Source organism: Seriola aureovittata, chromosome 1 (genome assembly GCF_021018895.1).
Source record: "Seriola aureovittata isolate HTS-2021-v1 ecotype China chromosome 1, ASM2101889v1, whole genome shotgun sequence".
In the NCBI taxonomy this organism is placed as follows: domain Eukaryota; kingdom Metazoa; phylum Chordata; class Actinopteri; order Carangiformes; family Carangidae; genus Seriola; species Seriola aureovittata.
The window spans coordinates 9,687,368-9,748,858 of NC_079364.1; the positions used below are offsets into that span (position 1 = coordinate 9,687,368).

Genomic DNA, 61,491 nt, shown 5'->3' on the forward strand with positions numbered 1-61,491 from the left:
AGGTGATAAAGCAGTTGCATAAATAAAATACACCAAACACATGCAACAAAAAAAAGTGTTGCTAAGACAAATGAACACGAGGTGAGGAGACATTAGTGAAATGCATTTGAGAATAAATAGGATTTGAGAGGAGATTTCAGGAGACCTTATTCCCATCACCTGAGAGGCCTGATGAGCCAAACTGTGTTGTACCCTTTAAGTAATTTGAAGGATTTTAAAATCAATCCTAAATTTCACAGGAGGTCAGTGTTTCAAAGTCAGCATGGGATGATATGAGAGTGATGTGGAGTCTTTGCAGCAGAATTATGGACTAATTGCTTTGGCATCCTTGAATTGTATTACTATACTCCTAGATTATTAGAACAGGAGTATAGTGCATTAGAATATTAGGATGCCAAGAGAAAAAGCAGTGGATGATTTGTTTAAGCTTTTGGAAGGATAAGAAAAGATACTGTTTGGAGCTGTTTCTTAAATGAAAATAACAGGACTAAGTAACTTGTTTCGGAAGTTTATATGTGATTAAAAAATGTTTCTGGAAGCAAGACCAAAGATTTTAGAGACACAATGCAAAATATGTGATAATATGTCCTTGTGAATTGCAGCTGGTGAACTTCTGTCATACAGTTAAGCCCAGAAGCAGAAAATCCACTCTTTTATTAGAGTCAAGTAGCTCCAGTTATTTCCAATGGTGTGACAGAATGTCTGCATGTACCAAAGGGCAGACCAAGTTGATCTTGTTTTTCATCACATAATGTATATGTAGCCTATCACGCCACAATCATTACTGAATAGCATGCTTGTTTCTCTTCCTTTTCGTTTACTTGTACATTATCACACCACTGTGTGTGTGTACACAGGCCAACAACACCCACTAAGCACTGTGTATCCACATCATATTTGTGTGCACCAGAAAAAAAATTAACCTGAAATTAAAAGCCTCAAACATCAAATACAGTGTTTTGTAATCTCTCGCTTTCACACTCGGCAGTACACAAAAAGGTGACCGTTCTAATACAATGAACCAAAGCAAACACAAAGTCCACAATGGGTAAGAGGAGCTGTGTTTAAGCAGCCATTAGCGAGTGTTTGAGTTAAAGAAGCCATTTAGTAAAGCAGTGCTGTCATGTGGTATTTGCTCCAACACTGCTTAAAGGCTGGCGAGTTAAACAAGCAGGGAAGGGTCAATATTTTCACAGGCAAGTTGCAGACACACGGGTTGAGATTGGCTGATAGCCGTTTGCCACATTCTTACCACTTCCAACCAATTAGTTGGGCCTTAGGACAGGATGGACATCCTGTGGAAATGACCAACTAATATTTGGCAATTTTTGGTGTGAAGTAATGAAGTAAATTAGCCTTAAATTGGAGTTAATAGGTATGTTCATTAAACAGCTGTCCATAGGTTTATTAGTCTAAATGCACAGTAGCCTGTCAGCTGGGGATTGGAGATATTAATTGGTTTTATTTGGTATGTTTGTGATATTGGGCCAACATTATACATCATATTATTCCTTTTGAATATTATTTTTTAACATAAATACTATATTATTGTTCAGTATTTATTGCAGCACTCCTTGCACTAGTACCCACCCTTGCTGTTGGTTTACTGGTTTAAATTTGAAGCGGATCTGATTTCTCAGTGATTCACATTTAAAAAATATGTGCTCTCCCGGTTCCACCTGCTGTTCACATTGTAAACTACAAGTTTTCTGTCCCCCCTGGTAAATGTGCGTGAAAATCACTTACGCCTGATCAGGTAATAAATTCACTGCATAAATACTGTGTCCTTTGACCACAATATTAATAAAGCCTAACAAATTAACTGTGGAATGTGAAGTTTCTACATAGAGATCCATTGGGTACAAGGTATGTATAATTAATATACCTGATATTTCAAAGAGAAAGGTCACCAGACCATGTTTTTTTTTTAAAACACGTTCTTGCTCCCTTGAGTATTCAGAGTTCAACACAGTACACTGGTGTAAATGAGCCTTTGTGACACACACACACACACAGCAACAAAGAAATACTATCACCAGAAGATAAGGATGGAAGAACTTTATCATTCAGAATTATCACTTTGTATTAGGACAGCACAAATTCAAAGACAGATGGTTGTTCTCGACACCATTATCCTCAAAGCATCTGAAACGCATTGGTGAAATTTTACACATCCAGAATACAAGCACAGACCCAGTCCACAGGATTTTAGCAGTGATGAGAAAAAACATAGACTTGCTAGTGTACACATCTGCATGGTTAGTAGTGTGGTTTGACATTTCTCACCTGTTGACAGACTAAATATGTGGTAGAAACAGGCAGAAAGTGTCTACTTTTCAGCAGGGCAACTGTGTGCTTAGCCTCAAAGTGAGCCTTTGACTTAGAGCTGAGTGGGCCACTGTGACAAAAAAGGAGGAGGAAATGTGTGTTTGACCTCTAGCTTTGACCTCTTTATACAATTTATTGACAGGAAATCCCACAATAACACATGCAATTCATGCTAATCTCCTCAGAGTTGGGATTTTATTCAAAAAATACATTTTGCTTTCATTTAGTCAAAATAAAAAAAAATTCAACAAGCTAAATAAATAGCATTTATTTTGTTTGCCTTGTTTCCTTCTACTCTGATCAAATATGTAAAGACACTTCCAATACCACTACTTAATTTAAAACTGCTTAAAAATTAAGATTAACTGAAATAAACCCTCAGATTAGTAAAAAAAAAATAATAATAATAATGTCCCAGACTTTAAAATGGAGACTTTAAATTCTGTCATGGATTAAGAAATCATTATGACAAGATTTGGTGTTAGAATAAATTTAATGCCACCAATAAGAGCAGTGTGCTACACATCTCAGGAGTTGTTTCAACAAATTGAAGTAAAAAGCTTCATAATACTTATTTACAGGTGGTCAGAGATTGTTTCAGCAAAATCTACTTAACAGCTCTATATTTACAGCTGAAGCTCTACACATAGGAATTCTAAAACAATTTTGTTCTGTACTCTGTTTTATGTATTCAGTCATAATATTAATGTAAATTAATAATCCTTTCAAAAAAAATTAAAATAAAAAAAAGGCAGGGACACTATAAAAAACGAACATTTTCTAAAGCTCATATATTCTAATCTTTGGGAAGCAGTAAAAAGCTGTGAAAAAGATTAAATAATAAAACTTTACATTTATCACAAAATATTCATATTGGGCTTTTTAATATGTCCATGTCTTTAAGAAGTAATAATTGTAGTATTCCAAAACGAAAACGCATAGAAAGTTTCAACTGAAATATTCTTCATTAATCAATATCTTGTTGGCTATGATTCAATTATAATTGCACCATAATAATTTGTAATAACATCAGATACAAGAGAAAAATGCTCTGGTTCTCAAAAAGGATGCATAGTTCCACATGGTGGTCCCTTCACCGCTCCAATTGTAATGACACATCTTGCATGTTTCCAAGACGAAAAAAAAAAGTCCCTTCATATGTTCAGCAACTTAAGGCTTCCTGCGTCTGGAAGAAAGAAAACAAAACCAAGTCCAAAACATTAATACCACTCATTTTAAATCCAAGACAACAGCTGGAATGTTGTCATCTATATAACTTGGTAAACAGTGTTTGTAACACACGCTTTTATCTGCTTACTTTTGATAGCCATGGCTTGAACTTGTGTTTGCCACTGGAGCCTAATGGGAGGAAATGGTTGAAAAGGGTTGACATATAAATTATGGTGACATCACAAACAACCATCAAATTATCCAGTTCATAGTCAATTAAAAATTGGTTGAAGGCCTTAATTATTGATACCTAAAAACATGTAGAAGGTGATAAATGTATTAATTGCACACTAACATGACTAAAGAAAATAGGCATATAGTTTAATAGCAATTTTATATATCTTGTGGTACATTTGAGATCTTACTCTGTTTTCGATGTCCTCTACTTGAAGCGGTCCTTCTCCAGACCCGGATCGCCTCTTACGACTGAAACAAAAAGGATCTTTTGTCAGTTCTCTGGACAAAACAAATACCACTTTATTTGTATAGTCTACCTACAGAGAGTTTACGGAGTATTTGTCACATTTTATTAATCTTTCTTTAACATTATAATGTTAATTACCAATTAGAAAATCTCTGTGGGTGAACGTAATGGCTTTTTAGCTGTTCAGTATAACAAGGTTGGTTTGATCAATGAAATACCTAAAAAACTATTATTGTTACAGGTTTTTAGTGTCAGTGTTTTTGAGCAGGAACCAGCCAAACAATCCTTCTTCCAGTTCCTTCCAGTCAGTGTTTTTTTTTATTTTTAGGTGTAAAGATGGTTTGGGTACTATGCAAAAGTTGCGTTTACAAACAACAAACAGGATGTTTGCCTTTCTAACTGTGCTACCATCCACTTGTTTTTATGCACATTAAAAAAAGCTCTTTTCACTCTGCTAAAAGCCACTCCATTGACTGCAGCAGTGTTGTCACAGTTTCCTTCGAACAGTTTTGCTACTTGTCTTAATTTTGATCCTTACAACTTCCTGAAAACATCCCTCTCTGTATTTATGTGTAAATTGTGAAAGTTCTTGCTGCATGGGTTGAATGTATGTGGCACCTAAATACATTTCACAGATAAAGTATTTATTACTTTTAACTTAACGTCATAAGATATGGTTGGACCTGAAATGACATGATGCTGTCAAATACACATTACTAATACTAGTATTAAATGCTCACCACTGATTTAAACAACTATTTGATGTTACTGTATGACAGATAATGTTATATTGCTCTCTCTACACACACACACACACAGACGTACCACAACTTGTAGTACTTTGGAAAATACTGTACCTTGGTGCTATTGGGCACTCTTGTTTTAGTGTCTCAATGTCAGTAAACTGCACAGCTTGTCCTCCACCTCTGGTCTTAAAAACATTACCCTGGGGAAGTTTAAAAAAAGAACTCACAGAATGTTGAAGGAAGAATACAGGAAGAAGCGTATATAAAATCAACAGTGAAGAAGGGGAGCAGTGTCCAATTATTATCTAAAACGGGACCTAAGTGTGAAATCAAACTGAATGTGATTAAAGTCAAATTCATGCAAGATATAAAACAATCAGGAGTCTCAAATTAAGTAATTATGTAATTTTACCTTGATCAGTTTGGTCTCGATCTCCCCGTCAGAGGCAAGCTCTTGATGTCTAAGTACATACTTGTGGCATTTAGACAGAGCTTTCTCGTTAGGGGTTGACACTTTGATTGCATTGGGTATGATTGGCTGCATGACAGTGTCTAGGTCCAAATTAGAAGGTGGTTTGTGGTCTACCCATTTCTCCCCACCCGCAGAGTGTGAGCGCCTGTGCATTGGACGAACTGGAGGGGCCGTCTGGTGATCCCAGTGTGAGAAAGACAAACCAGAAAGTTATTCACATGTGACACCAGCAGTGACCATTTTAAGTTTGTCAGGGCTAGCAGTGAAGGTTGATCATTAGAGATTGTTAGTTTGTATTGAAAATAAATGTACTACTGGAAGTCATAGAGGGACAAGACAAGTCCCACCGGATATAATTTGTTTAAAAATACAGTTCACATTTCTTAGGGTCCAAAGGTACCGTAACCCTCCTACATGGAAACTCGAATAACAATCCAAAGGAACATTATTATAGTCTTCCAGTACTATATTTTTTTTTCCAACTCACAAAACTCCCATTGCATTGAAAATAGCCCAGTAAAGTCAGAAAGAATTAGCATGCAAAGCAGCACAAAAGTAGAGTGGAAATGGTTGGAGGAATACAAAACTACATGCAAAAACTAACACAGAAATGTTTTTTAGATTAGGGGCAAGATGTATGCTAAAGTACAGATGACTGATACAGTCTTTAACTATGGCACAGTCTTAAGGAATTGCAAACAACGCATACCAATAACGAAAGGGAAAGTCTAAAAGATAATTCAATTTTGTGCCAAAATAATTGTGTGAATGTGAAGTGATTTATGGTGAGACAGAATCATAGACTGTAAATAAAGATGGACGTAGCCTCCGTGACGTCACCCATAGGTTTCCAAAGAGCGCCTCTGCCACACTCCCAGCTAATCTAAAAATGGGCAAAGAGGAGGAACGCGCAGCGAGCCGAGACTTTAGTGCACGTCGGCTTATGCACTCATCTGTCTGTCACTCAAAGCGGCACGCTCTCAATTAAGCAGATCTTTAAGCCTTAATAAAATGTAAATGAGTTTGTTGTATAAAAATTCACCCCCCATAGTTGTCATGAAGGAGAAAATTAGCTAAAATGTTTTTGTACCAGGCTGTAAACGTGTTTATTTCTGCTTTTAACATGGGAGTCTATGGGGATTGACTCGCTTTTGGAGCCAGGCTCAAGCAGCAATTCGAAGAACTGCAGTTTTTGGTACTTATGCGTGGGCTTCATTTTTCAGCCTTGGAGGTTGCCACTTGGAAAGAACACTATAAACCCTAAGAACTCACCTTTAAATCATTATGTTGGTTCTTTTTGGTTTCAACATAATGACCACATTAATAAAGGGATCAGTTACAATTACTTACTCTGCGTAATGGTAGCAGCGGTATTAGATGTTTAGTGTACAGTTATGCAAACTCCAGCTCCATAAAAGCCAGAAATATGCATGGCAATGCCTCAGTGAAAAGACATGAAAATTAAAACATAATGGCCAGATTCTTGATTGTTGCAGTTGTTAAAAGTGGACCCTAAAGATATTATGCAAGCGGAGTACGTTTTTTGGCCTACTTCTGCAAGTGTGCAATACTGCACTGCTGCTATGTGGTACAGGTGTGTGTGTTTGTTTTAATGGCCAGTTTGTCATTTTAAGTGGTGCCACTGAAATGTGTGACGATACGGTACAAGGAAAAAGTAATTCTACAGAGCAGTTGGAAACAGGGAACAGAAAGAACTACAAACATGATCTAACTACTCACAGGGCTTAAGATGCAAGTCAGGATGCAGGATCTTTACGAGTACACTGGACAACACGTATGGAGCACTTCTACTCGTGCATTTGGAAACAAACAGGCGAAGCTCTATACTAAGGCAAGGCTTAGACTACAGGCTCAGACAGAAAGACAACATATTCTTAACAACATCTAGGTTCTAACACACACTAACCCTTGTGCCTGCCTCTAGGTCTAGCCCATAGACAAGAGTCGTAGCAGAGGCCTCAGTGTCTTTGGCCCAGTGTTGGCCTCTCCTGCGACCCACACTGCTGGTGCCGTGGCATTGGGCGGGAGTCCGGCTCCTGTACTGGGGAGTCCCAGGGTACCTAGTCTGGCTGCTTGAGTCTATAGGGAACCTCTGCTCCCACTCGGAGACGCAGGAGGCCACTGAACGTAGAGATGAAGAGGAGGTAGAGGAGGTAGTGGAAGAGGAGGTGGGGTAAGCTTCTTGAACTGCCCTAACATTGCCTCGTTTTTGGTGAGAAGGGGTTTGGCTCAAGTCCTGAAAGTGATGAGGAAATGGGGCCAAGCATTGTGGATGTTAGCGATGCGTCCAGACTGACACAAATACACAACAGGGTAACGTGTAGTATACAAGCTGCTGTGCACAGTGAGCACAGAAATCTGAGAATTCAGACTGAAGAGTATCACAATAATAATTAGTACCATGCAAAATTTCCACGTGAAAAAAGTTTCATAAGAGAGTGATCAAGTGCACACTGATGGAACAGGCAGTATTACCGAGTACATAACTCACAGGAAGTGGTGATGGTGAGGCAGATCTCTTCTGGGCGTTGTTACGGTCTCTCTCCCTTGAGGGCCTCTCAGGCTTCTCTGGGCGCCCAGTGAGACAGCCGCCACTGCTGCTGCTCTCTGTCACTATGGCCTTGAGCTGCTTCAATTTTTCATCTTTCACCCACAACTTGTTCTGCATCTCCAGCTGCTTTGCGTTCACTCGTCTTTCCTAATGGGAAAAACACCAGAAGCAACTGAAGGAACAGGCTCATTAATTAATTCTATATGACAAAATTCTCTGAGATATTGCGGCTCACATGTCTCATTTCTAAATGAATGATAAGTTGAATTTTACCAACTACAAAGTTCTTGCGCTACAAATTTTACCTGATGAAGGGTTGAGGAGCCAAACATAGTAAAGTGAGTACAAGTGATCGACAAAATGTTGGATTTTTTTGTTCTTTCAAAGCTGAATCTCAAGTCTGTCACAGCCTTTTTGTTTTATGCTTTGTTATATTATAAAAAGGGAAAATAATAATAATTTCTTATTTTGGCTCTATCCTCTTAAATTAACCTTTCAGTAGTAGTCAAGAAGATAAATTAATATTTATGTTGATGGAGTTTGTTATTTTTTGGCAAAAGACATCATTCTTACTAATTGTTTTGTGTACTACCCGACACTGCACAAAACCACCTTTGGTGAGTAATGAGATTGAAGTAGTCATGTCTTTCTCTTTAAGAACAGGTCATAAATGACTTTTTACAAAGTCACTCACAGTAGTCAGCATCTTCTGTGGTTTTGCTCCATGTGAATTCTGCATTCTTCTAACTTCTGTTTTTCCATGTGTAAGAGTAAGGAAAGTAAATAATCTATCTCACAATGTTTTGCTCCTACTTTTTTTGATATGCTTGACCAGTGACCACCACAACTAAAAAAAGGAAGTGAACAGCACAAACAAACATTTAGCTCCCTTGATGTAAATTATTGACAAGTATGTGCAAGCCTTCAATATACAAACCAAATGTTACCAAATAGTAGGGCTACTGTCAATAATGCCACTTACACACTCTTTCTCCCACTTGAGTTTGGTGTCTGTCACCATGCCCTGCATGCGATGCTCCATGCGCCTCCTCTCTGACAGCTCTCTCTGTAGCCTCTGCTCACGCGTCTCCAGCTCCTGCTTAAGTGAGCGTTTATCATGCTCATACATGTCTGTTGTCTTTTGCAGGATATCGATCTGAAGAGGAATGCCAGTAATGTGAGGAGAAACAAAAACAGTAATAGTAAGTAGAAGCTTCACTTAAGACAGATCAAAAAATTCCAATTTACATATTCTTACTTTTATAAACATGGTTAAAATGTTGCAAACCAACTATAGAAGAAAGAATAAAAGAGAGAGTGAAGGAGAAAACACCTTGTATTCCAAGGTTTTAGATTTTTTCTCTAATCGTTCCATCTCCGTCCTCTGGTTGATGATGACTTTGTCTTTCTGGCTCAGTTTGCTTTGTTGATCATGCAGGTAGGTCTCCTTTGCGTTGATCTGACTGTCAAACTGCTCAAGCATACACTTCAGTGTACTGGCTGTAGGAGAAAACAAATTAATGTAAGCCGTCAGCCATTTTGTTTGAAAGGTTTTAAACTCTACTCTAACTTACAATGTCGCTCTTTAATGCAGACAAACAAAAAATACTCTGAACACAAAAACCTCCCGTCCCAATTCCATGACTGTGACCAAACTACCGATTCACCTTTGCTCTACTGAATATTAAATTGCTGCTGCCTAAAATCATGAAGTAGGCTATCTGTGATGTAGAAAACAGGCCTGTACCAGTTTTGTTGAACTGGTCTGTCATCATCTGACGAATACGATGCCTCGTTTCCAGGACTTCAATCAGGCGGGGCAGCGTCCGATCATCATCTGGGTCCACCAGCTCACAAGGAGGCAGGGCTGGAAGGCTCTCTATGAGCTGATTCAGCAGAGCTGGGTCATCTACTGTGTGAACGAGAATATGTCATTAGAAATGCTTGCGCAGAATTAGAAACATACAGTGAATAAAGCAGCTACATTTCTGAGATGCAGATCAGACATGTAAGAATCAAACACGAAACAAGCACAATGAGGCTTGTAGTGAATACTTAAGGATGATGTACCAGCATTACTAGGACCTCCTCGCTCTTCCAAGTGACGTGAAAACTCATCTCTGAATGCCTGGTTTCTGTGCCTGCGTCCTGCAGCAAGGCCACAGATTGGCCGGTCTACTGGTCGTGCCACCTCCACTTCCTGCGTCATCTCTGCAAAGCGCATCACCAGCTGCAGCACATACAATGGAATAGCATTAAAAATACACTCCCTCACTTCCTTAAAGCACGTAGCAGTGTTCCAAAGTAAATGTGGATCTTTTGCAACCCAAATGAGGAAATCCATATATTTATGGGGCAAAGAAAGAAAACCAGGGAGTGGATATTTAGCAATCTTGTAAAATTTTTTGTTGTGGTTTGATGGCAAACCACAACAGTTCAGACATGCAAAGGATGACGATGATGTAAAGAAAGTGAGAATAAGAGATAAGATTTACATTCAAGCCATTCTACAAAACAAATACAATATCTTACCATAGTTTCTTCATAATCATCTGCGTTTGGGTTGACACACACAATCATCCTGACTTTCCCTTCTCCATCAAAATAGTTTTTAAACAGATGTGTAACTTTAGAGTCCCTGTATGGCACCATCTGGAAGAAAAAAAAAACCTTTGTGAAACTGCACTTATTGTAAAATGACCAACAATAAGAATGCAGATGAATATTTCTCCACAAAGAAATAAAACAGAGTAACAGTTAGAAAAGAAACAATACAGATACGATGATGAACATATGATAAAATACCAACCTTATTAGTTCCACACATCTGGTTTTCACGCAGGACTTCCATACACGTGCGCAGTGTCATCAAGGACTGGTTAATATTACCTGTAAATGACACATCAGAGACATTTGGACAAACACTATTACTAAAGACATAAAAAATAGCTTCAAAAAATCTGAGGGTAAAAGGAAAATGCCTCTGATCAACTTCACAGACAAGCCCACAGTAAGGAATGAACTGACCTGCTTCACGGAGACGGCTTCCCTCTGCTCTGGTTCTGCTGGTGCGCTCACTGCCTGCCAGGTCAACCAGACAGAGCTGGCTCACATTCACCTGGTTTTTGTCCTGTGTTCCAACACATCGTTAGCATAATTATAGACCGGCTGAATCATTTGTGACACAGGAGGTGTGCTTATTTGGCCTGTTTTTGTTACAGCCTGATTAGCTTAAATTGAAATTCACAAAGGTTTCTCTGGCTGTCATTGAATAATCACTTGTCATAAAATCATGAAATGAAAATCATTTTCCAATATGCAACTGGAGCTGTATGTCACCTGTAGAATGTGGTCACCATCAGCATCCAGTGGTGCCTGGGCCAGCTTTACTGTGAACACACTGTGGGAGCGACTGGATTCACGGTTGAGCTGAGTGTTGGCTATTCTCCTTTTCTTTTGTCCTGGAGACACAGCAGATCATAAATACAATATGTGACATTAACAAGAGCAGTAACAGTATCTTGTAATACAGACTGGTCTGCATGTTACGAGAACACACATAAGACAATATACATAAAATATATTACAATGTAACTATAGGCAAAAGAAATTATTACCACTCACCCTTCCAAAAGACTTCAAAAGCCTCTTCCGTAGATTTTACCTCAACTTCTGTGCAGCCAGCCACATACATGTTATGATTCTGATCTTCACGGAGAATCTTGGATTGAGGCGGTCTGAAACAAGTTATTCAAAATGATCAACAACACACACCAATAATGTATCACAATGTTTTGCTTTAGTATGACAAGCAGCAAAAGCTCGAATGACAAATGCTTGATGTTAGTGTCAACAACAAAATAAAATACAATCTAGAGACACATACAAACACATACAGGGGTACAGACACATGCACAACTAGTTTACACACAAGCTTAAGACAGTCAGAGATGTTTTATATCTCTGCATCAACAGTAACAGCCGGGAGCCAATCCTTAAAGACAACAGCCACTGAAATTACACAAAGCTAGTAAACTACACCTATTCTATATACAGGGCTTTGGATTAATGGGATGGAAATACACTGAGGACTCACGGAAAATATCAGCTACAGCCAAGTTACAAGTACAAATAAATAAAGCACTGTGTAATGTTCTTTACTGGCCACATACATGAACTCATTGTTCCTTACAGGTGTGCCTCCGCCAAGCCACCTAACAAAAACAGGACTTTTAAAAAGTGTATCTTTTCAACACAGAACTACAAAGCAAAAAACTTACTCAGAATATACATGGAACAGAGGCAAAGTGGTTATAATGGAGAAACACATGGCTGCAATTACTAAAAAAATATTTGTAGTGGACATTAGTAGTGCATTTTGTGACGTTGTGGATACAGTTGGGAAGCTGTATGAGTCACCATCTCATACAAAAAAATACCACAAACTAGTCTTTTAAGCATTCCGCCATTAAGTTTAGTGCAAATCTGTTCAGTACTTTTTACTTAATTCTGCTGACAAAAACAAATGAACTAACAAACACGCGTAAAAACAGAATCTCAAAGGTGGAGGTAATAACCTCAATACAAATAAGATTTGTACAGGAAACCCTTCAACATGACAATGTGTTTCAAAAAGCACAGTTGAAATTTGAAATCTGGTGTCTTACTTTGGTCTGATTGGGTCAAACGGAGCATCTTCAAGGAGATCATAAATATAGTTATTATAGATCTCGATGTAGGACACAAAGACGCTGTAACAACAGTCTTCATCCACATTCTCAGATTTACATGCCTCCTCTGAGCTGATCATGTCTGCAAACTCTGGGTCAGGCTTCTGCCTAAAAAATAAAGAAAATAAAATGGGAAAAAAAATTACATCATAAACAGCAGTCATCATGAAATTTAAATCCAGTTCCCTCCAATTTTAATCAGTACTCATGAACACCATACATTAATATAGTAAGTAGTAGTAAGTAAGTATAGTAAGTAAAAAGTATAATAATTTTTACTCAGATACCTGGAAGATGGTGTTTTGGGCACTGACTGCTGACTGTCTCGCTTCTGTCTCTCCAGGAGAGCATCAACTTGACCTTGAATTTCCATCCCATTCTTGTCATCTGGTTTAAACACCTAATGAAGATATAAAACATTTCAAGTAAATGTACACCCTGTATTTTTTAGACCAAGTGTGCAAAACATAAATGAATGAAAGACGTACAAATCTTTTGGCCTGAAAGGGACCAATGCTGTTGAAGAGCATGTCCAAAGAACGAGGGAGGAGTCCACCTTCCCCAGGTGAGCCGGTCATGGTGAAGGTCTTACCACTTCCAGTAACACCGTATGTAAACAGCAGACCTATGAACATGGAATATCACAATCACATAACCAAAGAAAGGGTTAGAGCAGTCTGTTATACTTTTTATAGTATTTGATGATGGTCAGATAAAACATGCTGTATATGTGGTTATACGTTTTATCTGACCAAAGGTCTTAAAAAGCAGCCAATTGTCACAATTGTGACTTTTGATATTTTTGCTTGATAAAGTTCAATGATTAATTGGTTCACATTTTCTGCTGATCCACTAATCCTTTCAGCACTAGAGAGGATAAATAGTCTACAGTTTATGGGTTACTGCACAGTGCATGTCACCTTGCCATGAACTTACCATTCTTACAGTGAATAAGGTCGTCTACCAGTGGCTTGGCAACATCCTCAAACAGCTCCATTTGAGTGGTATTAATACCAAATACTTTTTTAAAGGAGTACTGTGTCTAAAGAATACACAAAGAAAGAACATTCAGCAAACATGAATGGCAATCAAAAGAAATTGTATGATAGTGAGCCAAGAGCCATTATTATTACCATGTATTAAAAGAGTTCATGTCAAAGACAGACAGACAGACTGATTTGTTTTACATACTCATAACTTTCCATGCAGAAACGCAGCAACACATTTACCTCTTTGTATTCCCCATTGCGGTTGGCTTTAAGACCATCAGGAGCATGCAGCTGAATAGTGGAGCTGCTGATCATCTCAATACAACATTCCTCATCTCCTGCTCCAAGTGGTCGTATACGGCAGTATACCTACATACAGAAAAATAAATTAATTAATTAATTATGCCTGGTGTTTATTAATAAATTCTAGGCCATTTCTGTAAAGCTCAGTTTTTATATCTGGATTTGAAGTCTATACATAAGCTGAGAAAGGCATCACAGCTGAAAGAACTACATTCAAATAAAGTCTTGAATAGTGTGTTTATAAGAATTACTAGATTAGCTAAACATAAATTCAGTTTTGGTAAAATGGTGACTTTTCCTTTCATTTCTATTAAGGGCTTGAATAGAGAAACAAATTTCCTTTTTACTGAGACTGTGGTGTGATAGTGTTTCAGTTTAAGGATAAGCAAAGTGGTGTTTACTTACTCCAACAGGATCTTTCTCTATGTTGGATGCCTTCTTTGGGCCAAGCCTCCGAGGAGTCTTACCTTTGCTGTATGTGATGAAGCAATACAGAATCATTGTCAAACACAAAATTGTATGCTGCATTAAACTTACTGTCTGGGTAGTTAATAATCCATATGATTCATCTAAGTAACTTACACTACATAGCCAAATGTATGGGGACACCTAAACAATACCTGGCTCTCACTCTGAGGTCCAATTCATCCTCAAGGTGTTGAATGGGTTGAGGTCAGGGCTTTGTGCGAGCCACTCGAGCTCTTCCACACAAACCTCAAAATTTATGGTATTGTTCACTGTCATGTAGTGATGGGAAAGGGATTTCCACAAAATTGAGAACACAGTATTGTCTTAAATAGTCTGTCTAATATTAAGATTCTCCTAAATTAGAAGTAAGGGGCCAAGGCCAGAAGTTGGAAGAATCCAAACCAGACCAAAAATACATCTATGTACAAAGGTATGTTGTGAGTAATAATGTCCATACTTTAGACCATGTAGTACAATTTTCTGTGACAATCCAGCGGTGATAGTCAGCTAAAATATGAACGTAACATTATATTCGCCATGTTAGACTAACTAACTAACTAACTTGCATTTTTACTAGAGAAACACTATGACTTAAAGAATAGGCCTACCAGGCACAGGCCCAGAGGCTCAAGGGGACCCAAATGGTAAATGGTAAGGGGACCCAAATCCAGAGCCTGTTTGAAGTGACTGTTAATACTTATTGTAGTAAAGTCAAACAACTACAGAAGGCACAAAACAACTACAATGATATGCAAACGACCACACAGAGACAAAATGATAACACAGACACAAAAACAACTACAAGGAGTCACGAAATGATTACAAAGACGCAAAATAACTAGACGCAAAAGACTAAAAAGAGTCGTTAAACGAGACAATAGTCTATGAAAATAGACACCAAACAACTACAACTTCTTCTTCAGCCTGGCGGGTTAGGGAGAATTTTACTAGTGTGGGCCCAGGGGCGCGTTGTCTCATAATCTGTCTATGACATAATTGCAACGTTAAGTTATTTGAAAAGTTAATGCTGAGCTCGTACGCTAACATCGACCAGTTTTCAGTCACCCAGCCTTCGTTGACCAGACGGCGAGCTAAGCTAACGCTACGGAGCTAACTACTCTTTATCTAGAAAGCAACCACTATCAGGTTATGTCAGTTACCCTATCTAGATAATGTTTAACGCACTGTATAGTTGTGGACTGTTGCTTTTTTTATTTTTATCGAGCTTAATGTAACAGAGGGTAGTACTCACCCTGGTCTCTGCATTGTTGTTGGTCAGCTCTCTCACAGAGCGCCTCTTCTCAATTTGAAAAATTCCCTCTTGTGAAACGTCAGTCCAACAGTCACATATTTCAGCCAATCACAGCGCAGACCGGTAGCTCTGCAGCGGAAGTCCCGCCTTCTTCTTCTTCTTTTTTTTTTTTTTTCTTTTTTTTTTTTTTTAAATGGCGGTTAGGTACCAACGTTAAGGTGTATTGCTGCCACCTGCTATGCTGGAATGTGGACCAGCGTTGATAAACCGTTAAAATGAATACTATTCATTAATCCAGTTCCCCTCAAGTAAACTGATAAACTGTTACAACTTCCTACTCCAAGAGTTAATTCTGAATTCTTTTGAATGTGGGGTTTTCCACATTTTCATTTGTCACTTATGACATTTAATAGGTATTTTAAAGGAATATACATCCACTGGTACTACTATTGACAAAGTCAATGCCCCTATTGTTATGTTTCGCTCAGACTCTAGCTTTAGGACAGATTAATACAGACTTAAATGTTCTTGAGCAAAGGAATAACATATGTGACATTTTGCCTTTTATTTAGTCAAAATTGCTTTCAAGTGAACAAACTGTGTGTTTATGAATGTTGTGTGATTATTTATTAGTAACTTGAACTTTGGGTCTTTGCTGCTTTACTCTCTGTGTGTCCATGAGAATGTTAGTAGTACTCTTGTGTTGAGTTGAGATGAGTTGGCTGTTCCAGTGACTGTACAAGACTAAAGTTAACTACCAACTGAGTATAGCCTACATGTAGAAAATTAAATCTAAAAAACTGTTTTAATATCTAGAACACTTAATAGTTATAGGAAAGATAAAGAAGCTGCAACAATAGATTAAGAAGTTACATTCTCTCTCTTCTTTACAGTTAGAAAGACACAGACAGACACATAGTCAGTTTGGTGTATAGTTTATTCCAAAAAATAATAATAAATAACATTGTACTTAAATACTTTCAGTTTTGCAAAGGAACAATGTGACAATGTCTACTGGTACAGAAACAGCAATGACATGAGGGAAATAAACTAATCTGAAAAAAATTCATTTGTTTAAAATATCTCACGTCATCAGTAATGAAACTTTAAATCTGTTTAGTTGCTACTTTGCAGGCAGTTCAAAGCAAATTTTTGTCTTCCCTTGTCATAACTGCCTCTTTTGTGGCTGTCAAACTGCTTTTACTCAGTACAATCCAATAGGCTTTGTACAAGCACAAGCATTATAAATATGAAAAGGTACAGTTTCTAAATGCAGCACTTCATGCAAAGTTAAATTTACATTTAAAATTTTATAGTTTCTATAATGTATAAAGCACCGTCTCATAATGTAGCTAACCTGCTACATTAGTGGCTTTTTATCGGAAAAGTTTCCTAAGAAACATTTAGATTCATTACTTATTACGGTAACACAGTTATTGTCACATTCCTGTTGCATATTTGTGCAAATGATGCCCTTTTTTTTCAGTTTACTCCCACACCTACCAACAGTCACCACAGCGATGTCTGAAGGCCGAATACCACCATGAGTTTAGTGCAGACTGCCAGTCATCATTCATCTAAACATTACATGAGCTCCTCTTAGCTCAGGAGTGCTCTTTGCAATGTTTTATATCACCCATAATCCACACTGTTTACATGTCTGTGTGTCTCATGACCAGCTGGGATCCCTCTGCCGGGACTTATGAAGTAGGAGATTTAGCAGCAGGGGCACACCTTGGCTGAGGCTTTCTTTGGACTTTTACCACATTTCTTTTCTTGGCAGACCGGTGCAGAGAGGAGTGGTAAACTGAAGAGGATGATGATAGTCAAATTTAGCACCAAACAAAGCAGAGCTGCACCCACAGAGTTGGAAAATGTGACAGGAATAGAGTGTTCGAGGAGCCAGGGGCGTCGTGTCACCATGTCCTGTTCAACGGCCTTCATCTGAAAGTGGGTGCCGAGGACGCCGCACACATGGAAGAGTTGGTGGCTGTGACCTGCAGAGGGAGCAGTCGGGTCATGTTTGAGCTGATAAAACTTGCAAGACCAAGCTTTCAACACAGAGCAAATAAAATGTATAACATTTCATTATGTGTATCCAGTGTTTCACGAAATTTAAGAATTTCCTTGTAGTGTTGTAAAATCTAAAGCCAATTGAGATGCTTGTGAGAAAGGCTACATAAATAAATATAGAATAGAACACACTCGAACACTTAAAGTGCTTTACAAAAGTTACTGCAACTTATAAATTCAATAATTGGGAATGAATGATGAATGAAGGTGCAATGAATAGAAAATAAAGGTAGATATACTGTACATTTGTAACTTAAACATGCTTTAACTCGCCATTGAAAAACAGTGGGGAAGAAAACCTGTAAACACAACACTGACACACTGTAATTTCATTTTATAGGTAGATATGACAAACGTGTTGGCAAACAGTTACACATCCAGCAGTTATGGCACAACATTAATTTTTTATTTATTTAACACTTTTCTATTAACACTGTTTTTGTTCTCACCAGTTCAGGAGGAAAATATTTGGCTCTTTATTTCCTAAGTGCTCCACTATGTTCACCAGCCTGTCTATAACTTTGAATGTTTGCCATTTAGAACTGAGCAGGTAGTAGAAAGTGGGTTTTTAGAGCTTTTTCACTGCAAACAGCGTCCTGCTGCTGCTCAACAAGACACTGATGGAAGCGGTGCAGGTAGGCAAATGACACTGAAACACGCTGTAGGGCAGAGGGGAAGCACAGAGCTGGGTGATAATTGTCTGCAAGGCCTAACATACTACTGACAACAACCGCTACTCCTCAGATCAGTCTTACCTATGTAGTCGAAGCTGCCAGGTGCCAGGCGCTCGGGCAAATGTGTGGCAAACAGGAAGCCTGTGAGGAAAGCCAAGGCGATGTGGTTGTAGTGGAGGATGTTGGTATCATTGTCTGTACATCCCTCTCCTACACACAGGAACACCTGTGAACGCGGCACACGCAGAGCAGATGTAACAGATAACAGGGATGTCACCATTATTCAGGAAACAGGAAACTATTTCTACTATCTTCAAATGTATCAACACGGCTTCAACTCCTCTATGAAGTATCTGCAGTGGAGCTGCTGGGTGACTTTCCATGTAAGATGAAGATTTTAGTCACAAAGGTGAATGTGTAAAATTTTATGAAACAGGATTTCACCAAAAACAGAACATTCACAGTTTCGAAATATATCAGTGTCAAAAAAGAAATGTTTACATTTTTGTCCTAGTTTAAAAGTGGAGCGGCTCAAACCGCACATCCAGAGGAAGAGCAGGAGCAGATTCAGGTTTTAAGACAACTGTCACTGTAGTGATTGGCTAATGTTTTTCAAACCTTTTAAAAGAAAATGTTTATTCAGCCTGCTGTACACTCGATGCTCCAATCAGGTACCCCGCCTTGAGTAAAATGTTAAATGTTTATTTTGTAACTCTCAACCTTCACATACTGGCCATCTTACCCATGGTTAATGTTTGTTACATTTCATTTCTGATTAAAGGGCTTTGGTAAGATTTATTACATTACAGAGGAAACACTGGGTGTTCGATTTGTTGTCACCCAAAGATCCAAACCCTGCAGGTTTTTTGCTCAATAACAGTTTCATTCCCAATGAAAGAAGATGTTGTTATGTAACATGCATGATCAGAAAAGTAACTCTATATCATGTAGCTTCAGTTTTTGGAATTATTTCAGGTGAAGATTCCTTTCTGCGTCAACTGTTTGGTTGTTTTTTGTATGTTTACATGAACTAACTGCACACCACATTCACCTCCTTCAATCAAAATAATTAAAGGTTGTCACAGGTGTGACAGGAGCAAATTCATATCATACATCACATCATAACTTGTGTAACCTTAATGTGCATTTGAACGACAAATTCATACATTAAGTCATATGATGATTTTGATTGATTTTGTTGTGCGTTCAGCAGAAAATGTCATTCCTGTTAAAGATCTGTGTTTTAAAATGTTGTCCAATAGGAAACATGCAGCATTTTTTCTCTATCCAAGGTAATCTTGGGCGCTATACTGGACTATGTTTTCCAAATTCATTCTATTATAAACTACAACACACACTCTTCTGTGTCTTCTTAGATACATCTTGTGTGAAGGCGCAGATGTGTGAAGTGCACGGAGGTGGACGTACCCTGTAGAACAGAGGAATGTTGTCGAACAGGTAGGGGTAGGCAAAGGCAACAACACGAAGAAATTTACTGAACCTTGGACTCTGGCACTCGGGGAATCTGAAACAAAAGATATCATTTTCAGTAATGACAAACAATGCTTAATATTCATGGGATTATGCTCATGGTTACACTGTGTTACAGCTGTGGAGGAAGCTATGTGGAAACACCTTGCACAGCGTCACTAACGGTAATGCCTTAGTTATATGAGAATTTATTTGTCGTAAGAATTTGTTTACTCTGGAAATTTAAATCAAAGAGTTTGAGATAAACAAATTAATAAATACATTTCTGGCAATTGTTTTATTCCATGTGATAACTGGATATGTGGCAACACACAAACTGTATGCTTCACAGAACTTTCATATATGCAGGTTCTTAAATGAGTTGTTGTTGTATAACACTAGAACACTTTAACCTTGTTTGATTGTCTGATTTTCTTGAATGAAAGTCAGTCAGTTTGTTACAGAACACGTTCTGCCACTGGTTTTGTCTCTCTGACCTGCCCAGGTGAAACTACCAATGTTTTGGGTTGGTCTCTATAGTCACACTCATCACTCACACACCCACTGTGTTTAACTGTGAGTTGCTCAATGGATGATGTCAGTGTGAAGACATGCCAATACTTTACAATGATAACCACACTTTTTTGAACAACAAATATCACTTTAGACAGAGCAGTGGAGAGAGATAGGCAGAGCAGAATTTTAGGCAAGTGCATGGTCTTTACCTCTTTACGATGTCATGATTATATTGTAGAAATGGTAAGCCAAGCCTTAAGCAGCGGGGAGAGATGAGTGAAAGAAGAACATGCCAACATTAATTCAGTACATGAAGAAAATAACAGCACTAACTGTGATAACAGCTCTGAATGTAAGAGGTGGAACAGTGCTATTTCTCCTCAGATTTTCATGATCGATCTTTGAGAAACCTGTACATATTTAACACAGTTCTGAAGGTATTTCTAGACCATAAGAAACTTGTCTAACCATCTAGATAAAAAAAATACTCCACCCACTTCACACTAAAGGCATTCGAAACTTGTTTTCCTAGTTGCAACTCTGTTTTATTCTCCAAACAACATAGTTGGCCAGAAATGGCATACAGTATGTCTTTGCTTAGTTTGTACAACTTGAATCAAAATTAAAAAGTTATACTGTCAGTTGCATTTGTCATTGTTATATAGTCGAAAAATAACTTTCCAATATTTTACTATATATTATTATATAGCCTATTTTCATACATAGTAAGGTGTTTAGATCTTCCACTGTCACGACTCGTGGTAAGTGTTGTAAAAAAAAAAAAAAAAAAGCACTGTGACTTCAAAGTGGGAAAAGCTAATATTAGCACCATATCATACATCCAGCATCACAACAAATGTTTAGCATTTTAATGTTCAGCATGCTATCTTGTTAACCTGCCTAACATGCTGAGATAGGACCAGCATTAGTGGGGAGCTACGTAAAAATGAATCTTCACACCATACCTGGAGTAGCAGGCCAGGCCGGTGCAGATGACAGTGTTGAACACAGCGATGGGGATGTAGCTCTGGTGAAAGAAGCCGTTCACCCACTTGTCCGGGAAAATATAAGCTGAGTAGATGATCGCTGACCCTGCAGACGTGAACAGTGCAAAATTGTAAACTTATAGCCTCGTATGTTTAATATCAGGAAAATGTATCTGTATACACACACAGCCTGATGGATTTATCATTTATGATATTTTGTCCGGCAGCGTTCACATACACAATGGAGGAATGCCTTTCAACACAACACCACCACCATTAACTACTGCCTCAGAAATTACAACAGTGAGGAGGAAGTTAATTCATGTTGTGACATACAGGGTGTTAGAGTATCTCTGTTTCTTTGCTTTTACTGGATTACTTGCTGAACTTTGTTACCTCTAAAATGTTTACACACAAATATGGCTTATTTTGATTTGATATGATTTACTTTGATTTCACTTTATTGTCAGATTTCTCTGAAATGGTGTCTTGCATCACAGGGGGTACACTGCTTCACACACAGAATACAACATTTTAAAATACACTAAATTTCATGCATCGTGCAATTCTTTTAGATATCATATCTGGTCGAGTCGCTGATACTAAGTTGTTAAGTCAACAGTTTAGTCACAACATTTTGCACATGGAGAGCTCAGAGCATAAAGCAGCACCACTTAAAGATATGTCTCACACTGGTTTCTAGTGAACCACCTGACAGTGAACCACGTGCACTTACCCAGGCTGTAGAAACTGAGGGCGCCATAGTCGAAAAAGAAGCAGATATGGCGTGCCCGCGCTGACATGGTGCTGAAGGTGTGAGCACAGCTCGACGCCAGAGGATAAATGCAGCAGGAGAACAAGAAGATCAGCAGAGGCCAGGTGAAGGAGTCCTGCCATGCTGCCTGCATCAGCACCACCATCACAAGTTTCCATAGGAAGTACCTGCGAGAAGAAAGAGGGTTACATCAAGCTGATTAAATTGGATTGGATGCAGCAGAACTGATTCTTATTTAATGTTGGCTTTTGCTACATGAATGATTAACTCTGCATCATTGCTCAATACCATTCGTCACACTGTTATAGTATCTCTGGTAGTAGCCACCTATATGAGATAATAAAGGAGTAGCTGAACATTTGGCCTAAGTACAATAGAAAGAGATTTTCCTTCAGAGTTACAGCATGTAACCTGTAAATCCACAACTTGTCAGTTTTACATTTGTATTTGTTTAAGGATCAAACAAATGTTACTGTTCATTCTAAGCTTTAGAGGTGTTGCCCTGTGGAGAGAGCCATGCAACCTGCGTCTCCCTGCTTCCAGTCTGTATGCTAAGCTAACTTCCCATCAGCTCTCACAGAGATGTATCCATTTTATCATCTAGCTCCCAGCAATAAAGTGAATAAGTACATTTCCCAAACTGTTCCCATTTTTTAAACTAACCAAAACAAACAGGATTTAAACATTTAACTAGCTCCTTGCTGTGAAGTAACAATAAACACTGAACCATTAGGCCGGTCAGAGAGAGGCTTATTGCCTAATGAGCAAAGCTGCAAAATAACAGAAATGTATAAACCTCCTGTCGCATGCTAATGTCCAGTTCCCCTCTCTGGCAGACTTCAACAGAATGCCCACATCATGACAACTAAGACAGATACCTTTAATTAGCTATGTTAAATAGGCCTGTCATCCCAGTCAGAGTATCTGTCAGTCAAGATGTTCATAATTAAGCATCATGTACATTTTCACTCAGTTACGTCATCATTTGTCAGTTACACAACAGCTAACAGTGCTACACAAAAAGCTTTATCTTATCAGGAGGCTATAGTTTGCCTTGTGTATCGTGGCCACTGTTTCCAAGTCTCAGTGCACCTCATTAACAAATCAACATTATTTGTGCTTTTCCCCGTCACTGAGCAGTTAACTAATTGCGGCATCTCAGTTGAAAGCCTTAGGCACAGATCTGCTCATTAGGTCTGTAGGTCCTCTAGGTCTACGCTGTGCCCCATGATACAAACACCCAAGTGATCTTAGTATATCCTCAAACACAAACACATGCACACTTTCTCTGCGGACTGTGCAGTCAAAGCAACTGGCATCTCAGCAGGGAGGAAGTGCAGAGTGGCTAGCGGGTGAAGGATCCTCTGTAGTAACTTTAAATGTAATGCGTGTGTGTGTGTGCGTACACACACACAGAAAACAACTAACACAGAGGAGCCACGACATTTCTTTTATGGAGCTCCTGGTCATACTGTGCAGAGATGTACAGTAGATGGAGAATAGTCTTCTTATTCTCATCCTCTCTTTCTTTCTCTTTTTTTCTTTGCCTTTTCTTTTTCTCTTCTTCATCTGTCTCCCTGTCTCTCTGCACCTAAAAGCATCTGGAGTCCATTTTTACTCAGTAGAAATGTAGAAGCTGAGAAAACAAACAGAAATGACACACTTCCATCATATTTCCTCCATTTTCTTTCACCATTTGAGGTTTGACTGGTGCTCTTTTAAGTACATCATCCTATTGTGTGTCCTCTTCCTCTGCGATGGTTTAATGGCACCTAACTGCAAAATTAGCTCCACCACATGTTCAACTCTTATGACTAACCAGCTCCTAATATTAGTTTAGCAGCAGTGGGTGGAAACACGCATTCGTTTCCAGTTCCTTTTGCCAATTTTCTACAATTTAGTCAAAATTTGTGCGACATTCGGATGGAAATCTAGTGGATACTGGTTTGAAATATGGAAGCTTAAATGTCTGATGAAGAAAGAGTGTGAGGAATGTTTGACTTCATCTTTATCATGGTGATCACAGAGAAGACCATGTGACTTATCTGGTAGGTTCAGAAAATGTCCCTTTGTAAAAGAAACTAGATTAGCATCCAACCTACAAGCTTTACAAGATGTACAAGTTTCCCTCTTCAGAAGTGGACCACAGAAAGCTTCCTTATGAACCCAGGAGCACTCTGCTTTGACAATTTGGAAAATCATGTGTTTGGTATGAGTCCTTCTTGTATCGTGGTGGATGAGGTAAAAAAAAGTTTTCCTTTCTGAGTAAAACAACTTGTTTGCTAAGCCGTCACCTCTTGAGCAACTTGCCTCATAAACAGAAAAACGGAATGTCAGCAGAACAGGTTGCAGACACACATTTATGACTCTTAAAATTTGTGATGTACTGAAGCAAAAATAAAAATCTGTCAGCTGTACCAGGTGGGCAAAAAGTGGGTCCAGATGTTGAGCGTCTCATTGGTCAGCTGAAACAGGCTCAGGATGCAGTCGGTGGCTGAGCTGCGGGGGTGGCGGTACCCGGAGATGATGCTGTCCTCATGAAAAACCTCAAAAAAAGAAACCTCTTGGTTAGTCCTCAGTCAGTTTGACAACTTTGAGAAACCTGTTTTTCAAGTACAAAGTGTAACAAAATACACAAGACTAAAAAATTATCAGTTGAGCAAGTGTTGCATGTTCATGTCAGAGTGGTCTACTAACACGACCCAGGGTCCAGGTTCGCCCAAAGATAAATCTGAGGGGTCACAAGACTTAATCTTGATGCTGATCAAGATTAAGTTTTTGCTTTTTTTATGTGCAATACTGGATGCTTCCATCCTCCCAGGCTACTCTACTCTCTGCTTAGTCACAAGACAAAAAAGTTAGGAAGCACTCATTTACTTCTTTACATTTCATTCAATGGCAGATTTTTTTCCAAAGCAATTTCAGGTTTGATCAGTGCAAGAACTAGATGTCATCAAAAATTAGAAGTGCATCTTTCTCAAACAAACGTACAGATTTCTTTAAAATAACCACAGGCATTTCTTAAGATTCCCTGTCACTAACCCTCCTAATTGAGTCCAGCTCAGTCTGACTGTGTGAAAGCTGAAAAGTCCTAAATATCCAATAAAGATCCTTGAAGATGAACTTACTTTGGGAACTTGATTGATGGTGAAGACTCGTGGTAATCTGATGAGGCTGAGCATGATTGTCAAGGTGCTGCTGTTGCTGTCTGGGAGGTGATTTGAACTGAGGCAGCCAGCAGGGTGTGCCTCCGTCTTTATAAGGTTTGTGTTGCCATGCCGTCTCTTAACGTTCCTCCCCTTCATCTCCTCCCTCTCCAAACCCAGCGAGAATATCAGGCATACCTGAGCCACTCCCCCTCCTGCTGTCTCTGTGGAGGTGGAGAGTATGTGCACACAGGTGTATGCTCACACACACAAAGGCGCGCTGCTGTTTGGCCACAAGATTTTTGGAAGACAAGTTTCCAATATTGGTCCAAAATCATGCCCACCAGGCTTACATCATATCACAATATATTAACATTAAAATGCAGCTGTTTCCAAAACAACAACTTCTTGCATTATCTTCCTGTCACAAAGAGATGACAAGCCAGCAGAGCAGGTTTCAGTGAATGATTGGCATTTATGGTCTGAAACAAAGGCTAATATTTTTAGCCATTTTCCTGCCAGGAATACAAGAGCAAGTGCAGCGGACGAGAAGCTCAGCACTGAACTTAACGAGTGCAGTCTGAGTTTCAGCCGGCCTGACCTCATGAATGAAGGGTGTGAACGGCTCTGTTCTTTCATGCCACTTTCTTGCTCGTCTTCTGGTGAAACTGACATATCACCATCTGCCCTCAGACCGACAGGCAGCCGTCACACCCAACAGAGACAGCCGAGCCCAGCCACTGCTCCTTATCTTGTTTAAACTCTGCAGCGGTGAAAGCAAACACATCTTACTGCCACTGCAGAATTAGGAAGTAAAAAGTAAGAGGTGTTATTTGTTCTTTGTTTGATAGTTTTACAGGATAACATTTTTTTTTGGCCTCTTTATGAGCTCTTTTTGAGGTAAATCTACGGTAATCATTAAACTTGCTAAACACAAATGATAAGTTAATGCTTTATCTCACAGGCCTGATGGAAAACCCTAATTATTCTGGTTGTAAATGCCTAATCCTCAGTATGAGGCTTCTGTTTACAAGTCCATTCAAATTATTCCAGACCAAATATGTTTAAAGTGGACACATTTCATCATGATGTTGCTTCAAACTCTTTCATTTTGTTCTGCCACAGAAATCAGCTCTAAATCTCGGTTCATTCTTCAAACCAGCAGCCATCATCCAAACATCGCTTTCATTAAATCCACTTTCAGTCATTCACCTTGTTGTGATGTAAGCTGCAATCACAACAGCTCAGTGTGATGAACGAATACAAGTACTACAGCAGTGCACCTTGGGATCTCATTCTGCTTTCTCTCAGAGGAGCAGAGCTGCAGTCGGAATCAGAGCAACACCACAGGTTTAGAAAATTCAATCAATAAATAAACCAACAGGAGAAGCATGTGTGGTTTGGTTTTTGGCCCGGAGTCGGTTAACATGACAAGTTAATATGTAAGTCATCAAGACTTTTAGTGGCAACAGTATAAACAAAGTCAACTGCTGAGGGTTATGTCCCAAGAGAGCTGGGGGATAGAAAACAAGGTCAGGTGATGAAAAGTATTTTTATTTGTCGGAGTATGGACTGAAATCACAGTGGTCTCTGCTAAGGGGAGAAGAAAAGATGAGTATAGCTCTTTCACCCTTACCTTTATGTTTTAATAAAAAAAAGGATTTTAGTGCCATATGTATTCACCACACAAGTCAAATGTCACTAACACCAGGCTGAAAAACAGCATTTCATTGGCCTCCTCTCTGGCTGAAAGTTTCAGGACTATTGCTTTACTGGCATGTGTGGTTGGTTGGGTGGAGTCAAGACTACATTTCAAAACGTGAGCTGCACAATTCAGCACACAAAACACAGCACATGCCTGTCTGAGTACACAGCTCTGTGTGACAGGTAAAGAAAATATCACGTTCGCCAAGATCATCATAAACAACACAGACTAATAAAAACATATTTCATGTGGCTTGCAGTGGCTGAGTCCAAATAAAGGTTTGTCATAGTGTCTTTGCCAATACTGTAAAAAAAATTAAACCAAAGTTTATCACTACCACCTGCTGCTGTTTGATCATCAGTGGAGCACACTTGATTCTGCTGTTGCCATATTTTCACAATATATTATTCACAATAATTCACACAATGTGCAGCAGGAAATGTGATATGTGTGTGTGTGTGTGTGTGTGTGTGTGTGTGTGTATGCGCCAACAATCAGATAACAAATAGTTAAAAGCTTCTTAAAAGTTTCTCTTTCTGAAAGAAGTAGGTTCCTGTGTGACTGTCCAGTCGATCGTTGCATCACTTCTGGGACAGAAAGTGCATCCTCATCCTCAGCAGTTCCATCTGGGGAAATTCAAAATGAGACTGAAAACAGCTGAATAGAGTTAAAAAAACAAAAAAAAAAAAACAAACATAGTTGTGATATTAGTTGCAGCATGTATTGTGGGTCTGCAAAATTACAAGATCCTGCTCACTGTAACTATTATCACCTGGAAAAGGTGATATTTTCTCAAATAATTTGTGTGCATGCTTCAATATTAAAGTTAAAAGATGAATTTATTAGAAATGCTTCGAATATGTCATGATTGGAATCTTAAGCAATCTGTTGAAGTGGTTGACAGAAAGTAGTTGTAGCAGTAGTGCTGTATTAGTAACAGTCATACCAGCAGAAGTAGCAGTAGTAGCAACAGAAGTAAGCAAAGACAGATTTATGGAAGTTGTTTAGGATTTGAGCCTCTCTTCTGTGTACCGCTTTCACTATACAACTCCACCTTCAAGAAAAAGGAAAAATATTAGTCCAATATTACTGTTTATGACTTTGATCATGACGTTCATGTGAATCTCCTTAATGTTATTCCTCTTAAACATAGTTCAACACAGTTCCAAGGTGAAGTTTGACTAGTCCCCTGAGTGTCACTGCACTTTTAAAAAAGTCAAAAATCTGATTTCATCTGCTCCTGTCCTCCCTGCGGTGATAAACCTTTGCAGTTACAGGTAAATTCCAGGAATTTGGGAACTGGAGCTGTCCTCTTGCAGAATGGTACTGATGGTATTGACCACCAGTCAGTTTCTTTTCCAGGAAATTCAATTCTTACCAGTTGAATTATTCCATTGTGGAAAAAGAGGCTTTGGCTCTTATATGGGCCTTGAAACATTTTGAGGTCTATGTGGGTGGTGGAGGACTACAGACTTCAACTCCTGAGCATATTACTGTTCATTGCAAAGAACAAGAAGAGGTACAGGAGTCTGCAGGACCCAAATTTCAAAATCCCAAATGCATATTACTTTTGATTATTCTTTCTTTCCAAATGAAATCAAACAGATTAATATGATAAAATATTTCTAAATAAATGTTATTTAAGTTCTAAATTTATTTCTTAATTTAGATTAGAATAATAAAAAAAAAATCAAAACTGAAAAACAGAATTAATCAGTATAATAAGTACAGAGAATAAAGTGGATGCAAGCTGTTCAAATACAGACAGCATGTTCAGTCTGCACAAATGAAGACACTACGAGTCACAGGATCAAAGAAAGAACATGCAGCTGTTCACATCTGCAGCAGGTTCAATGAATCTGTTAAATACATTCTCTACATTGAACTCCCCTTCTTTATATTTCTGACCAGTATTTAAGTTAATTTTTCCAGCATTTTAATCAAAAACATATACACTTGCGCGCGCACACACACACACACACTAATTCAGCTCATCTGTAAAACCAAGGCATTTATATTTAGAAGATTTTTAATTAGCGCCCTCTAGTGGACTTAACATGCCACAGCTGTCCCATTTTTCTATGCAAAGTTGTTGGTTGTTTTGGTAAAAGTGCTTTTGGTTCTTTGCTTCAATCTTTTCAATGACATTTATTCCCTTTATTTTTTCAATGAGGAGGGTTTTTTTTGACCATTGAATATAAGCGCTGCTGGCAATTAGAATAGTCTTCAATGAATTTGATTCTTTTTTTTTGCTGAGTGCCTGTCTTTGGGAGAAATTACTTCACAGAAGTTTCAATGAAATGAACAAGAAAAATAAAATTAAAATCATTAAACTAATGTGGGAATTCAGTTTGATTTTAATTTAGTTAATTTTGAGTATTTGCCTGAAAGGTTTAATATGACTTTAATTTGTCTACCGAGCTGATGACAAATGATGATGATAAATAAAAAATTTAAATAATAAAATGAAATAGCATAAAACTCATTTCATGAATTACCAATAGTAAAATATAGATGAAACTGGACACATTTAAAATGGACACATGGAACTGGAATTGGTTTTTGAGGCTTTATTTTAAGTTTAAATTGAAACACTGTCAATAACTAGAACTGGTTTGTGTTTCACTTTCGAATACGAGATTGAACGGACAAATCCTCTAAAACAGGGGTGTCCAAACTTTTTGCAAAGAGGGCCAGATTTGGCAAGGTGAAAATGTGTGGGGGCCGACCATTCAGCCTGACATTCTTTGAACCATTAACATTAAATACAAATGAACCATTTTATGAAATTTTTATTGCAAATGGCATACTTCATTTTTTTTTCATTTTCAAGTTTTTGCCAAAATCACTCTTCCTTTCATATTTGAAGACCACATAAAATAGAGAAAAGGTCTGTCTGGGAAAAAAAACTTTTGGGAAGATGAAACATATCTAGGTTCATTTGAAACATTACATATTATTCACTATTAAATGCTCACTGTAAACTTCTAAATTCAAAACAGTGGTCCGTGCATATTTAAAACTGTGGTTTTGATCATCACAAAAAAATCAATTCACTGAGATTTTAGAATTTATTCACCTCAGAGGACTAAACACATATCTTGCCTGCACTAATGCAGTAACTTCTCGCACAAGTATGTCGAGCCAAACAAGCTCAGCATTTTATTAGCAAATGTTCGAATCTCTTGGAACCGGCCTTCATCCAGCTGGAGGTAGAAGTTGACAAGAGGGAGCTGTTGGTGCCGACTGCTTCGTAATTCAGCGAAAAAATACTCCAATTTCCACTTGTCCTGGAAGCGGCGGCCCTCGCTGTCAACTTTCTGTTTTTAGTTACAGTCACCATGTCAGAAATGGGCTGAAAGGATCACACAAGGGTCACGGCGGCGAGAGTGCGGCCACAGGTCTACTGCCATCTTCTGGTGAAGTGTAAAACAGCTTTTTTTGTACGCGTGTATTTTATACTGTGGTCAACAGAGCTGGCGGGCCACATATTATTGATTTTATGACAGAGGCTGCGGGCCGGTGAAAATTTGAACACGGGCCGCAATTGGCCCCCGGGCCGGACTTTGGACATGCCTGCTTTAAAACAAGCAGGAAGTGAAGCAAAACTTAAAGATTGTGATCATAAAACAATTGATTAATATATGAATACTTCAGATCAAACGTGTTGTCAGATATATTTCACATAAAGATCTCATCATAAACACTTGGTTCTGTTTATCAATTCTGATGGAGTTCTACCATTTTGTAACTGATGTTTGAATGAGCAGAAGAGCCTTGGACAAAATGAAGGTGCAGCTTTATCACAAGGTGGCAGCATTTCCTCTGAAAATCACTTCACATTGAACCACAGGCTGTGATATAAAGCTTCATGAGTGGAATGCAAAATATTAATGCATTTCTTGTGAAATAAGTGGTTTTAATGCTCTAGATTACAGCATTCAGTGTACAGCATAACTGGCCATTAGATGAACACTCCTGGTTTCAAGTTCAGCTGTATTTACTGTAAAACATGAAAAGCTTTTCTACCTACCGTTCTCTCTTCCTGCACTAATTGAAATAATTACTTCTTGGAGCAACATCATCATTCATTCACGGAGTCGTGTTTCTGTCCATCTGATGAATATAAGTAACATTCTCACTGTCACAGCTCTGTTTTTAGTTCTCTACCATCTCCAGAGGGAAATACCTGGTTCTTTAGCTGCTAAATGCTCCACTGTGTTCACCATCTATCTGTATGTGCACTTTGGTGCTGTCACAACCCAGCACATGTTAGGAATAAGGGAAGCATAAATGCTGATGTGCACTGTATAGTAAAAAAATATAAATGGCAGTTCCGCTTTCTAATCAGGCTGATACTTGGGTACTTGGGATTAGACAGACTGGATAAGGCACCATGGAAATACATTAAAAATAAAACTTTTTGATGACATTAAAACTTCATTAAAGAACAACAAAAATAAATTCAAATAATCAAAAACATTTTAAACTCAATTTTAATTTCATTAAGATTGCATAAAATCATGTAATAAGATGTAAACTTCTTTTTCGCCTGAGTGTACTACTACTAAATGGTTGAGGCAAACAGCACTACACTAATGCACCACCATTTCTGATTTCACCTAAAGGCCAACAAAGTTGCAAGTTCACAAGTTTAATAAACTCCGTTAATAAGTATTTGTCTCATTTGAAGCGATCACACAGTTTGTTTACAAAATTGTTTACTATAATGTCTATAATGTCTATAATGCAGCTCACTTTAGCATTACCTTGACTTTAACTTTGTGACACCCAAAGTTAGCAGCTAAATGTATTATTATACTGGCAGCTAATGTGACTTTAATTTTTCATGTCATCTTATGTAATATAACTGTCACTGTTTATATTCAATACATTTGTAATGGCCATTCTGAGTAATGTGGTAGCCAAAGCAAAGCATACCTAATTATCTTAGTTAATGGCCAATTGAGCAGCTATGGTTGCTGAAATTTTATCATTTTCCATTCACTTTAGAATCATTATGTTGTCATTTTTTTTCTTTTTTTACCATACTACTTATTTTTTAGTGGGCTGCACTCAAAGGTAACATAACTTTCACTGTTTCATTTCAAATCAGTATTTAATTTGTGATGACGAGAATCAGCAGCTAATGTTACTGTTGCTGTTTTGCAATTTAGCAGCTGAACCAACTAACATTTTTTCCACATGGCATTTTCTTTAGAATAATTATGTTGTCATTGTCTTTTCTTTTTACCATAGCATTGTTAGTGGTAGTTCTTCTTTCAGTTCTTTTGCATTCCCTCGCAATGTTTTTCTGGTCCTTGTAGGCAAATCCTATCACCTTTAGAGGAAAAAGCCAGGCTAAAGCTTTCCCTCTGTTTTCAGGTGTTGTGCTTAATCTAAGATAACAGGCGACTGTAGTCTGACATCATCGATCGGTAATCTCATCCAGCTCTCTGCCAGAAAGTTATGTGTTCTTTTTTTCTGAAAGTTGGTTCATGCTGGTTCAACTTTGTCGCACAATGTTTGAGAGTATTGTTGGGTATTTTTCCTTCTACTAAATGGTGCCATAGTGGAGCATAAAAACACAGCACAACTCAAGACGGAGCCAAATTTGATCCATGAGGCTTATGTTTTATTTTGTGTTGTGTTATGTTTTTGGTACTCAAAATTATTTTAATCAAATTTATACACTGCTGCCCATAAATTTGGAATAATTTTGTTTTCAGTTTAATTGTGGTTTCATTTTCATTATGATATGTTTGGAACAGATTGACTACTAAAGTTTTGAGAAGATATATACACTTTATCTGTCAAGAATAAATCATTGTTACAATCATTTCATGGAAAGAGGTAAAAAATATTTTATTCCAACTTTATGAGCAACAGTGTATATATTGCACATTTGGCTCAGTGCACTTTAAACACAGCACATGTGAACCAAAATATAAATAAACCAAACCGTTTATATACATGTACATATATATGAATATGATAAAAACGAATCATCCCCTGCCCACTCATACAAAAATACCAGACATAAGTCTGTGCAACACACCCACTCCCATACACCAATAGGGAACAAGTGAGATAGATAGTCAGACAAAGAAATGTAGTTACTAGCTAGCCATAGCATGGAGTTTCATTTGTGCCAGAATATGTCCACATGTACACTGAACTTCAGTTCTGATAAAATACTATTTGATAATCAGATTGGCAAACGACTAAAGTATAGTTTGTTGTTCAGTCGACATGGAAAAATGGAACATATACTTCTTTTTCTGTGTGTGTGTGTGTGTGTGTGTGTTCATGTGTGTGTGTGTTCATGTGTAGGTGTGTTCATGTGTGTGTGCGTTCATGTGTGTGTGTTTTCATGTGTGTGTGTGTTCATGTGTGTGTGTGTTCATGTGTGGGTGTGTTCATGTGTGTGTGTGTTCATGTGTGTGTGTGTTCATGTGTGGGTGTGTTCATGTTCGCCTCTAGGTGGTAAATCCTAGTCAAACCAGTCTGACAGGACAAAATGCTTCTTTTGTTCCACCAGCACACATCAGCTTTTCTCTGTACCACAAACACTGTTAAGTGTTTGGTTTCTCTCTCTTGCAACCTGCGCTAAAGCTGATTGATAAAAGAGAGTAAGAAAAGTATTCTATAACATCTGTGTTAATACATAAAGCTTTGGAGTTCAAGACGAACATTTGTGATTTTGCGATCTTTGATTAGAAACAGTGCAAAAACTATATCTGAAATAATCCATATGTGCTTCTGTTGTAAAAATCTATCGTGAGAAAACTCAGTGGACAGGTTTCATCTAAAGTCAAATATAGGCCTTAGCTAGTGGATGAGAGTACGAGCCGAAACACGTCAGGACAGATCAACAAGAATGTTACCTGAACAGCAAGAGCTGCGGTGATTGGTGGAGAGCGCTGTCAGTCATTGCGGGGCGGCGGGCACACCCAGCGGGCTCATCACACACGGGACGCAGTAGGGTTTCGATGCGACACCGCACCGGCGGCTCAGGTTCCCTATTTCTTTTTGGAGTAAAACAACCACACAGAGAAAAGTCACTGACGGCTGGTTTTTATAAAATAAACGTCTCAGCTATGAAGGGAAGGATTTCTAGTTTGACTCTGCTGTGTCTGGGTGAGTATTCTTGTGATAAATGACATTTGTTTCTGTCCTTTGCGCCTAACCAAGCTGCCACACCTGTTTGTGCACCTTCAGGTGTTCTAAAACGGAACAGGCCCAAGTAACCTGTATATGCAGGTGATCTGTCCAAATGATTTGTTGTTGTATGAATACACAAAAATTTAGAACACAGAACACTTTGAAATCAACATTGTGAAATGTTAATATGCTATTGACCTGTACAGTTTTCTTTCACACCGGCCTGACACTGGTAACTTCATAGAATGGTTTTAGCCTCTAATGGCGCATACGAGACTGGGGTTGCAACTCCTTATTTTCATTATCGATTAAACTACCCATTATACTGGGTAAATCCTTTAGTTATAAAATGCCCATCACAAGCTCCCATGTTTCTTTGTTTGTTTTGACAAAATACAGAGATTTTCAGTTTACGGTCATAGAGGACAAAGGAAAACCAGAAGTCATCAGGCTTTCAAGCAGCTGTTGCTGTCTGTGCTGTGTGTGTTTGTGGCTGGGAGGGTGGGATAATAAGTTATTTGTATAAATGTAAAGATCACCTGCTATAACATTCACATGAAAGTCGCATTGATGGTGTTTTTATATGATAGTGAAATGCACGCAAATGACTATGAATAATCAATATGAGTAAATCTTTGACAGTGTTGTCTGGTGTTGGTGCCCTCAATGTGAACATCCCACTGGAAACATATGAACATGCCAGGGGTGACAACATCACACTGCCCTGCAGCTTTAAACCTTCCAAACCCCTAACCCCCGAAAAACTAGTCATCATCTCATGGTCTGCTGAGGCTGAAAAAGCTAACGCTAAAGAGGTCAGTATCTATCTATCTATCTATCTATCTATCTATCTATCTATCTATCTATCTATCTATCTATCTATCCATGCGACATGATCAGCATAATCCTAATTAATTGTGTATTGTGAATAAGAAAATGAATAGCAGAACTTTGTTATCTTCCTCTTTTGATGTTCCTCTGCTGCTGTTGCTGTGTAACAGACCCTGATCCTGACCCACTACTCTACTGGCACTACTGACATCAAATCACTCTATGAAGGCCGGGTGTCCGTGGACATAGACATCCCTTCTGGAAAGGCCGACCTAAAACTGTCCTCTATCACACTAGCAGACAACAAGGTTTTTGAGTGTCGTGTCCAGATCCCAAAAGATGATGAGGGCAAGCCAGCTGACACTGCACGTTTGGTGGTTCTAGGTAACATTGCCTTTATTTTCAAAGAAAAACACACCATTTGCTTTAAATGTTTAAAAGTGGGTGAAAAGAGTTGTTCATACTTTCCATTTAACATAGTATCAGATATTTAACCCTAAGTATAACACTCAGTCAGTATAATGTTTAGCACTGAAGTCCTCTCTGTTCTGTATTCACGTGGGTATTGTTACTACTACTGAAGTAAAAAAAATAACATGATATATGGAAGTAGAACAAAGACACTTCTGTGTTAATTTTATCCAACATTGCTCCTTTTCTCTATAACCAGTTTACATCTTTATGTCACAGCACTTACTGTATTCTACGTCATGTAACAACATAATAACATACTTGAAATAATATAATAGTGGTTTGCACTATAACCTCGCAGCAAGAAGGGTCTTGGTTTAAAACGGCACAACAACTGGGGTTTGCTCTGTGCTTTTGTGGGTTTCCTCTGAATGCTCCTGTTCCTTCTATAATACAGAGACATGTACAATTAGGTTAAATGACTCTATAATATCCAGGATGTACCCAGCCTCTCGTCCACCGCTTGTACGACCTTGATGGATAAAACTGTATAACTAATGGATGGATGAGTAGGACATATTTTATTATTAATACATGTCACTAAAGAAGCTGTTGTCACAAGACAAATTCTTTTTTTGTCCCTTTTAAACACAAATCATACCTTATTTTTATTTCTATTTTTCTAGTGGCTCCATCGACACCCATCTGTAAGATCCAGGGTAAGACAGAGTACGGCCAGAACATCAACCTAACCTGTCTGTCTGAGGAGGGCTCCCCACCACCGACTTATAAGTGGGAAAGCCGTGATGTACAGAACGCGCCTCGTGCTGCACACCCCAGAACCACCACCAGTAAGTATGAGTGTTCAGTAAGTAACAGCTTCTGACAAGACTACTGATCCTGGAATAATACAAGTCAACTGCCAGCAGATAAAGGTTTACTTACCTTGGGTGAGAATGGAGACATGTTCTTCTTCGCTTGGTATACTTTAAATTCATTTTTCAGCCTCATTTGATGTTTAAAGGTGACCCACAGGGTGGTGTGGGTGATTCTAATGTTGCTATTTTTGAGTTGAAAAAATTCTCATACATTTGGATATTAAAGAATGACCAAAAGGTGAAAACAATCTTCTAAGTACACAAACTGTGACATTGCTTCAAACTTGCCTCAAGCATAGGCTGTATTTGGCCTTTCTATATTGCAATTTCATCTTGCTTTGTGGGTAACATATAGGCCGATACTAGAATAAAAAATCTGACTTCCCTCTAATGTGTTTGCTTTTAAATGTGTTGTATAGAGTCATCACTGACAGTGACATATGTTTGTACAGGCCTCAGGGTGAATAGTTGAAATAGGAGGAAAAACAGATCAGCACTGACACCAAAAATGTCTCTGTTGTGTTGCGTAAACATACAAAATGTACAATAAAACCTTCAGGAAGTATGATTAACAGCAGGGATTATTCATTGGGCACCTCGCCGTTTCCAGAAGATGCACTTTTTATGAGCAGTAGCATTGTAGAACTTGTAGTCTGTAAAATAAGAAGCAATAAAGTTGTGTTAGCAGTGATGTGTACAGTACACGTGACTGACTCTTTGTCTTTCAGACGGAGGTATCCTGTCTTTATACAATATCTCCAAAGAGACATCAGGATTCTTCATCTGCACCTCCAGCAACAAGATCCGCTCTGCTACCTGCAACGTCACCCTCGCAGTCATGCCACGTGAGACAAACCTTTCATTTTCATTAACAGTCTGGGAATTTAGCAATCCCAATAAATACATCTTTACAACAATTTATTATAATATCCATTCATCAGTTTTTCTTCTCCCAACTTGTCTTCCTTCAATCCTGCAGCTTCCATGAACATTGGCTCCACTGCAGGAATCATTGCTGCAGTTGTTGCCTTTTTGATCATACTCATCATCGTCATCTATTGCTGCTGCTGCCGCAAGAAGAACAAAGAGGAGGAATATGCCATGGGGTAATGCTTCTCTGCCTTAAAGACAAACATACAAACCCTTTCACACTGATGCTGTGAACGAGATGCTGTGACGTGGACAGAGGTTAACATCTGATACAACACATTCATGAGGCTGATTGAGCAGGTGGTTTAGGTTTATAGGCAGAGAGAATACAGCTGTCTATGAGAGGTCAAAGACATTTGTTTATGCAGCATTTTTTATCCATAAGGGAAAAGTGTTTTTTATATTAATATTAAAACTACACAAGTTGGTCAGATGCTAAGATGCAGAACCGAAAGAAGAAAAGGATTTAGGTTTAAGGAGATTTATTTAGCCACATTTGAGCAGAGAACTATGGTTCCACACAAGCTGCTAAAGGAATGAACAAAAACAAAAACTCTTCATCCCAAACATCTGACTGCTGTGTGTCCACTTTGCAGAGTCCGTGAGGAAGAGTTCCACGACAAAGAGCCGGTTAGTGAGACTGGCCGAGCTGATGGGCAGGATGACAAACCCGCTGATCGCCGTGACCGCTATGAGGAACGGAGCGAGCGCGGCTATGACCACCGCAAGGACTATGACGATCGGCGCAGCGACTACGATGATCGCCGCAGCGACTACGATGATCGCCGCAGCAACTATGACGACCGACGCAGCGACTACAATGATCGGCGCAGCGACTACAATGATCGGCGCAGCGACTATGAAGATCGGCGCACCGACTACGATGACCGCCGCAGTGACTACTCCGACCGCCGTGACAGGTACAGTGATCGCAATGAGCGCTATGACGACGACCACCACTATGAAGACGAGCGCCGCTACAATGACCACAGAGAGGACCGCTATGATGAGCCCTATGAAGAGCGTGAGAAACCACCTGTGCCAGCCAACAAGCCGCCAAGGAAGGACTATGATGAGTAAGGCCTCCAGTCTTTACCAACCACTGTCCTCCATCTTATATTTTATTTTCATTGACTTTCCAACTGGCTGCCAGTTACTTCACACTCAAGGTGCGACCCAATTGGCTCAATCAACATTTTGCCTCAATGGACCTAGTTATGACATAATTGGCACGGAAAAAACGGCTATACTTATTCTAGAGTTAAGCATAATCTGTTATTACATGTTTGAGAGATGGAAGCAGTTTTAGGGTTGGGTTGTTTAGAGGTGTGATTTGAAGCACAAGACTGGGAGGATCAGTGGAAGGGCAGGGAACCAAATTGGTGGCCACAAAGTCCATCTAATCTGTTTTTAACAGCGAGTCGGTGGGTGTGGTCAACAGGTGAAATCCCTCTAGTTTTCACACTGGCACAAACTGCTTAGGGCAAAATCTGTACCTTTCTTGTGCAGCAAAACTCACGTCATATAAAGATTAGGAACTTAGCAAACATTTCACAGATCCCCAAATGTGTACACACAAACACACACACACATAGTGGGGTCTGAAATCTGAGACCACTTTCCCATTCAGTACAATATTAGTACTATATGAGAGCAATGGCATTAACAGCAGACTGTTAATGTTCTGTTAATAATTTTCTGCGATATACAGGAAGCTGTTTCCTGTTTGACTTTGAAATGTATGTGAATACACAGTCAGGTTTAGTCACATTCTAAAGTAGAGGCACAAACACATGCTGTAAGATAAAACATGCAACCCCTGCTGTCTGATGTGTGGAAGAGGGTTGTGTAATCCGGAAATTATGTGGAATTTTAGCTTTAAACCTGATATGTAGAGATTGTTACGCAAGAATGTTCGTTTGTCTTGATGGCTTCTGCTGTTGGGTGTAACTGGTGGCTTGTTTTAATAAGAAGCTACCACTTCATGCTATAGAAAAGTTTTTGTCATTCTTTATGCTTACTGGAATTCTTTTTGTTTACTGAGTTAGATAGGCTTAGTGTTTATTCTTGTACAGAAACAGAGGCACTGAACCAGTTTTATCATCCATTCTATTGAGTGCTTTCAGTTTCTTTCTTTCTTTCTTTTTTAAACCACAACATTATAGAAACTAGAACTTCTCTGATCTCTCACAGTCCCACAGATCTCTCATGGTTTTATGTTTTGTAAATGAAAATAATAATTTTAGTAATATGTGTAAACTTTGAACATATACAGTACATATCCTCCTTTTTACCATGTTACCTTCAAAGATGTTTTTATGTTGAAGAGATTTCTGTTGAAATGCAATGAAATATGACAATCTACATGCTAGTATTTTATGTCAGCAATAATAATGTTGCAAGTTTTCACTGAGATTTATCAAAATTTTGTGTAAATGTGAAACATTCGGCGTTTGTGTTCCAATATTCTGTAAAAACTAAACTTGATTAAATAAAATGAACTCTGAATCCTGAACACTAGATGGCAACACAACACAAACTAAACAAATCAGCCTTCACGCAATCAAATGGCATTTATGACTACATTATTATATCATATTATTATCATAATAATTTTATGTAATCATCATTATTTGTAGTAGTGTAGTGGTGATTGATATTAATTGTTATTAATATTAGTAGCTGGGGGATTCATTCATGTTTGAAACTTTTATTTTGTATTTTTTTAATGTTTAAAAATGTCCTAACCATGTTTCTGACTTCACCCTTCCGCTTCCCTCCATCACCGCCACCATCCATTGTCTCTAGAAAGAGACCACCCTTCTGCGCAAAGTTACACGACTAGTACCGGATATGTGGTCATATGGACTTCAAAATAAAATGATAATGTAGAACGTGGTTATCATTCATTCAGACTTTACTTAAAGGAAAGTGCCACTATGTGAAAACGCTCAGATAAATAGTAAATATAATTATTTAAAATTTAAAAAAAAAAATGCCAGTATTCATCTGCTTATACCAATACTCAAAATTGTTTGTGACTTATTACCTGTCCTCTCAACACGCGTTCTCATTTACTGTCTCCGGCAGCAAAGATTTTATTCTGAAAAGACAATAACCGGAAGTTATGAGTTTTATTTTCTAGCTTGACGCTGGTCCCGTTATTTGCCAGTTAACTGTCTAACTTTGAGAGCCTGAAACATCGTTCAGGGATGGGGCGAAAGAGAGAGGAAGACTCCGTACATCAGAAAACCTGTATGACATTAACCTGCAGGATTTGGAAAACGTTTTTGACGCCGAACTTGTGGATTTTTATCCTTTGTCTGGCAGGTAAGAGAAGATGAACAGAGAAAAAAGATGGAATCCGCTCTCACTGAAGTGGTGTAACAGGTTGTTGAACTCAGGTTTGAGTTTGGAGTAACGGTAACGTTGAGCTAACGTCACTGTAGACAACTAAACTTACCTGCTTCACTTATGAATGAACGTGTTGTGTTGGGACGAGTTAGATAAGTATATGTAACTTTGGATCAAAACTTTCCTCTTCCCACATGAATAATTATATGTTTTATTAGCCAGGTGTCTTTTTCCTGCCAGAGATACAAGGCATTTCAACATATCTAAGGCTCGTTTCCTCAAAATTTAATACAGAAAACTGTAAACATGTAAGGTGGTTTCATGGCTTTTGGCCGGTATACTAGCTGTGCTTCAGTCAAGTCTTACACTGTATTTAGTCATGTGTGAATGATCTGACCAGAAGCTTTGGGGGTTGTGGATTAGGAGGTCTAACTTCAGACAAATTTAACTGGGTCTCTCCGTGAAATTACAGTTTACCACGCCATTTTATTTTAGTCAAAATACCCCACTAATACCTTAAAAAATACATGTAAAAGTGGAAAAAACACACAGCAGATGTATGTCACCTAGAGAAAGATTGATTCCACAACTGATTTATGATGAGATAAAACTGAAAAAAGCATTAATTTAGGTTACCTAAAGAAAAAGGCCTTTGAAGGTATTAAGCCTTGATTAAACTGATTAAACGAATTAAAATGTATGTAATTTTTCTTTTTAGCAAAACCTGCCTGGAAAATCACCAGTGCCATTTTTCTTGACCTTAAATTAATTACTATTACTAATATTTTTAATTGATTAATCCATCCATCCGTTCATTCAAACATTTTATCCAGGTCCAGGTCATGTTTAAATTATGAGCAATATACCCGGAAATAATAACAAAAAAGTGAAAATTGATTTACATGAATTTTTTGTCAGTGTCAGGTATCCCAAGATCACAAATCACACATTCGCCTTAAGGGACTTAAAAATCTGTATATCATAACAACATCCTCTGCCCTTAGACCCTTGAATCGGACAAGGAAAATCTCTCCCGAAAAACTTACTTGCTAACCTTTTATCTGGATTTTTATGTGGAAAATGTTTTCTGATATTATTCTCCTCAAATGAAAACAAATGTGTTCGAAACAGGACAGCAAACATTTATTCTGCATTCATGTCTCCCTAAAACTAACATTCAAAGCAAAATTCCTCTGTCCAATATTACATCTCCTCCGCCTGCTTTCATTTTCTGCTCTGGAGGTGGCTTCCTCTGAAAACTAATAAAGCCCAGTTCGCCCTGCAGCCTGTGATCCCAGGAGGTTGGATCCCAACCTCCTGGGTTTTTTTTTTTGTTCCAGGTCTTAGAAGTCAAAGTCACGTTCTCCCTGAGGAATTTATGTTTTAATCAACTTGATTCATGTTGGTCTGAAAATCAAACTCCATAGAAGTCCACCTCAACCTCAGACGTTTACTGTAAAACCAAGTTGGCAACAGATGACACAAAGAAGCATTTAAAGACATACCTACACAATACCAATATCTACTGGTAACAAAAATAAAGGCATGCATGGTGTGAACAATATTATCCACAGGCTTTTTAAAAGTGATTTCTGTATATTTTGTATTTTTCAGTAGCATGCAATTGGCCGCTCTAAATACTGTAAATAACATACATGCGCAAGTAAAATAATACTTAAACATCAATTTTCTACATCATACAGTTTTGGGTTTACCCTAGTAGTAATTCTGTTGGTAACAAGGTTGCAGCTAATGACTATTTTTGTTATTGAATTATGATATACAATATGATAAATTATAATGATAACAAACTCTTTAAAAAGTCTTAAAAATGTCAATTATAGTGCAAAAAGTTATTTTTTTTCTTTTTTTCTATTTCTCAGAGCCAGTAATGTCTTAACAATCGCTTGTTTTGTCTGATCAACAGACCAAAACTTCAAGATATTCAATAAACACAGAATACAGACACAGCAAAGGTTCACATTGAATAAGAAGAACCTGCAAATGTTTAGCATTTTTGCTTAATAAATCGCTCAAGCAATCAAGCAATTATAAACTCAAAATAGAAGTGTCAGTAAGTAAGTCATTGTGAAAATCCATAAACAACCAAGAAGGGAGATAGTCTTCATAACATTGTGCTGTGAACTGTGCCTGGTCTGGATTAAGCGAAGTGGCCCCCCTCTCATCCCTTACCTCATCCCTGTTCACTGGTCCGGTTCAGTCACACCTCCCACTGTTTAACCTGAAAAACACACAGCAGCAGCAGCAGCACACAGATGTTTTGGGGTGTGTGTGGGTAGGTGGGTGTGTTTTTTTCACATGGTCATCTCTCCAGTCTTTGTTGCTGTTGAACTGCCGAGCTGGAGCTCCTGGTCATCATGTGACCCCGAGTCCTGCGGCTTCAGAAGCTTCAAAACAGCCTCAGGTCAACTCAGCTCACAGTCAGATTTCACCGAGCCAAAGCAGCTCAGTCAGTTTCAACACAGCCTTGACTGCATCATGTTTCATTTCATTCCAGCTAAAAGAAAAATAAAAGCGTGCAAGTGTTTTTAGTTACTGTTTACCTTGATATATTTTTAATTTACTGAATTTCTTTTGGAAATAGGAGGTAATTTCAATCAAGTTGAGAAAAGGCATGTTTCCCATGAGCCATGTAGGGAGTGTGTGATTAGTTAGCTATTTTTAACATGTGCAGACAGGAGCAGGTGTCTCCTTAGACCTCGATTCAACTGAGCGTCTGAATCATTGTGTGTTGCTCTTTGCTGCAGTAGTCCTTAATCCCCTTCATTACACATTCCCATTTATTACTGACACCTGCTTTGGCTGCTGGATCTGTGGTGTGCCAGAGGTTTTCAAACTCTGTGTGTGTGTCCCTACTACCACATGATGATTCTCAGGCTAGTTCTCGAGTCATAAGGAGAGTCCTTTTTTCTATGATTTCTAAGCAGATTTGTGGACGTTTATATGCAATGGACATTGGGGACAATAAAATCCGGAAAGTGTACGCTATGTCACAGTGAATCAAAAAATATCTGTGTCATCTCTGCGTTATGACTCAGAGAGGAAGGAGTGTGACTTACGATGCAATTCGTGGCAATCAGCTTGTTTTTAGAACGGCAACGTGCACCCTCTGAACCTCTTCTTCAACTCTCTTGAAAACCAAAAACAACTGTGTTGTGGTCTCCATCCCATACCAAATAATCACTCATTAATCACTGACTAAAACCATTTCCTGACTGAGTTCAACAAACACAATGAATGTAATGATTATTTAGACACTCTTTTTTAACTTTCCATCCTTTCATACTTTACTGATCCTTCATTATCTCCTTATCCTCCCACAGGTGTCCTCCCTCCCTGTTGCTCGGGGGTTCATGTGTCTGTGAGAGATGGGAAGAGGTATACTGTGCTGTTCCAGTCAGTGGTTCTGCCATGTCAGTACACCAGTGTGTCCACCCAGATCCCCGTGGTACAGTGGGTCTACAAGTCATACTGTCGCGACCGCACGCGGGATTCCTTCAGCTTCCCCGACAGCCAGAGTGGAGGTGGGTTGATGGGTGGAACCGGAGGAGCTGGTGGAGGGTACGAGACGGGGATGGCGGCGAACTACCTCGACTGTTCTGACAGCAGCCGGACAGTCCGAACTGTGGCCTCCATCTCCGGTTCCTCGATCACGCTGTCAGAGTACTACAAGAACAGAGACATCTCCATCATCAACAGTAAGACTTCTGTAGTACTACTTGCATCTCTGGTTCTCTTTCTCTGATGTCCATGCTGAAAGTTATGTCAAGTTTTTCTTTCTCAAATCACACAGCAGCTGTGGAGCCGGCCCAACACATTTCTTTAGTGTAACAGACTGAACTTTAGCTCACCAGCTTTAGATGGAATTTCAGTTGGCAAGCAGTGATAAAGCCAAGTCACAGTGTGCTTTACAGAGGCAGAAACATGGATTAAAATACACAATAGAGAAAAACAATAAAAGAAAGACATAAGATATTAAGGAAATAACAGAATAATAACAGAAATACAAACTCCCAGCAGCACTATGAAACCAAGTCAGAAGGATTTGAAGGGTTTGAAGGATTCATGTTTTTGGGCGTCCAGTTTACTGCATGTAAGTAAAAGCACCTTCTCTGTGTTTTCAACATATTGATCCAAACTATTGTTCTTATTTCTTCTTCTGCCAAACCTGCCAAGTTTTATGAAAGCCATAAATCGGAGAATTGGCCCACACTTCCCACACATTCCCGATCAAATGCCCATTGTCAGAGAGATTCTTTGCACATGTAGAGGAGGTATGAGAGACAGGGGAGGCTCTACTGTAAACTTTACTGATCTGCCAGAACAAACAGGTTATATCACTCAGAAGAAATAAATAAATACCCACCGTTAACAGTTGCCAATGCTACAGTTTGGCATGAGAAGAAAGTGTGATGTGAGATATTAGAGAAGGGGAGGTTTCTTTTTCTGAGGGAAGAGAAAAGGACAAAACTCGTATCCATCCAGTCAGAAATCACTGATCAACTGGACAGTGAACCCATGTTCAGGTGCATGTACAAAATACTGCAGTAAAGACATGTGCAAAAAGGTTATCATTGCCAACTTTATCTTGATAATAATCCTGAATCGAAATCACACATTCAGATTATAAAACTGAATGACATGATGTTCTGAGACTGTATTGTTGCAGATATATTGGTATTGGCACATACACTGTGTCGGCTGACAAATAACACAAAACACTGAAATAAAAAAAATAAAAAAAAATAAAATATGTTTTGCTGTAGCTCAGGAGGTGGAGCGAGTTGTCCACTAATCAGAAAGTCGGTGGTTGGCTCCTTACCTCTGCAGTCCATGCGTCGGAGTGTCCTTGGGCAAGATAATGGCTGTTCCATCAGTGTGTGTGTGTGTGTGTGTGTGTGTGTGTGTGTGTGTGTGTGTGTGTGTGTGTGGTAAAAGTATGAATGTGTGTGTGAAGGGGTGAATGAGGCTTGTAGTGTAAAGTGCTTTGAGTGGTTGATAAGACTAGAAAAGCGCTATATAAGTCCAGTCCATCTAACCATTATATAGTTTGTCTTCCAGTGAGCAATGACAAGTTTCTTTTCCAAATGCCCCGTATCTTTGTTATGTCTGTGAACAAAAATATTGGCCAATATATTATCATATTGATTTTTTAAAATATCAGTATTGGTCTCAAAAATACAAGGTTGATTGGGCTCTTAAAAATCAGTCTAGCAGCATTTTCCCTGTGTCGTAGCAGCAGGCTGGGCTGCCTCTCCCACATGGCAATAAGGTGTGTTATTAATCAAATCTGTCATGATAATGAAGGCAGTGCAGTAGTGAAATTGTTCATCAGTTTACAGCAGATTAACCATAGGAATTCACTCTCATGCCATCCCCCTTTTCCTGAGGTCTACATTTCCTTTACAGTCTCACCATCGTGCCATTCAAGGATCATCTAAGGGACCCTACTGTCTGTGTGTGTGCTTGACAGAGTGGTGGCCTTGTTTGCAGGCCTCAGATATATGGAGCTCTAACTCTGGCAGAAGAATCAACCTTCTCTTCACCAGCCAGGAACACAGACAAAAGAAGCAGTTTTCATGCTGTCCTCTCATTCATCCCGACCTCTCACTCCTTCCCTCTGATGTACTTCAATGTTCCGCTTTTATTTTTACTCTCTAGAGCTCTCCACATCCCACCGTTCACACACTCATTTCTCTCAGGGAAAGGTTTTTCTTTCTCTCTCTCTGTCCCACTCCACCTCCTGTCCTGTAGCAGGTCGGTGTAGTCATATTGTAAATGAACAAAAAAGTGAAAGCTACTTTGCCTTCAGAGACGGCCAGTCATCCATACCCATGTAATCCTATTCAGGGTCACAGGGAGGCTGGAGTCTGTCCCAGCATGCACTGGGCAGGGGGTTGGTGTTCTGTTAATCACATGGTTAACACAGACAAACCAACACACTGACTTGCACTCATGGCCATTTAAAAGTTGGCAGTCCGTCTGACTAGCACATCTTTGGAGTGCGTGAGGAAAGATAAAATGAATCAAAGAAAATGTGTTTGATTTCATCACAAGGTAGCTTAAAGGTATGCTGCATGAGTGGTGGTGTCACTTTGTTGAGGGAGAGACTGGTCAGCCTGTCATTCCTCCTTCTTCCTTGGCTAACAGGAAAAGGAAGTGAATTATACAACCCATTTCCTGTCTGCTGTATTTATATGTCTGACCCCCTTTACAATGGAGTCAGCAGCCAAGTATTGTCTTGGGTGTGCAACTCTTGGACCAAACCATATCTGAATTGTTTTAACGGCTTGAAATCTTGCTTCCATAAATGAAAAAGGACAAATTAAGTGAAGTGTAACTTAATGCATCATTCTGAGAGTTCACTAATACACTATGGGGCCAAAAGTATGTGGACCCCATTGTTCACATACAGTACGTTTGTGTAGTTTCTGTCTTGAGTTGTTTTTGGTTTTTTGGCTATATGGTTTTCTGAAAAGAGAAAGGTTTTCTGGAAGAACTTGACTGACCTTGAGAGATGCCCAACTTTGACCCCATCCAACACCTGTGGGATGAACTGGAATGCCAGGCCTTGTCACCGAACATCAGTGGTTGTGGAGGGTCTTCTCAGAAGTGTGAGGGTTGTCATAGCAGCAGATTAATGTCCATGGTTTTGGAATGAGATATTCAACAATCACACATAGCTGTGATACTTAGATTGCCGAGTATAGACTTTAAAATGCAGCAGAAACATTATGGATATGATATAATTTTCCAGGTTTACTAACTCCAAGAAATACACAATTTACGTGTTTTAAAAGTGTTTTCTTTTATGATTTGCGTATTTTTCATTCCCTGCAGCTTTAAGGACTTAGTTTCTCATGTTTAACTTCTTCCCTTTTTCTCATGCAGAGGCAGACCTGAGGATAGGAGAGGTCCAGTGGGGAGACAGTGGAGTTTACATCTGTAAAGTGGTTATATCCGATGATCTAGAGGGACCAAACGAAGCCTCTGTCGAGCTGCTGGTTCTGGGTAAGATGCCACTACTTTCCCAACATGCCTATTTGTAAATAATTTTAGCTTTGGAACAAAAGCAGTTTGGTGACATTCGCACCATTCTCTGCAAATATCTCCTCTGTGTCTCATCGACTTACAAATTCAACAGTGTGTTTCCAGTGTTGGTGCGAGCTTTGGTTGGTTATGGCAGATTCATTGTCGTTGAACCTGCAAATTTACATTGTAGACCAATTAAACAATGTGTTATTGAGTCATTGATTCTAGCAGTGTTGCATCACCTTGTTTTATACAATATTAGACTTTCACTGTAAATTGAATTTTACAAAACAAGGCCTTTATAAACTGAGATATTCATCAATGACAGCACAATACAAGCTCATTAATGAGATGATTTATAACAAGCAGTGGCACTTTGAGGGCAGTCTTGTCTGTCTTATCTGTAACAACTGCATTTTCTCATACTGTATATTAATATATTGAACAAGGTGATGAAACTTGATTACTGGAGAATAATTATCACTTGTTTCAGTCAGACGTTCACAATAATATTCCACTTATACCTACGTATGTGTGCGCACATGTGTGTGCATTCTGTTGTCCCATGTTGTAAAAGTATCTGTAATGCGTTGTGTTACAGTGACAGTGTACTTTTCTGTGTTCAGTTACAACAAATGTTACCATGGCAACAGCTGAGAGGGTATGTGGCTCTTGGTGCCCTAATTCACTCCGTGGCTGAACTTTTGTTTGGCTGGCACTCAGAGACTAATGTGTGTGCACAAAAAGACACACACACACACACACTCAGAAATACACACACAAGTATCGGACAATAAGCTTTTACAGTTTGCAAAGACTTGCGTGTGTTCTGGATCCTGTTTAACGCTGGGTACGGCCTCAGTATGATAGTATGTTACAGATAATGGTAGGATAGGATAATGCTACACACAAATGAAGATGACTTGATTTTCCTGCATGAGGTGCCCTTTGCAGTCTTCAACCTGGCATGACAGACCCTAAATCCACCTTGGTTTAGCTAATATAGGATGTGAGGCACTTGAAGTGTTTCCATAACAACAGTTGGGGCCACAGCGAATGGATGGGGGGCCTCCTTTGTCTTTTTAGCAAATGGCTTCACAGAAAAGCAGACAGGGAAGATTTAATGATGTGGGGGAGGGACAGCAGGGCGTAGTGACACAAAAGATGCAGGATGACACCATGTGAGACGTTTTACTGATGTGGACGTGTGAGAACTCAGTGGTTGAAAAAAAAAAGAAGAAAAAGAATCAGCTTTATTCCCGTCTGCCTTCAAGTTTCAGTGCCATTTTAATAGAGCAGAAGCGACCTGCTAATGATCCAAAACTTAAATAAAACATTGAAATGTGCAGTAAAGTAATTTGCCACGTGCAAAGTGTTCCTCAGTATTTTGGACTCCAGCACAAGATTGAACTATTTCATATATGGTGTCAACTGTAGTGGGCTGATATTTAAAAAATAGCATTTTAAATGTATCAAACAGAAGTTTTGGAAACATGGGGTCAGCAAATATCAGAGACAAATACACAGGTGTATTACATACAGGGGGTTGAGTATTTTTGCCAAAAGTTAAAGACAAAAAGGAGAAAAAAAAACACAATTAGAGCCAGTTTCCTGTTAATAACAATCCTTTCATCCAGTATTTTTCACACTGTAAACAGAAGGTTCAAGTGATCTTTTCCACTAAGCGTAGATAGTTGGCAGACCCTATGAAAAGTGCCATAGTATACAATGGTTTCTCTGAAGCTGGCATTTGGTAACAGTGTTTGTACTTTTAACCATAAAAGATACAGAGAAAAATGAAGCCAAGTATCCTTGACATTAAATGTCCCACTTTCTCCCAAAAAGTCTGAGTATGTGGACAATGTAGCTCACAATGACTCCTGACCTCCCTGTAACAGAGCAGGCAGAGGGAGATTTTCCTGATAGAGTTTAATAAAAATATGATAGATAGTGGTAGACTTAAAAGTAAGTGAATTGTTGGGCCCAGTACTAAATGCTGTATGAAGACAGGTACAGCATCTGTGAAGTCACATCGTTCTTGGACAAAAGATTTTAGAGTTGTTTTGTATAGTTATGGAAACTTACAAAGAGTTATCTGGTATTCAAACACCATGCGCTGGGATCACCCTATAGGGTAAAACAAGCAATCCCAACATATTTAAAGTAAATCTTGGTGAATCACCAGCCTGCAGGAAAATTCATGAGTGGGAGGCAACTTCACTAGTGAGCTGCCTTCAACTGCTTGAGCAGGAGGGAGACAGAAGACAAAACAACAGATTATAAAGAATTAGAGGTGCCTTACATGTACAAATGTACATAATACAAATTTCAGCACTTATTTGATTTTTAATTCATGTGGTGATTCAGCTGCTTCTCAGTAATTTTAATAGGTTTCTCTCTGTTTTCATATCCAGCAAAGAGCACGTTTAGTCTTCCAGAAAGATACTAAAGTGAGGTATGTGCACTGTCAGCCAGAGTCGGGCCAAGATAGCCTAGCCTGCTCCCTGTTTCTCCAGTCCTTCTCTCTCATGCTCAGCACTCCTTTCCTCCTCTCCACGATAATCGTACTGTCAACAGTAAAACACCAGTATCATTTTCACTTTTTATAAAGCTTTATCTTTCAAGGTCCCATGGAAATATGCACCCAAACAACACACACCCAAACTGAACACATTCATCCACATTTTTGCACCAGCTTGTGGACACACTGCCCCTTATCTATCATCTTAATGCTTCATTCGGACAGCTACTGACCTTGTGTGGAGTCCCTTAAAGTGATCTATAAAAGAAATAATGAAAGGAGAAAGACATAACACTTGCAAGATACCAGAAACAACAATTGCCAGGTGGTTATGGTTTTTAAGGGCTTGGGTTATTTCTGGTGTTGATGTTTTCTTTTCCTGAAACATATTTATGTCTAGAGGTAATCAAGCTTACCTTCCATCAAAATTGCCAGATTTAAACCTTTTACTCTTTAAAAAAATAAATGTACTTTATATTTTAGACAAGTCAGACAACAGAGAGACAAATGAATAGTTTCAGGAGCAAAATGTTTCTCAGGGTCTGGATATGAGGAATGTTCCCACCTGTGATTTTTGCAGCTCTGCATGTAACATTACTCACAGCTCCCGCCTGTTTGTCATGTTATCTTCGTGACAATGATTCATGTTCCAGTCCGTCTTCTTATCAGACAGATAACCTGACAGCTTTTAATATCAGAAATTAGATGACCAATCTGCTTATCAGTTGCTCTGATGCGGAGACTTACTGGAACAAGGCCAGAATGTCCTCTGGTGCATGCAGCTGTTTACCTGCCAACTTTTTCTATCTGTTTATCTGTCTTTTAGTCTTTGTTTTTGTCTTCCTTGTCTCCTTGTGCATGCTGCTGCAGCAGTAACTTCTTTGAATCAATCATTCCAGTTTATATCATCGCCATTCCCACACTCTCCTCTCCTCTCCTCTCCTCTCCTCTCCTCTCCTCTCCTCTCCTCTCCTCTCCTCCGTCTCTCTCCAGGTTTCTCAGGTGTGCCTGAAGATCTGCTGCCAGACTTTGATTTGAAGATTATGCCAGGTAGGGGCATAATGTGTTCTCCCCCTTACCTGGTTCTTTTCACTCATACTAACCCTACTTACCGCTCTAAACATGGGTGTAGGAACCATTTGGATGATGGTGGTGCAGGGTATTCTCTATGGATGGATTTTTGCAGACAATACATCAATCATTTAGATTAGAGGCTGATAAATAGTTCCTGTGCTAACGGCTCTAATACTGGCTAAATCAGTAAATAATGAAAACAGGTGTTTGGGATTCAGCTATAAAGACGCTTCAGAGCCGTTTTAACCCGACAGTCTGATCCTCACTCGTCAGATAATGAGCTGACCGTTGCTCCTGCTAACATGAGCTGTGCTGGAAAACAGCTATTATGGTCATTATAGTTATTTATGGTTGTGGTTAACGTGTCATCCCACATAGTTTGGACACTACCCAGTAAAAACCTAGCAATCAAGAGGGTGGGAAGTTTGTTTATGTCACATCAAATTCCAGTAATAGCACAGTGTTTGTGGGAAATGATAAATGAATGGATGGTTTGTGTGGAAGTAGCTCCCAAAATGACCTGGTATGATACATTCAGCCAGAATGGTTACTGCAAGCTTATCTCTCAAGTTAGAGTCACATTAGTACATGTTGTTGTCTGCATTCACTCCCACACTGCTCTGAAGTGTAATTGTGTTGGTGCAATCCTTATGTGTATGTGTGTGGGGGTGTGTGGGGGTATGTGTGCGTGTATGTGTGTAGGGGTCATAATGGTTGCAAATGAGATCACATTAAATGCTGGTTTGTTGTAACAGCCAAATCTCCAGTATCTCACAGAACAGCATAAACTGTCCTTTTCCTTCCTGTAGCAAAAGCAGTTTCCTGTGTGTGAGTGTCTGTGTTTGTTTTTGGTGTCCATGTGTCCGTGTGTGTCTGTGAGAGACAATACTGTCCTTGGTTTTAAATTGTTAAAGATCTCCTTATCTACCTTCTCCTTCCCTTTCCGTTGCTTTGTCCCTATAGACAGATACATGTAGTTCATCTGTTGTACTTGCCGTATCACTCACAAACAAACTCTCTAATTTTCTTAGTTTTTGTTGCCTCTTACATTCTGGTTAAGATATGTTCTGATTTGTAAATAAAAACTACCAATGATAGAAGACAACCCAGCCTCCGCTCCGAGCTAATGCCCCATAACTTTACAGTCTACAATGATTCTTCACTGTGTTATGTCCCATCCCAACATGCCTCTTCTACAGGAAACCCATCACATTAAGGAAGATTTCATTGGACCTTCAAGCAGCATTTGTGCATTCAGGAAAAAATATGTTCAAATGTTTATTCCATTTGCATAAAATTTTGTTTATTAATCTTCAGGGATTTTTCTCTTGTTATTAATTTACAAACTCACATACAGAGACATGCGTTATTACAAGTGTAGCTCCCGTGTTAGCTGAAGTGAAGCTTGAGCGATATATGAAAGGTGAACAGAGTACTGAATGTTGCAATTCACATTAAACACATTAATTAGGACAGAGAGTTGTAGTCTATGCAGATAGTTTGTTTACAGTCATTGTAAACATGGAGACGTTCTGTACAGAAGGGAAAAGCAGGAAAACACTGCTGGACAGACAGATGTAAAGGCAAACTCTGCTGATTTTACACATCCTAGTCTGTTTACAGGCAGTACTACTGTATATATGAAAAGAGGGAGCTATGTGAAATCTGACAAAGTAGCCCAAGTCACTTGAGGCAGCATTATTTGGGCTTGAAGCCTACAAGTTTGAAAATGATGCATCAATTCTATTTTTTTTTTTATTGTCTATCATGATTCTGACAATGTTATAGGATTGCAAAGCTAAATAAGTTGAATGCTCTTCAAAGCTAACAGCCATGTTCAAGCCAAGTATGACTACACAGTGATCAAGTCAAGCTGTTCCTATGTTAATATGTGTTGGTCATTATTTATATGTGGGATTCTGTGTTGTGTGTGCTTCCAGAGTGGGTGTTTGTGGCGGCGGTGGCTTTGGGCAGTGTGTTATTCCTGCTGTTTGTTGGGATTTGCTGGTGTCAGTGTTGTCCTCACTCCTGCTGCTGCTACGTCAGCTGCTGGTGCTGCCCCGACACGTGCTGCTGCCCCAGACACTGTGAGTATATAAACACACACGCAGAGGTCCTCATGTTCAGAATACTGACAGTGTTTGGACAAAGTATGTTTTTCTGGAAAAGCTGAATGGAATCATGTGTTGCTTTTTTTTTTTAGTGTATGAGGCAGGTAAGGGTATAAAGACAGGTACCTCCACCCCTCAGCCACCTGCCTACCCTCCATACTTTGTCTCTGGTGTCCCTACAATGGTCCCCATCGCTCCCCCCTCCCTAGTGGACAAGATGTCTTCTGCCCCCCCCTCAGATGGCAGCGTACTAACAGCAGGTGAGGTCTTACTCTTTGTTAGCAAGTTAACCTGTCAAAATAAAATAGTGAACTAGAAAAATATGCAAAAACACCAGTATGGTCCTCAAACCACAATGAACACACACATAAAGACAAACAGACGTTTGCTATGCTGATGGGTCAAGTGTGTATCTCCAGTGCCGATGCATGCTGTAGGGATTCCCTACCGTGTGCCTTCACCTCAGGATCAGGACTCTCTCAGGGTGCTACAGTATGTAGAGAAACAACTGGCTCACTTCAACCCGGCCAGGTCCAACAGTCACCAGTGTAAGCTTCATAAACCCATCCTGTGGCTCTGCTCTCTCAAAAATCTTTCAAAAGATTTGTCCACAATGTCAATGAATAGTGGCCGCATGCTCTACTGTTTATTCCACTGCCAATGTCTTTTTGGCTTTTTATTCTCTTCAGCTTGCCTCTCTGCACTCAAGCTTTCTGCATGTTGAATGTCCTGTAGTTCAGATGTGATACAGTAGCAAGTGTGCATGCCTACTTACGTAAAAGAATATGTTCTAACAATTCTCCCTCCAACATTGTGTAATCTCTTGCAAACCTTGACTGACTTTCTTTATCTGCAGTTTCTTCCTTCAGGAAACATTTTCTCTTCAATTGTTAATTTCTCTGTTCAATCATTCGTCATTGATTCATTATCTTATTTTGATCTGTTTAGCCTGTAGTCTGTCTGAGCTGAGCTCTCTCCACGAAGGAGAAACTGGCTTCCGCCAAACATATCGCAATGTCCAGAAGAAAGCTCTGCCCGCAATCCCTGACCACGATCCTCAGCCTGAACCCCAGCGCTACCGTGACAACCGCAGCCCGGAGCCACAGCGTTACCGTGACAGCCCCTCTTCACCTCAGCATCATCGTGATGACCCTGACTCCGACCCCCGGCGGTGCCGGGACGATCCGCCCCCTCAGCGACGATACAGTGACGACCCACCATCCTCCTCACAGTCACGCAGGCTTGGCCGTAATCAACAGCAACAGAACCACAGCGAGGAGGACAACCACAACAGGTACAGACAACTCTGAACACACAAATTACGTACATACACACCCATACGAACATACACTATACTCTGTCCTCTCCTGGCCTCTCCTGCTGTGTTTTGCAGGTGGAACCCTCGTTCAGAACATCTGCATAGAAAGACGTACCGCTCACTGGATGAGCTGGAGGAGTTTGCTGCTTCCTACAAGCAGAGGGGAGGCAGAGTGGTAGAGAAGAGGGAAGAAGAACAGGGAGACTATGAGATGGACTTTCTGGAGTTCAGTCGATATCCTTCCTATCGCAATGGCCCGCCTCAGCATTACCACAACGATGAAAATGAGCTCGGAGACAGCAGGGACCGTGAGGATCATCCCAGACGGAGCAAGAAAAATGGACGCACCATCAGCCCACTTCCGTCACCCAAAAAGAGGAGGGGCACTTGGGATAGTGAACGTCCTGTTCCACCTCCTCCCAGAGTCAGTCCACCATCAACTTCCTCTCAAGAAAAGGACTATGATGGCACATTCCTGAACAGCCTGCTGGAGCGTAAGGCTAAGTTGCGTGGGGTCAGCCAGGGGAAGAGTGGGGCCAGGGGTGAGGAAGATTCAGACACACCCTCAAAAGGCAGCTCGAAAAAGAGCAGCGGGGAATCTAGTCGGCACTGCAGCCGTTCGCCTAGTAACAGGCCTGAGGCAGATTCACTGCCTCCTTACTCAGACACAGAGCGAAACAGAACTGACAGGCCATCTCCACGGCTACTCCCCACACACACTCGCTCATCTCAACCTCCTGCCCATTCCCTGCCCGGTCGCAGAGAGGAACCCAGAGACAAATCCCGGAAAGTGGTGAGTTACATTGAAGCCTCTAAATGATTGGTACGATTGTCTGGTGGTTCTGCTAGTTTGCAGCAACAGCAGTGAGTAGAACTTAGTGAATAGCATCTTCTCTAGTTGTTGAAAACTAGTTACTGGTGTTCAATTGATGAAAATATTTGTTAGAAGAATATTAACATGAGGCTAACTAGAGTATTTAACACTGAATGTTGTATTTACTGCTTTTTAAGGGAGTCTAATAGGGTCTTATGTAAACATTACCGTTTTCCGAGGGGTTCAATTTAGTCCCTGTACAATAGTTCAAAGGGGCAAAAAGTCCTGGCACCACTGATCCTGGTTTTTAATGATTTAGAAACAGGCAAATCAAGGAAGTACTGAGTGACTCTAGTGTAACAATTTGGGCAAGGATCGGACATTTCTTGTAATGTTTAGTAAGATTAAAATATTGTTATGTTTTTGGCTTCCTGAGAGTGTGAGGGAGATGCGGTCAAGGGAGGTAATGTGTGAACAGAGAGAGGGAGCAGTAATGTGAGAGCAAAGCAAGCGAACAAGAGGTCAAAAAGGACTGGACATCCATGAAGTGAGCCAGGAGAAGCTTAGCTCATCAGTCAACACACCTTTAAATGCACACAGAGATCATAGAAAAAGCATTCGCTGTCGTATTGGTTCTCCACCACCCAAAGTTCTTTCGTCGGCGTTATCCACTTTTCAAGATGGTGAAGATGAATTTAATCTAACCTCCTAGGACCTGGCGTCCACATATGTGGACCTCACATTTTGGGTTCTCTAGACCACAATACTAACTTTTTCTCAACAAGGGCCTTGTGACCACATATGAGGATATTATACTGCCACTCAGTAATCGAAATTTAAAACTAATGTCCTCATATGTGGACATCATTTTTCTCAGGTCCCAATGAGCCTAAATAGCAAAGAGAAATTAAAAATGCACGCCATGCAAGAGTTCGGGTCTTAGGAGGCTAAAATGATTTAAGACATCTTTGAGCAGATCTGTATGTGTTGTGGTCAGACAAGCATCATGTGAGCGAGGCTGTGTTGTTGGCCTTTGCATTGCAGCGCAGTTTCTCAACTTCAGCCTGTGAAAACCTTTTTAGGCCCCAAAATGTTCATGAACATGCACTTTGAGAGTGATCATGTGAACTGGATTATGGCACACTCTGGTGTTCTGTTTTCAAGAGCATGGAGCGAGCTCCAAACAGATCACACAGAGAAGATTATATATTTCAAACCTGTTATAAAAAATCATATCAATATGTAATATTCCCCACATGGGGTCCCAGCTCTAAGGTTGAGGATCTCTGACTTACAGTGTAAATAAGGTTTGTAGGCCTACAGTAAGTGTTGTTGTTGTACCTTTGACAGGTCAGGTTCAGATGCAACCAGGGTGAAAACTAGGTAGAATGCTCTGTTCTGTATCCAACTACTCTCTATAACAATCATAACTGGTTGGCTCCTCCCTGACAAACCTGGGTCAAAATGGTATTCAACATCAAAGTTATCCTGTCAACATCATCCTGTGCAAAAGAAGAAAAAAATAATAAGCAGAGTCAGCTCTCTGGCCTCGAGCGGGGGCTTAAAACAAATCTGCAAATAATTTGAAAAAAAAAAAGAGTTGAAATTCAGTTTGTCCCAGGTCCTACCTCACTATAATAACCCTGTTTGGCTAATGTCCATTGCCTCTATCCTGTCTCACTTCACTGAACACAGTTTGCTCTAATATTTTTGTGCAAACTCTCTGCTGTTGTTTTGATCACCCATCCGTTATTTTATCCTCACCAGAGCACTCTGCTCAGCCGAGACTCCCTCATCGTCTGATCGACTGAAAGCCGCAGAGACTGAACTCTTCGAGCAGACTGAGCATGCAGCCACGAAACTCTACGCACATCAGCTGATAAGAGATGACGGAATTGACTTTGAGCGTGGAAAGCCGAATCAGGACCAATGAGTGAAGGAATGAACAACAGATACACTTTCACTATCGAGACTGTTACTGGGGCTTTCTGTCTGTGACGTCGCTGAGTGATGAAGTCACCACCATTCAGTTTCTGTCACGGACACATATCTCAGCTGGACTAACACTGAACTGATGTGGGCTGGGTGTATGACCTGGAGTGTCCCTCTGAGCAGGACACTGTTAGTCTCCCCTCTTCCCTTTATAAAAGCCTCTGAAGCGGAGAGACTTACTTTACGCTTTTAGCACAATGAGTGCATTCATTTCCATTTGATGAGATATCTGCATTTAGAAAGCTCAGTTGCAGAATAGATGGTAAATGACAACACCATTATTATAAAGGACATAATGTAGCTTCAGTTGTATGACAATACACGCACTGTGTCATTCAGTCACATATTCAGGGACTAAAGCACCTAATTCACAGTTCTAACCAGGAGACTTTGATGTTAAGCTGGATGTAGTAACCAACAATACCAAATGTTGATATGATGTGTATCCACAGAGCGGGTGGACATAATAATGCGAACGCCTCATGGAAAAGGATAGTAACTCTTAAAGCTGCATTAAAGCCACAATATGCAAATTCTGGAATTCAAGCTAGCGCTAGCATGAGACTCAAGAGTAAACCACTCCGCTCCTCCTTCATTTGCATCTCCCAGCTCTATTAAGATTAGAGAATATTAGAAAAAGTTATATACTGCAGTTTCAACCAATATTTTTATATTGATAATGTATTAATTAACCTCTAATGTCGCTCCATGTCAGCTGGATGTGTAAATAAGCAAGTGTTTGCTAATGCATTTGCCATAAAATATTGATACGGTGATAGAAGATGTTATCTCAAGTTGTGTTTACAGCTTGTTCTGCTTGTGCACGTGTAACAAAAAAAAAATCAGTCAATACTGTTACAAGTAACTTAGTCATGCAGTACATGCACATGAGCCGGGTTATATGAGGTTTAATATCATGTAGCAGCAATTATAAACTAAAAAAAGAAGTCTGGAAATCAAGTGTTTAGAGCAACATAAGATGGAAAACAGCTCTGTAGAGGGCAAATAATCTGCACCTAAACTGCAGCAGTGCCAGTCAGAGTCAGTTTGAGATGTTGTTTAAGATGTTAAGGGTTGTAATTTTGAAAGTCATGACAATACCCAAGCCAAACCCAGCAAGCTGATTGACAAAATACTAAACTAATAAGGGTATTGACTAATTCTGCTAACTGCCCACTGACCAACATCCATATTCGTTACACTACTTGCAGCGGAGGTTTAGTTACTTCTAAGTTAAGGTTCTTATTCATGAAGCAGTAACATTACTTTACCTTGGCCCTGTTATTTCAGTGGAGCTTATCATCTCCTATTAAAACATATTAGAGTTTGTACAAAGTAACTGTTTTAAAACCTAAAACCTGATTAAAAGTTTGTATTTTTTATAAACATTTAAAGTATTGAACTGCTGCTTGGCTGGAAAACATGTTTGTTCTGCAGTATGAACACATTTTTCTATATAAACTCGACCTATTTATGTGTGAGGTGTGACATGATTGTTGTAATTTGTAAATGATAATGTTTGTGTAAGCACTCCACTGCGACTATGTACATAAGATGAAGTGTCTTTGATGTGATTACTGTAATTCAACCTTTTTCTTATCACTGCTGAGTCAACAGCTAAACCAACACCTTCTTGTGTTATCTAACAGCCACACACACGTGTACAAAACACACATTACCCTACTGATTTTTGGACATCCACATCTATCAGTTGTATTACTTCTTCTGCCCTAACATAACACCGTACAGTATTTCTTTATTCCTGCCTCCATGGTGGGAAGGCTTGTCTTCAGAAAAGTCTAATGTGCGTGTTTAGTTTTCCTCTGCTGGCTGATATTGACAACTGTGTGTGTGTGTGTGTGTGTGTGTGTGTGTGATTGTGTGTGAGAGAGAGAGAGATGACTCTTTACTTTTCTGTAAAGGAGACAATGTGTAATTGAGTATGACTCATGTCTTTGTTCATTGTTGTTACCACAGACTGCCTGTCTTCTCTACACAGCTGTGTTAAAACTCACATATGATGTCTGCCAGCTCAGCCACAGAAATCTGCCCTGTTCGTCATCCACATAAAGAATTTGTTACAACACTTTCGTCCATTAAGCGTCCAAAGTATCTGTTTATTAACATGGCAAGATGCAGAGTGGCAAACAAAACAGAAGCATCAACTGTGTTTGTCTGCACATTTTCTCAGTAAATAAACTCAGCAGAAATTTGAAGCCCAGGTTTTTATTTGAGCTTTATTTTAGGAAGTTCAGTTAAAAACATGATGACGTACAGGAAGTGGTGGAACATACTTTAATAAGTATATTTCTGATACAGCTGCACTTAACTTGAGTGTTTCTACTTTATACTTCAGCATCATCATATTTCAGAGTGATATTCTGTATTGACTCCACTACATAGTTGACAATTATAGTTTCTAGTTACTTTGCAGATGAAGATTTTACTTACAAAATATATGATGAGCTTATGAAATACCTTCCATATTTATAGATTAAACCGCCCAACAGTATATAAAGTCATTAAAATTAGTTAAATACAGCCTACATATTAATCCACATTTAATAAAAGCCCAATCACTATAATATATGATAATATCGAGGTCACAGGGGTCATGCCTCTACGTAACGGGTACGAGTACTCTCACTTTTGATACTAGAAGCAGTTTTTGCTGATAGTAATTACGTGCTTTTACATGAGGGGATTTTACAGGATTTTTACCTGTAATAAAATATTTTTGCATTGAGATTCTGCCACTTGTTCTAATAATCACAGGTTTTGGATTCTTCCCCCACTATAGGGGAAGTTGGATTAATCAAACCATATCAGGGTGAACTATGACCTGCTCCGCCAAGCACAAGATCAGGAGTTCTCTGACCAGAACAGATGTTATAAGATTCACAGGGTGAAAAGGACTCTCTCTTTTGGGTCTCTCTTGTTTTAAGTGTGTGTGAGAGAGAGGTTGTGTGTGCGTCTGAGCTCATATACTGTATGTTTGTGATGGGAGGGATCGGTTAAGACGGCGACCACTCACAGCTCGAGAGTATGTCAGGAATGTAGTTGAGCAACTCCCCCCCGGGGCTTTGCAGAGGCATCAGCGGGGAAATATTACTATCACCAAAAGGTTTGTATGTCAGGTAGTTTTGTGCACCAGTCAGCACTTAGTAAAATTTGACAGTTTTGAGGTTGTTCTAACTAATGATGTTACTGATTTCGAATCATCTCTGAGAGAGCGTGGATGAAGCTGTGTTTTTGCTTTGAGGCTTTGGCAGCACAAGAACAGGATACAAGGGAGAACAAGTAGGAAACACAGGGTGGAACTTGGCAGAAGTTTCCAGGAAAATAAAATACTGCGAGGGGCTGCAGGTGCAGAGTGGGTGTACTTAGAGGGAAAACAATCTTTGAGAATTTTAAGGACTTCAGCACTTGAGCACATCACCACACAGAAGTAGTCCCATTCATATGCAGATGGGTGCAGGCGTTTATGAGGGATGTGCATAAAAGTGCCTTGATTGTTTAATTTGAAGTGCAGAGAATTCAAGAGTCAAACTTAAAAGAAATCACACAATGAAGCTGCAGCTCAGACAGAAACAAGTTTAGGCTGACATCTAGTGGAATTAGTTCAGAGTTGCACCTATATGTTGATTGAATGCAGATAGTCTATTGAGTCTAACAGCAGCAAGGGAATGAAATCCAAAATGTATTTTCCAATGAGGATTTTTGTGTTATTTTAATCATCATCTGTTACCAATTCTATTTCAAGAGAATTGGATGGTGAAGTCCAAATGTCAATTTAATTTCTCATGAAAATTATAATAATTCTAAGATAATTACATGTCTGCATTAAAATGTATCTTAATACATTAAATCAAGCTGATGACTCTGTATTTCTGTTATGGCTGTTGACACACACCCAAAACACCTTTCAGACAACTTTAAAGTTGAAAAAGTTGTTAAAATGACTTTACATGGATGTGTGTAAAATGATAAAGATGTATGGAATGTGTTTTCATTTAAAAAAAAAAATTCTTCTGTGAAACTGTACACATCACAACAGAAACCCTTTGGAGTTCAGGTTCATTTTGATTTGATTGACTGATTTTTCAGCTCAAACTGAGCTATAAGTCTAAAGTCTTAAACATATTCTAAAACACCACAGGCAATGCTAGATTTTTTTTTGT

At 39.3% G+C, this 61,491-nt stretch overlaps 4 protein-coding genes across 12 annotated transcripts; 2 read left to right on the top strand and 2 right to left on the bottom strand.

Annotated features, from left to right (window-relative positions):
- Positions 1-2,057: 2,057 nt before the first annotated feature.
- LOC130170503 (kinesin-like protein KIF23) lies at positions 2,058-15,888 on the bottom strand. Of its 6 annotated transcripts, XM_056377865.1 has the most exons (24): positions 15,515-15,888; positions 14,200-14,266; positions 13,732-13,860; positions 13,439-13,544; positions 12,991-13,127; positions 12,790-12,902; positions 12,440-12,610; positions 11,945-11,986; positions 11,397-11,509; positions 11,112-11,233; positions 10,800-10,902; positions 10,582-10,661; positions 10,305-10,424; positions 9,843-10,002; positions 9,520-9,684; positions 9,106-9,272; positions 8,755-8,928; positions 7,713-7,919; positions 7,128-7,457; positions 5,141-5,374; positions 4,840-4,928; positions 3,924-3,984; positions 3,647-3,687; positions 2,058-3,514 (listed from the first exon to the last, which is right to left on the bottom strand). In XM_056377865.1, the coding sequence occupies exons 1-24, from the start codon at positions 15,526-15,528 to the stop codon at positions 3,499-3,501; spliced, it is 2,961 nt and encodes a 986-aa protein (XP_056233840.1). In that variant the 5' UTR covers positions 15,529-15,888; the 3' UTR covers positions 2,058-3,498. The 6 variants fall into 6 exon arrangements, with proteins under 6 accessions (XP_056233840.1, XP_056233937.1, XP_056234106.1 ...); XM_056377962.1 differs by lacking the exon at positions 11,945-11,986; XM_056378131.1 differs by lacking the exon at positions 7,128-7,457.
- Positions 15,889-16,438: 550 nt separating this feature from the next.
- paqr5b (progestin and adipoQ receptor family member Vb) lies at positions 16,439-25,328 on the bottom strand. Of its 2 annotated transcripts, XM_056377806.1 has the most exons (8): positions 25,137-25,328; positions 24,427-24,554; positions 21,970-22,175; positions 21,213-21,339; positions 20,457-20,501; positions 19,690-19,786; positions 18,343-18,487; positions 16,439-17,511 (listed from the first exon to the last, which is right to left on the bottom strand). In XM_056377806.1, the coding sequence occupies exons 1-8, from the start codon at positions 25,311-25,313 to the stop codon at positions 17,231-17,233; spliced, it is 1,206 nt and encodes a 401-aa protein (XP_056233781.1). In that variant the 5' UTR covers positions 25,314-25,328; the 3' UTR covers positions 16,439-17,230. The 2 variants fall into 2 exon arrangements, with proteins under 2 accessions (XP_056233781.1, XP_056233792.1); XM_056377817.1 differs by lacking the exon at positions 20,457-20,501.
- An 8,493-nt stretch (positions 25,329-33,821) lies between these two features.
- LOC130175036 (cell surface A33 antigen-like) lies at positions 33,822-39,588 on the top strand. Its single transcript, XM_056385336.1, has 7 exons — positions 33,822-33,999; positions 34,666-34,838; positions 35,025-35,238; positions 35,952-36,116; positions 36,872-36,988; positions 37,123-37,249; positions 37,670-39,588. The coding sequence occupies exons 1-7, from the start codon at positions 33,852-33,854 to the stop codon at positions 38,151-38,153; spliced, it is 1,428 nt and encodes a 475-aa protein (XP_056241311.1). The 5' UTR covers positions 33,822-33,851; the 3' UTR covers positions 38,154-39,588.
- Positions 39,589-40,239: 651 nt separating this feature from the next.
- LOC130172291 (immunoglobulin-like domain-containing receptor 2) lies at positions 40,240-59,526 on the top strand. Of its 3 annotated transcripts, XM_056380891.1 has the most exons (10): positions 40,240-40,403; positions 43,772-44,146; positions 47,340-47,459; positions 50,995-51,051; positions 53,016-53,162; positions 53,279-53,446; positions 53,606-53,734; positions 54,135-54,480; positions 54,580-55,297; positions 57,086-59,526. In XM_056380891.1, exons 1-10 carry the CDS (start codon positions 40,286-40,288, stop codon positions 57,119-57,121), a joined length of 2,214 nt encoding a protein of 737 aa, XP_056236866.1. In that variant the 5' UTR covers positions 40,240-40,285; the 3' UTR covers positions 57,122-59,526. The 3 variants fall into 3 exon arrangements, with proteins under 3 accessions (XP_056236866.1, XP_056236883.1, XP_056236872.1); XM_056380908.1 differs by lacking the exon at positions 53,606-53,734; XM_056380897.1 differs by lacking the exon at positions 50,995-51,051.
- Positions 59,527-61,491: the final 1,965 nt, after the last annotated feature.

Bases quoted from the DNA above. Each gene is read 5' to 3' on its own strand.
- LOC130170503 (XM_056377865.1), bottom strand. The intron at 11,510-11,944 runs GTATGTGGCCAG...AACTTGTTTCAG, and splicing joins GTAAGGAACAATGAGTTCAT to ACCGCCTCAATCCAAGATTC. The intron at 3,985-4,839 runs GTACAGTATTTT...TTTTTGTTTCAG, and splicing joins GAGTGCCCAATAGCACCAAG to TCGTAAGAGGCGATCCGGGT.
- LOC130175036 (XM_056385336.1), top strand. From the start codon at position 33,852: ATGCGACACCGCACCGGCGGCTCAGGTTCCCTATTTCTTTTTGGAGTA. The intron at 34,000-34,665 runs GTGAGTATTCTT...AATCTTTGACAG, and splicing joins TTTGACTCTGCTGTGTCTGG to TGTTGTCTGGTGTTGGTGCC. The intron at 34,839-35,024 runs GTCAGTATCTAT...GCTGTGTAACAG, and splicing joins AAAAAGCTAACGCTAAAGAG to ACCCTGATCCTGACCCACTA.
- LOC130172291 (XM_056380891.1), top strand. From the start codon at position 40,286: ATGGGGCGAAAGAGAGAGGAAGACTCCGTACATCAGAAAACCTGTATG. The intron at 51,052-53,015 runs GTAGGGGCATAA...GTGTGCTTCCAG, and splicing joins TGATTTGAAGATTATGCCAG to AGTGGGTGTTTGTGGCGGCG. The intron at 53,735-54,134 runs GTAAGCTTCATA...TGATCTGTTTAG, and splicing joins CAGGTCCAACAGTCACCAGT to CCTGTAGTCTGTCTGAGCTG.
- paqr5b (XM_056377806.1), bottom strand. From the start codon at position 25,313: ATGAAGGGGAGGAACGTTAAGAGACGGCATGGCAACACAAACCTTATA. The intron at 22,176-24,426 runs GTACAGCTGACA...TTCTTCTCGCAG, and splicing joins ACCCACTTTTTGCCCACCTG to GTACTTCCTATGGAAACTTG. The intron at 20,502-21,212 runs GTATGGTGTGAA...CCGCTGCTTAAG, and splicing joins GGCCTGGCCTGCTACTCCAG to GCTTGGCTTACCATTTCTAC.